Below are 71,161 nucleotides of genomic sequence, written 5' to 3'. Positions count from 1 at the left end.
GCTTGGTGGTGCCCTATAACCCTGTATTGTCAGGTACGTTCAATGCTCACATCATTGTCGAGTTTTGCAACTCTGTCAGGAGCATCAAATATATTTGTAAGTTCATCAACATGGGCAGTGATCAGGCTGCATTTGCAATAGAAAATGCTAGGCATGAGGTGAAATTATATGACAGTGGGAGGTATACATCAGTAGCTCTGAGGCTTTTTGGAGGATTTGGGGGTTCCCCATACATGGAAGGTATCCAACTGTCTTACATCTGGCTCTTCACCTTGAGAATGGACAGCGAGTGTACTTCACCGACAACAACCTTGCCGACAGAATCAGAAATCCTCCTCGGACAACACTTTTGGCATTCTTCGGCCTGTGCAAAATTGACGCTTTTTCAAAAACACTCCTATACTCAGAGGTTGGTTCTTACTCTGTCTACAAAAGCAACAAGTTCTCAAGAAGGAAGCGAGGGAAGAATGTCGTCGGCTGGCCAGGAGTGAGGAAGGATCGCGCACTGGGAAGGGTGTACACTGTCCACCCGAACAACACCGAATGCTATCACCTCCGACTACTACTACATGAAGTGCGTGGCCCGATGTCTTTCTCTGACCTCAAGGCCGTGAACAGTATCATCCATTACACATTCCAAAGTGCAAGTAACGCACTTGGCTTATTGAATGATGGAAAACACTGGGACACTACCTTTTAGGAAGCTGCCTTGTGTCAGTCTCCCTTAAAACTGCGGGAACTCTTTACTATGATGTTGGTGTTCTGTCAACTCCCCGATTCTCAAAGTCTTTGGAACAAGTTCAACAAAGATTATCTCTCAGAAGATATTATTCGGCAAGTGGAGAGGAATTTGCTAAGCAACGCGCAGCACGTAATGGGCGAAGTATACAACCGATGCTTGGTGCAGATTGAAGACCCAGTATTGGCTTTGGGAGGAAAAGATTTAGCACAGTATGGCTTGACTCGACCAACATGATCTCCAGAAGCCTTTGGGAACAGGGATTATCTGAGGGAGACGAGCTATGACGTTAAAGCTTTGGAACAAGAAGTGCTGAAGAATGAGCCTTTATTGCCCCATGAGCAACGGGCTCTGTATTCGAAAATAATAGCGAGCGTTGAGACAGGCGATGGGCAGGTTTTTTCCTCGATGCTCCTAGTGGTACCGGTAAGACATTAGTCATTACCTTGCTCTTAGCTAAGATTCGAAGTGGTTGTGGCATTGCTTTGGCTGTCGCTTCCTCTGGCATCGCTGCTACGCTTTTAGAAGGAGGTAAGACGGCTCACGCTGCATTTAAGCTGCCACTCAATCACATTTATGCTGAAACTCCCATGTGTAATATCACAAAGCAAAGCACCACCGCCCAAGTATTGCGAGACTGCAAGCTCATAGTATGGGACGAAAGTACTATGGCGCACAAAGGAGTTTTGAGGCTCTTAGCAGAACTCTCAAAGACATCAGGGCCAACGACGGTTTGATGGGAGGTGTCACTGTGTTGTTGGCGGGAGACTTTCGCCAAACTCTGCCGGTATTGCCAAGAGGAACTCTAGCTGACGAGGTTAAGGCGTGCCTCAAAGCGTCGTATCTTTGGCCTCTGATTTGTAAAGTGTCTCTCAGGAAGAATTTTGAGGGTCCATTTGAGGGGTGATTCCTCTGCTGGGCTATTCTCTGAACTTTTACTCGAAATAGGAGACGGAAACTATCCCGAGTCCAAAGGGAAGATGACAATACCTACAAGCCTGGGATCAGTAGTGAAAACCCTCACAGACCTCACTGCGAAAATTTATTCTGACATAACTAATATCCATAAGAAGTCCATGGAATGGCTGTGTGAGCGTGCCATATTGACGCCCAAAAATTACAATGCTGCCACCATTAACGACGTCTTACTTAAGTCTTTCGAAGGAACAGAAATAGAGTAGACGTCTATTGACTCGGTATTGCGAACAGATGATGCCGTCCATTATGCAGTGTAGTTTCTGAACAAACTGAACCCTCCTGGCCTCCCTTCCCACAAGCTTGTTTTAGTAGGCGCTGCAGTGATGTTGTTGCGGAATCTTAACCCACCAAAACTTTGCAATGGCCCAAGGCTGCAAGTGAAAGTTTGTAAAAGGTAGTGGATTTAGGTCCGACCGTTTTCGAAGCTTTGTCACAAAAATTGTCGTAATAAAAAACGTTTTTATTTGGAAATATTTGTATTGAAATTCCGCAATATTAAAATACTATTAACTACAGATTTGATAGTGTATATGTAATTGGATTAACATGTGCAAAGTCGCTGGCTAAAGCTTTTTGTTACAAAATCACATTAAATTAAAAAAAAAACCTTACCCGTGCAACGCCGTGCACTTAGCTATTTTCTCATAAGAGAGAAGGGGAAATAAATAATAGAGTAGTATCAGTTAGGGGGGCGGAATTTTATTGTCTGCTTATGGATAAAAAACGTTCTACCTTTACTCGGGGACTTGCAACTAGGAAAATGTGTTGTCTTTGTAATGTTTAGTTGATTGGAAAGAAGGGCCGCCATATTAGTTAGTCATTGACCAACAACATGGAAACGTCAGATTATTTTAATAGTTTAGAGGCACATGTTAAAAGTAGATACAAAGAAAAAATTGCGTACATCAAAAATGTAGACCAATATTTTTTGAAAAAACAAAGATTTTAAGGTAGTCAAGCCTGATCAACATGAAACGTTTCAATACCTGCCACCGGTTACATTTTCTGATATTTATTGCTATTTTATCGAAGCTATATTGCGCTATAGTAAGGAGCAATTGAAAAATTACAGGAGTTTAACGGGTTATAACCAATTTGTTAGCGGGTTTGTAAGAGAGGTAATGGTGAAGCCGTTCGATGCTCACATACTTATCAAAGGCATTGTAAGTAAGTTGCTTTTTTCTTAAAGTGAACTGTTATTCACCGTATTTATTCTCAATAGGTTATGCACTCTCAAGATTATATGAGCCACCGCTTAAACCGTGGGTAATTCTCAATGCCAATAACTTGTCCATAACCAGTGGACATCGCAATTGTATAGCTGGGTTGGACGAAAGTTGCTCCCACGTTGAAGCCTTACTAATTTACGTAGAATATGCAGTTAGATTTCGGGAAAAAACGTTACTGGGGTTAAAGCATATTGGTCAGTCCCCTTCATGAGGGATGTTCTGTACGTGCCAATTTTCGAACTGGATGTTTGCTCTGCCACAGCAAGAAGAAAACATTTGGACTCAGATGTTGGCCTTAAAGATACCGTGGAAGGTCTGCACTGTTTTTAAGTGATAACTCATCCAAACCAAAATTTTGTGAATTATATCAAAACTCAGTACCACTGGTGACTAACGCTGAACATGAAAGACTTGTCGACAGATTATTTCGTAATGGTATGAAGGCGTCGTATTTCAGTACTAATCGCAATATATTCCCTATACTTTTAACTGAGCTCTTTGATGAAAAAACAAAGTGACTATCTTTGCACGATCTCGTAAAACATTGTGAAAGTATAAACATTGACTTTACCTCAGAACAAGCCCAGAAGGTTCAGGATAATAGTAAACTGCAAGGCAAAAGCAAAATACGGAATCATTTTCGGGAAGGTAGGATTAAGGCTTATAATTTTTATAGAGCCTGTCCGGAAAACCATCTGCATCACTAATATCAATCATTTGCTACCAAAATGCCCACAAGTTCGAGAGTAATGCTACTAAGTGGGGTATCGCTAATAAGGAATTTATGAGAAAGGAATATGTAAAAGAAATGCAAGTAAAGCACATAAACTTTAAATTAGAAATTGCCAGCCTTTTTCAAAATCCAAAATTCCCTTTCCTCGGGGTGTCTCCTGATGGTTTAGTTTCTGGCGATTGTTGTGGCAAGGGAATACTCAAAGAGAAATGTCCCTATTCTTTAAAGGACGAACCCTACAAGGAAGGGTTTTGTAGACCAAAATTCTGCCTAACTGAGCACTCAAAAATTAACAGAAACCACGAACATTACTCTCAAGTACAGGCCCAAATGTTTGTAAGTGAAAGCCTCTATGTAGACTTTTGCGTATGGACAAATGTGGATTTCTGCATCGACAGAGTATTCCCCGATGAGGTCTTTTGGGAATCTGAACGGTCAAAGGCAGAAAACTTGTTTACAAAAGCTATTTTACCCCAATTAGTCGGTAAATATTTTACTGATGATCCTTTTCATAAACCAAACGATCCGAAGAGGAAGAGAGGGAAAAAAGAGAAGAAAACCAAGATGTCCAAAAGCAAAAGAAAAAAACGGGAGATTCGACCTCTTCTAGCAATAGAACGTTCACCAACGCCATACCTGTTAGCTCTGCTATTTTATCTCCGAGCAAAAGATTTTCACTAAATCAGTATCACACTATTTTGGATGAGAACGTTGTAAAGAAATCGACGATGAATAATAACCCAAACAAGAAATATAGAAAAGAAGATGAAGGAGAAAGTCTAGGCAAGATGGATAAAAGCAAAGAAAATAAGGGTGGAAAAACAAATATAGTTGGATGTCGGAACGAAAAAGATGAAGTAAAAAGTAGTGACGATGAAAATGAGACATGGTGCTACTGTAAAGAGCCTGAATCAGGGTCAATGATTTGCTGTGAATCTCAAATATTTTCCGTTAAATGGTTTCATGTTCATTGTTTGAAATTAAAGAGAATTCCAAATGGAAATGGTTTGTAAACAATGCTCAAAAGAGGGTAAAAAAACCAATGAAAATGTTAACAATACTTTCTAATTAATTTGATAGATTTGTGATTAAAAAGGACCACTGAAAATGCAAACTAGTTCCTAATTAATGTGATAAATTTTTGAAATAAAAATAACCACTTTAAATGAAACAAGTTCCTATAGTAAATGTAATCAACATGTGATTAGTTTCAATTACGTAACAACTATCTCAATATGTGATTATTTATTGACCTCTGATTACAAATTGTGATAAACGTTTTATAGAATTGTTTTGAAAAAAATGTGAAAAATGTTTTAATTTTAATGTTCCCTCATTTAATCGAAACAACTGACGGTGTCAAATTAGTTAATGCGCAACAAACTACTGTTATTTTGTCTATCGTGGCTATCAATTCTTCGGGAAGCCTTCACATTAGCAGTTCCCTTATGAGCGGATTTCATAATAGCGGTCCTCATAACAACAGTTCTCTAAATAGAGGTTGGCTGTTTATCCATTACAGCAATTACCGATACAGCGGTTCTCGTAAACGCGGCGTACCGTTACAGCAGTTCTCTAAAGAGCGGAAAAACAGATATGCGAAAAACCATAGTTGTTTATTATGGTGTAAGCTTGCCCAGCTGGGTTATAAGAACTCAAAAAGAACTAGGTCGGATACGGATCATTTGGTTAGGTTAAAGTTGATTATTTCAACTAAATAGTATTAGGTCAGGTTAGGTTAGGTTTTTTTTGGTTTGGTTAGACTTGGTTAGTAATATTTTGGAAATGGTGTAACAATAGAGAGTTTAAGCATCCCCTATGCGCGTACGTGTAGCCACCTTTGACAATGCATTGGTCTAATGCACTGTGGAAGGTAGCTACACGTACGCGTTTAGGGGATGCTTAAACTCTCTAATGTTACGCCTTTTCAAAAAAATAATGTTTACAATTATCTACTTCCGAAATAAAATAACCTTTCTCGAATTATAAAATGCCTTTTCCAAATTATTGTAAACTGGTACAGCCTGAAGAATAGTACAACATTTAAATGTACATACTTTTAAAAAAATCATAAACACGATCCGTTAGTAGGTCACATTACTGATAAAATGATCACAGAATAAGGTAATTTTTGAAACCAACGAATACAACTGTGTTGTTAAAAAATGCGCAAAACTCAACACAAAAACTGCTATTCCCCAAAATAACAACCGCTATTTCTGAAACAGCAGCTTTGAAAAACAACGCTGTTTTTTGGAATCGCGGTTGCTATTTCGAGAACTGCTCATACGAGGTACACCCATTTTTACACATGCGGGGGAGAATCCCCCCCTCGCACGAGTATTCTCCCCCGCATGAGTATTGGTCCCACTTTTCAAGGTCTCTCTAGCATAGATTTGGCAACGTATGGCGACAGTAATACCGTGTGTTCGGGGCTTTTCATCCCCATAATTTTGATTTCGAATTTTTAAAGTAAACACTTATCTCGTGACTCCACCAGAACGAACACTAGTTGAAGCCACAAAAAAGGATAAATAGACTCCGCCTCCTCCGAAGCACGCAATGGTGCCTTGGTTTAGCGTTGGTGCCAGGGTGAGAAATAAGTCGGTGGCACTGGGCAAATGACCAGTTTAAAAATTGCCTTGACCAGTTTATTTATTAAATGCCTGGGGTTCTAGTGGTCACCGTGACCACCTTTTAAATGCCCCTTATTTAGTAATAAAATAAATTCCCAGAGCACTGTACACAGGCGGTACGCGACAATTTGGTCTCGCCGTTATGGTCTCGTCGATTTGGTCTCGCCGTTTTGGTCTCGCCGATTTGGTCTCGGGACAAATGGGTCTCGGGACAAATGGGTCTCGGCACAAATGGGTCTCGGGACAAATGGGTCTCGGCACAAATGGGTCTTGGGACAAATGGGTCTCGGCACAAATGGGTCTCGGCACAAATGGGTCTCGGCACAAATGGGTCTCGGGACAAATGGGTCTCGGGACAAATGGCCCTCGGGACAAATGGCCCTCGGGACGATTGGGTCTCGGGACGATTGGGTCTCGGGACGATTGGGTCTCGGGACAATTGGGTCTCGGGACGATTGGATCTCGGGACAATTGGGTCTCGGGACAATTGGATCTCGGGACAAATGGGTCTCGGGACAATTGGGTCTCGGGACAAATGTGTCTCTGGACCTAACCCAACCCAACGTTGTTTGGAGGTAAGAAGATTATTTAAAGCCCACCTCTTACCACGAACAACTTATTAGCAATAATAGAAATATTTTGGAAAATATGTCAGATATTTAATGGGAGAATATTTTGGAAAAGGTGGCAGCTAATTAATTGGAGAATATTTGGAAAAGGTGGCAGCTAATTAGTAGGAGAATGTTTTGAAAAAGGTGGTAGCTAATTAGTATAAGAATGTTTTGGAAAAGGTGCAGCTAATTAGTAGGAGAATGTTCTGGAAAAGGTGACAGCTAATTAATAGGAGAATGTTTTGGAAAAGGTGGCAGCTAATTAATAGGAGAATGTTTTGGAAAAGGTGGCAGCTAATTAATTGGAGAATATTTTGGAAAAGGTGGCAACTAATTAATAGGAGAATATTTAGGAAAAGGTGGCAACTAATTAATAGGAGAATATTTTGGAAAAGGTGACAACGAATTATTGGGACGATGGCTTTGGAAAAGGTGGCAACTAATTAATTGGAGAATATTTTGGAAAAGTCGGCAGCTAATTAGTAGGAGAGTGTTTTGGAAAAGGTAGCAGCTAATTAGTAGGAGAATGTTTTGGAAAAGGTGGCAGCTAATTAGTTGGAGAATGTTTTGGAAAAAGTGGCAGCTAGTAATTAATAGCAGAATATTTTGGAAAGGTGGCAGCTAATTAATAGGAGAATATTTAGGAAAAGGTGGCAACGAATTATTGGGACGATTGCTTTGGAAAAGGTGGCAGCTAATAAGTAGGAGAATGTTTTGGAAAAGGTGGCACCTAATTAGTAGGAGAATGTTTTGGAAAAGGTGGCAGCTAATTAGTATAAGAATGTTTTGGAAAAGGTGGCAGCTAATTAGTAGGAGAATGTTTTGGAAAAGGTGGCAGCTAATTAGTAGGAGAATGTTTTGGAAAAGGTGGAAGCTAATTAAATTAATAGGAGAATATTTAGGAAAAGGTGGCAATTAATTAATAGGAGAATATTTTGGAAAGGTGGCAGCTAATTAAATTAATAGGAGAATATTTAGGAAAAGGTGGCAATTAATTAATAGGAGAATATTTTGGAAAAGGTGGCAACGAATTATTGGGACAATTGCTTTGGAAAAGGAGGCAACTAATTAGGTAACCAAACCGTCCCGAGACCAAATAATCACGAGACCAAACCGTCCCGAGACCAAATAATCACGATACCAAATAGTCCCGAGACCAAATAATCACGATACCAAATAGTCCCGAGACCAAATAATCACGATACCAAATAGTCCCGAGACCAAATAATCACGATACCAAATAGTCCCGAGACCAAATAATCACGATACCAAATAGTCCCGAGACCAAATAATCACGATACCAAATAGTCCCGAGACCAAATAATCACGATACCAAATAGTCCCGAGACCAAATAATCACGATACCAAATAGTCCCGAGACCAAAAAGTCACGATACCAAATAGTCCCGAGACCAAAAAGTCACGAGACCAAATAGTACCGAGACCAAATCGGTGAGACCAATTAGTCTCGAGACCAAATCGGCGAGACCAAAATGGCGTGACCAATTCGGCGAGACCAAATTTTCCTGTTCCGGTACACAGGAGTAGTTTTGATGTATATATAATAAAATTTTCTCTGGAGAAGAGTAACAAAACAATTAGTCTCCTGGGCACTACTCCATGGTGAAGTATTGCTTGTAAGCAGTGATCCAATGAAGAATGGAAGGGAAAAGCTTGGGGAAAGTGACTGAACGCCGTTATCCGGACTGGGCCGGTTAGCAAGCCTAGTTGGCTTGCTGCGATATGTGTTGTACTTAGGCATCGTTAGACTTTCATTGTAAGAGACTTTTGTGTGTGAAATACAACAAAGAATTCTCTCAGAGCAAATTTAAGCACTTCATTTCTGGAAAATTCTATTCGTACTAAAATGGAACATGTTTCCATAAAAGATTTGACTATCAGCCTGCTCTAAATTTATAACTAAATTCTGTCAATTGCCGATACAAAAAAAGAAAACCTAAAGCAGCTACAATGAAAACAAAATAAGCATTGTTATTATCAGATGATGACAACGATTTTTCTGACATTATATGTCATACAATCTTAATAATAATAATGTTAAGTGCAAGGATCTCTAGTCAGAAGTGCAATTATTTTTATTCTGAAATATGAAAATTAAATTTGTTCCAATTTTAATTTTTTTAACAAATATAAACTAACGTTTTTGTGGGATATAAAAATTAATACATATAAAACAAATAAACAGTATATAAAACCTAGAACAGTTTCCTTGTAGCTCAGACAGTATGTAGAAATATTAAGTGATCATTGACCAGTTTTTTAATTAAAACCCTTGGGCTTTACTGATTAAATGACCACTTTAAAAATTTTACTTTTTTCTCACCCTGCTTAAGTCTTTAGAAGGAAAGTTGTCTGTTGCGAGTTATACTGTTAATATTTATTAGTCTCGCTCAAAGAACTTGGAACATATAAGCCCCCTAGAATTACACATAAATTCTCCGCTTTGCGCGCCCGGTTTTTTCAACAAGTACACTTTATAATTAGACAGTAGCGCCATCTATGTTTGTGATGCATATCTAGAATTTTCATATATTTTTTGTTGAGAAAAACACTTTCTTGTGCTAATTTTAAAGTGTGCAAGTATAAAATGGGCAAAAAATGTTCAATTGAGGAATGTAAAAATACGCGGAAAAATAAAAATGTTTCTTTTTGTTTGCTTCATTCAATTGACGAGCATGGTGTCCATGTGGGATGGACAAAAAACCAGATGATGGTGGTATTTAGAAGCTAACAGACTGATGTCCGTGTGGGATGGACAAATGACCAGATGATGGTGGTATTTAGAAGCTATTAAATACAGACTTGTGTCCGTGTGGGATGGACGAATGACCAGAGGATGGTGGTGATAGACAGACATTGGAGCAATAGCCGTTGTAAGTGGAATACAATTTTCCAAATTTCCGGGAACTGTAAATGCGGTCCGGAAATTGAGAACACATTTGCTCCGATTTGCAAACTGCGGTCTCCTGGGTTGTAACAACAAACAGACACGTCGAAATAAGAACTTCTCCGTGACATACGTCACTCTGAGAGGTAAAACGTTTTTCTTATGGTACTGATAAGGATGTAAATAAATAATTTCGGGGTATTTTATTGACCACCTCTTCTTGAATATTTAAATTGATATGCTTAAAATAAACTATTTTGCCCAACAAATATATTAAATAAGATACCTTACACCGTTATAAATCAATACCGTTAAGATTTGAATCGCGCATTAATTAATATTAAGGTTTGAATCCGAGCGTACCCCGTCTTCCGCCATTACTGTAATGTTGTAGTATATAAAATTCTCAGTTATCAATGCATTATAGCAATATCACATATTCCTGAACTTTGAAAAGTGTATCAACGCATTCACATTGGGGAAAAACCATTCAAATGTGATCAGTTGGAATATCTATTTTAATATTTCCAGTATATCTCTTATAGTAAATATATTTTATTAATTCTACTTTTATACATTGCTTTAATTATTTTCTTTACACAGCTCCACTTCTTGTTTTCATTTAATAGTGCACCAACTTCTCAAGTATCCGACTATAAAAACATAGATAAGAGACCCATGTAATTATCCGTAGTTCATTTCTGCATATTAATTCTCTACTGGCGTTTTAAGTAGGCCACCACAAGAGGCCCGTGTAATCGTCCTTGGTTTCGTTTCGCATGTTGGGATATATGTACTGGCCTCACAATTAGTTAAAAGGCCAATGTATTACCCCATTTTGTTTCCTGTTTATTCACGAAAGGCCAAGTATGCGCCTCTTTTCACGGATAAAAGACAGTAAAAGAGCAATATTTTGGAAAAGGCGGTAATTTATGGTTAGTGGGCACAAAGTAGCAATTCATACTATTTTCTCCATAATAGGTTTTGCTTTTCCACATACTAACTACTATTTTTACTACTATCCTACTAAAAAAATTCCCCCTATAAAAAGGAATGAGTCTTAATATTATAGGCTTAGTTTTCACAATAAATATTGTTTAGAAACACGATATTTAAAAACAGTTTCATTACCGCGTCTATGCGCCCAAATTCATAAGCAAATGATATAAATTGAGCTTCAGCAAAGCAGACGACTGATAATTATTTCGTCTCAAGCTTTATGATAAAGTTACCGTTTAAAAAAAGTGGGCTTGGAAAGTGAAAAATTCGAGCGTGGCTGTGTAATTCTAGGGGACTTATATTTTCCAAGTTCTTTGGTCTCGCTCACAACTAGTCACTTTTGTGCTACTAGGGTATTGGAAAACTTAGGCCTGCGCGAGTACTCGATAGGACTCGAAAGCTCGATAAGCAACTTTTGAAAAGCTCGACAAGTTTTCGAGCCTCGGAAAAAGCTCGAGACCAAGGCTTAAGGTTATCGAGGTTCAGTCAGTGGTCTGTGAGATTCTAGATTAGGTTAAAGGTCAAGAATTACCATCTAACACAATCTACTGAATGTTGGGACGCTGCAGTGACGCGCCAAATACGAAATTTTTCTGGTTGATGGCTTTTTGTAAGCCCTCATTTGATTAAGAAAGTTTTACTTCCACTTTTGGGCAAAGAAAAAAATGAAAAATCATTTTTGAAGTTTTAGTTTTATGTATAGAAAAATACGCTTGGTTTGTATTATCAATGCGATTGTCAGTGTACGTAAGTAATTTCGATTTTTAATAATAGGATTCAAGTTTAATTATAGTCAAATAAAAGTTTATCTGTTATATTTGCGAAATAATAGGGTTTTTTCTTTACTAAGGCCAGTAATTGAAAGTGTAAAGGAATATCATTCCAAATTAAGAACTAAAATTGAAAGTCGTTTAGGCTCGCCATTGAAATTTTAGGCTCGATAGAAGCTCGAAAATAGATTTTGAACATGCAGCTTAAGGCTCGTAGCTCGATAACCGAAAAAAGCAAGGCTCGAGGTTCGGCTCGAACCCAAAAAGTCAGGGCTCGCACAGCCCTAACTCGAGGCTCGGCTCGAAGCTCGATAACCGAAAAAAGCAAGGCTCGAGGTTCGGCTCGAACCCAAAAAGTCAGGGCTCGCACAGCCCTTGCTCGAGGCTCGGCTCGAAGCTCGATAACCGAAAAAAGCAAGGCTCGAGGTTCGGCTCGAACCCAAAAAGTCAGGGCTCGCACAGCCCTAGCTCGAGGCTCGGCTCGAAGCTCGATAACCGAAAAAAGCAAGGCTCGAGGTTCGGCTCGAACCCAAAAAGTCAGGGCTCGCACAGCCCTAGCTCGAGGCTCGGCTCGAAGCTCGATAACCGAAAAAAGCAAGGCTCGAGGTTCGGCTCGAACCCAAAAAGTCAGGGCTCGCACAGCCCTAGCTCGAGCCTCGGCTCGAAGCTCGATAACCGAAAAAAACAAGGCTCGAGGTTCGGCTCGAACCCAAAAAGTCAGGGCTCGCACAGCCCTAAGAAAAAGTACTGTCGCCTAGGTGTGAGAGCTTGCAACTCAGTGTTTTCTTTAGTGGTTTTCAGTTCTCCCCTTCCTCCCATCCGTTTCCCACGGCTAGGCAAAAGAAGTCCCTTTTTTCGATTCTTTACTTACCCTCTTGCTAGTCAGTTTTTTAGGGGGATTCAAGGAGGGAAAATAATACTGTCTTACCCCTTCTACAGCAGCCTTTCTCTCTCTAGCCGAAACCCATGCTCTAGCAGATATTTTACGTGATGCGATATGCTATACGCTTACGAAAAAATAAATTGGTCACCAATCGATCATTAGCAGGGTTAGTACAAAATTTTAGAAATGAATTTCCCAGACTTTTCCAGGTTTTCCCTGACCATTTTTCATGAATTTCCCTGACCATTTATGAAAATTCACACAGATTAATTATATAGAGATATGACGAAAATATATTTAAAAATGACTATATTTTGGTTTACAAATGTAACAATTGAGTAATTTTGAACTTAACCGGCATTTGAGATCAAATTTATCACATTTTAAATTGATTATCACAAAGGTTTAGGAACTTTAGGACACACCACAACCATTTTTTTAATTTAATACTTCCATCTCTAGTTTTCTTATGCTCTTGTTAAGTTCCTCGTCTTCTAATGAACGAGTGAGTGCCATCTTTTGTTTTTCGCTTTTAATTCTTTTAGTTCGCTGAGTTTTCTTTTCTTCAGTTCTTTAACTTTTTTAATTTTTTCATCGTTTTCGACTTTTTCTTTAAGTGCACATTCATAATTGGTGCGAGCCCCTTTGACAAATCTGAGCATATTCTTATCTACGTCAACTTGGTTTAGACCACCAGAAGCGGAAGTACCATCACTAACGTGACGCAAGGCTTTCAGTGAATCTTCGTGTAAATTTTCCACCAACATTCCCTTATTGATGGAAAAGCCACTTTCTACACTGGCGTTGCCATGGGAAAATGTTAAAACTAGTTTACAAACGTTCCATTGATCTTTGTACTTAGATTCTGACATCGTGTCGGAGTAGAAGTTATCAAGTCTTTTTTCTTCACCTTGTTTTGGTTCTTTAAGAAATTTTTCAAATATGACTTTCAATTCACTTTTTGAATTTGATGCTTTGCAAAAAGTGGAAAATTGCTGCTGAGCTTTTTCTGCGACTTTCTTCAATCCAATTACTGCTAAACAATGCTTTCAAGCAAATTTTCAATCTTTCTTGCGCGATTTAGGCTTTTTCGATATTAGTTCTGGGTCTAAAGATGAGATCCCTTTAACAAGGCTATATTTCAATGGGGAACGTTCCAAAATTTTCTTGGCTGTAGCTGTTACAAAATCTCTGCATTGCATTTGAAATTCCCGTTTTTGTTTTTCGCTGATACCGTTGGCCTTAGCTAACTGTGCAGACGCTCCAAAACCGATGTCAACCTTAACTGGGGCTAACAAGTTTTCGTTGTTTGACAAGTCGATGTTGAGAAGTTTACCTATTGAATTTGCACTTCAATAACAGCTGGAGTAACGCATCTTCTCAACAAAACGTTAACCACCTCTAAAAGTGCAGGGTACAAATACGGTCCAAGCGGCAGATCAGATTGAAAGCGACGTAAAAAGGCTCCAAATCACTGGCAATGGTTTTGAAAAATGCCAATTTAGGAAGCATCAAAGGGTCACTCACTCCGTTCTTAACATTGGTAACAGATATATTTGATGGCCATTTAGCAGAAGAGACGTATTTCTTAATATCTTGATAGATTTGAATGGCCCTTTCTGCACACTTGGCATTTTCGACCCACCTTATGGCGCAAAACGTTTGTGGGAAGATTGTCGACCCCGTAACAGATGTATAATCAGCTCGTCTAGCTGGGGTGTCCTTCAGCAAATAATATATTCCTCTTAGGAAAGGGGTTACATCCCATTTAACAAACTTATGTCCAGTTTGCAACGCTCCATTTAAGACATGCAACCCGCAAGATCCCAAGTCTAAAATTTTCCGATCGCTGGGCTCTACCTCTTTTTCATCTCTTAATGAGGTCAAAAATGACCAGTTCACATTAGGGCCATCCATACTTATTTGTAGAATGTTCTCCGTTTTCAAGGGAGAAATACCATCTTTAAACTTGGCAAGAATATCTTTAGCTGTAGCGTGACCCATAAATACTGAATTAAAATATCTGGTTGAAACCTGGCCACGAACATTATCCCAAAATCTAATGTGGGTGTCCATTTGGCCTCTCTGAGATACCTTGTTTAATGCTTCGTCAAAGCATACTACAAAAGTTTCAACTTCTTCCAAATGTTTTTAAGTCGATCTTGAAAATACGGAGCTAAACCGTATGTTATGACGTACTTCGCTTTCTTCTCCTTCATAGCAAATTCTTCTGCAATCTTGCTATCTGGGAACATTCTTTCAAAAAGATCACCGTCTTCATTTAAAGAATGAAATGACTGCCTCTTTTGCACTAGTCGTAATGCCCACAGTATTTCAGCAGAGGTTACTTTTTCTTTGAGGAGATAGCCTGTTATTGATGACTGCCCTTGTGCAGACGACTCTGACTCAGTTTCAGTCACAGTTTGGTTCTGTACAGAAACTTCAGTTGATGTGCTAGGGGATTCTTCCTGGGTCATTGATTTAAACAAGGAAGAGATTCCCACTTGTCTCTGGGTAGCACTTTGTACATTTTTGATGTGCTAAGGACCGGCAGCGTGACTTTTTATAGCTTGTACTCCCATATTGCTCAGTGTAAATGTCTTGTTACAAATTTTGCAAGATGCTTTAATTGCATCAACTTTTACAGACTGAAGCCAAATTTGATATTCCGGGTGTAAATCGGGATTGAGCCAATCATTTTTAAAAATAGTTTTCTTTGATGACATGGTAGAAACCTTAATAAATAAAGCTTTATTAGGATATTCCTATAAGACCAAGGTCTGGTTTACATAGGAGTCCTTCGTAATTTAAGTCAAAAATTTTTTATATTTTTTTAAAATGTTAAAAGAGCTTTGATATAAAATTTAAGCCTTGGTTGAAACAACACTGGTTATATTTATACTCCTAATCATGATGAAAATTCTAGATTATACTTAAGAACATATACAGGTTTATTTTGCTTTAATATTTCAAATTTATTGTGTATGAAATTTGAGTAACAAATTGAACTTACAGTTAAACTTCGGTCATGACAACAATAAAACGGCGCGGCATGCCTGCGGCGTACGCGCACCCGCCAATTCGATACTCCATGAGACTCTCATTCCATGTTGCTGCCGCCGCCACCACCTTAGAGGGTCGCTACTAGTCACTAGAGTGTGTGCCTAGTCATAGCCCACTCGATCACGACGCAAGCTGCTCGCGCTATCATCTACTTATATTTTGCACACAAACTAAATTTTTCCTAACAGAACTTTAAGCAACAGAATTATTTCCAACTTTATGGGCAAATTTTCAATTTCCCTTACTTTTCCCTGACTTTTTGGCCCCAATCTCATTTTCCCTGACTTTTCCCTGACCTTTTGGTGCCATTTTCTATTTCCCTAACTTTTCCAGGTTTTCCATGTCGTGTACGAACCCTGATTAGGTGGAAACGTATTGGTCTATGAGAAAGGTATTATGTATCAATTGGTTAAAAGTTTCCATTATCGAACCGCCTGGGAACGTATTGTTGCAAATTGAATTCAAACTAATACCTATAAATTCCCTATTAATCTGGCTATGGGAGGTAGATTGGTGGCTAAGACCAATTAAAAGCCATTTAACACTATTAAAATTCCAATAAGAAGGTCAAATGGAATCGTGTTGGAGAATTCATGACCATAAATTCCCAATTGCGACAAATTTAACACTGTTTTAATCTTGGTGCTTTGAACCAATAAAAGGCCAATTAACACCGTTAAAATTCCAGTAGGAAGCTATAATGGAGTCGTCTGGGTGAGGGCTATATATTCCCAATTGCCACAAATATAATCCTTCTAAATCTCGCTATGGGAAGTAGATTGGTAGGCCTATCTTAGACAAATAAAGACCATTTTACACCATTACAGTTCCACTTGGTATGTTTTTTGCTACCAATTGATGAGATTGCAATTAATTTGGCTGTTAAGTATTTGGAGGTGCGTTTCTCCAATGAATTACCGTAACTGTTGTACAATCTGTAAATTTTAGGTCACCATGGTGATACTTATATGAACGAACAACATTATAGTGTTTTTCATTTTTATTAAAGGGATAGGTTCAATGTTTTCCGACTAGTACAAGATGAGGGCAGTTTTAGGTAAAAAAATGTGCCTAAAATTATGTGTGCCAAAAAAAATCGAATTAAAACGTTTAAAATTAAGAAAAGTACGTTAGATATTTTGAAATTCAAACTAGCCACGAAATACCGCCCAACTTGTTTTTCACACTATGACGTTGCAAATGTCTCTAGATTCATTGGTTGTTTGGAAATAGGAGAATGAAGGGAGCTCTAGACCACTGTATAGTAGCTTTTCACTTTCACTATCACTGGGGAAACGGCGCATATTTGAGAAGACCTTTGTAAACATAATTCTGATTTTTCATGTTTATTATCCTTTGTTCTCTTAACTCTCGGTTACGTTGTAGAGTAAGGATGATAGAGATTTGTCAAAACTGTTACAGGTAATGTCCAAAAAACCACATTTTTGCGCTATTTTGGCAAAGGCTTAGCTTCCATGTATAATAATGGTATCGCCATATTTTAGCCTAATGGCCCTAATCTAAGCTTTAACATATTTTTAATTTTAATTAAACATAGTAAAACTACTACTTTGAACACCAAAATTACAGTGAAACTATTTACCTTCCTTTATAACTTTCAAAGCAACCCCGTATCGAAATGAGTTATATTAATTTGGCGAAAATGCAGAATAGTATGAAAACTACTTTTAGGAGTAAATCTACTGTACCTCCGAGCGAGAGGAAAGTCGCGGGAGTAATTTAGTTTTTTCGCTCTGTTTTTGCAAACGCCTGTAGAGGGGGCAGTGATCGGAACGGCGCCGAAATCTAATACTTTTAAAAATTAGTTAAAAATAGTTAAGTTATTAAAACTATCAATATCTATATATTCTTGAAAACGTAATTTTAGGTTCTATCTGATTTAAAAAAAAGAAAGCTTTTCATTAGTAGTCAAAAGATTGATTCTATCCCTTTAACTTAGAGGACAAAAAATAGATTTTGATGCATTTTTACCGGTTTTCGCTATACTAGTCATGTTTAGTACGTGTTAAACTTAAACTCGATTGTCTGAAAAGCTAATCAACCGGCCTTAATAAACAAGTCTGGCATTTCAGTGGTGCACTATATCCATAAGGGTCAATATCATTGGTACAAAATACGGTCACCAGAACCATTAGATAACGCAGGTAAATTCCAAGTATTAATAGGACCTAACAAAAATGAAGATAGTCCTAGATCAGTTCACTTTTGTCTTGTGTGTCCTAAATCAGACGTTCATTACGATGGTTTATGGATATAATGTGTATTCACCCAACTATTTTTATTGTCCGCTTATACAAAAAGTAAGAGAAAAGCATGTTTGTTTAAATTTTGCTTTAATGTAAACTAGTGCATAAAACGTGCATTAACGTAGGTTAAGCTTTCGTGAGGAACGAGTAAATCGATCATTTTCAAACCGTAAGTTCCGATAGCAAACAGATAACAATAACGGCTGAAATCTGAAAGTAGCTTATCTTTGTGTACCGAATAATATTGGGAAAATTTAAGAAAAACAGTACAGTGAATTATATGTATGCTAGCTAGGAACGACCGTTAATCGTTGTTTCATAATTTAATGGTGGACACCAGTGTTTGCATTTGGTAATTTCCCCAATGTTCGCTACTTTAACGACCAGAATCATTATCGTGGTTATACTGTATGGATACTTTATGGTTGTTGTTGATGATAATAACCGGTCGTGTATTTCAAATGTTAAGTATCATCTCGAAGAGCAAGTTCGTAAAATTCTTGCCTCTCCTTTTTTAAAAAAACTAGATAATATGCATTGATTAGAATGTCTCTGCAATAAACTGGACAATAGGTATTGTATTGTATGCCCACAAAGGTATGACAGTGTTGCTTTTCTATATCAGAGAGAATGGAAGTTTCATTAATAATGCAATAATTGGTCTCCCTAAATAGTACTTGAGGGTGATAAATTGCTAGCAACCAATGGGAAACAGAATTAACCATTCGTTAAAAAACACTCGCAAATATCTTGTAAAACAAGAGAGAATTTTTCCCTCTTACATATTTACCAACTACTACTACACTGCTAATAAAAAGGAAGTTTGCTTGAATAGTGAATTGTGCGCTACAGCCACACTTTTAGTGGTGCACCCCACCAGGCGTGGATGTTCATAATTAGTTTATTCATTTAAGGAAACGTCGAATTCTTTATTCATCTGCTACATCCATACCACTAGTTCCTACAAATCCAAACTTTGTGAATATTATAAGCATGTACTGAGATACCTTTGCGCCGAGATTTATACAAATCTGTGGTGGGGGGTGAGGCTTTCAAGAGCTCCAATAAATCTCGGAATCGTCGCCATCTTTTAACATTGAATGCGCATCTTTCAAGGCGAATATTACCGAATACGCTGATGGCTTCGATTTTTAGAAAAGATTTGGATAAGATTAAGTTTTATTTTCTCACTAGTCTACCCAAAGTCCTATGGAACCCGTATCCCCATCTTTTACGTAGACGTGTGTTTGAAATAAACTTGGCTTTACTATCAATATATTTTTGCGTTATTTTCCAAAATTCGCGTGCTCACAAATCAATCTAAGGTTGAAAAATCATAAAGTATATTGCAGTAAATCTAAAACCATATTCTGAAACATTATCCCTTGCCTAAAAAGAAAGAGACGATCCTTCAAGGGGTTCCAGAAATGTATTCAGTGTTATTTTTGTGTTTTACAAAAAACTATGTTCCGTTTACACGAGAAAATTTTACATGATTTCATCTACTTTAGTGAGAAACGGAAACAATTTTCTACAGTTTGATGTTTTAACTAATTAAATTATTTGATTTTATTAAATCCGATAGTACAAAACGTTTTATAGATTAAACACTAAATAAGATGCAATTACGCACTTATCAAAAACTTTGCTTCAATTTGATGTTTTAAAATATTGCAGTTAGTCACCATAGTTTTAATTATTTAAATAAATTTTTAAAAAGAATTTTAAATTTAGTTCAATACTTTTGGTAATTTGCAAAATGTTGTCTTTCAGGTTATCAAGCCCTAAAACTTGTATTTAACAAATGGCCCAAAGGCAGTGCTCGTAATAGTAGCCACATTGTACTGTTTTGTACTTACCGAAAACTTAAGTGAATTGCCCATAGATGCGCTTTCCATAACCATTCCTAAAAATATTACCTGTACCTGTAATCCACATGTAAACCTTAACAGAACGAAATGAAAGTATGAGATAATAGCCCCTCGATGCGCTACGTTTCACAGTGATCAAATTGACTTTAAGTTTCAGACGTGGCTAACTGAACATCATATTAACTTGACAGTGGACGATTATTGAATTTCTCTCTTTTGCAAGATTTAACGCATCTTTTTTTAAAAACCACTCTGTGTATGTATCTGTAACTCAGTGGTAGCAAACAGGTTTTCTGATCGGTAGCGTTAGCGTTGGTATTATTATAATTATTATTATTGGGGGAGGGGGCTCACGCCCTAGCACCGATGCCAGAGGCATATTTTGCACCCTCATATTCAGGCCTTGAAGAGACCCGTGGCCGTGGCGTAACGTAGAATTCGTTCCGCCGTCATGGAAGAGACCCGCGAGGGCTCCACAGTATGTGAATCAAAGTGATCTAGTCTGAGTAAGGCGAAGTTTGACGCACCCTCCTACCACTGCCCCACAAAAAATCGTTAGACTGAGTTGAATTTTTGGCAACGCTAAATTGTTGGGTCGGACCGCGCATTTAGAAAAATCTTTTTCAGACCCTGCGCTACTGAAGATCTCAAAAAGGCCTACCCGGGCCCCGACCCTGCCCTATTGAAGATCACAAAAAAAGCATACCCGGGTCAAACCCTGCCCTATTGAAGATAATAAAAATGTTAACCCGGGTAGACGGTATGATAACCCTACCCGACCGGACCAGCAAAACATGTTAAGAAATTAAGACATTGAAATATTTAAGAATTTTTTGATAGATTCTAATCTATAAACTCTTAATGTGTCTATGCACAAATCCATACTCACCGACTTGGACGTATGTAAAATATAATTTGTTGAAACTTTCAATAAATATTACAAATATTTTTCAACTGTATTTTAGGCTCGAACAAATTGAAATAAGATTCGCTTTTGAAACTTCGCGAGACACGGGCGTTAGATAAAGAGAAAAAACCATACCGGTCTCCTGCCGCGCGATATTCAAAATATCGTATGACTCAATAAAATTTATAACCCCATTTGTCAGACCAATCATCATCTTGAAAAATTTCGACTTCATGCAAAAGTTGTTGAAATTTCTCGTTTAATGGACATCGTATACACGGCCGCTCATACTTCCCATATTGTTATATTAATAGCCTTTCATTGCTATCTTTTTGGATGTAAATTTGAATAAGGAAAAAACTCGAGAATAGAGAAGTTTTCATGAAACATTACCTATTGAAATACTAATTTCCCTTTAACAGAATAAACACTCACGAAAAAGGGCCGCAGTATTGTATACATTTTACCAGTAAAACCTATCTATATTCACACATCTGGTAGGCTTATTTCTGGTAATTTTAAAAACGTTTAACAGACTCATTGTGAAACTACAATCCTCTTTAAAATTACTCAACGAAACCACATTCCCATCACAGTTTGCTCTCCCTTTAAAAACTGAAATAACCAATACGCATACTAGTTAGACTTTAGGCGACGTGGAAAAAAGATAAGAACAACACTTATGTCAGATTGGTTTTAATTTTCAAAAATCATCCGTGTCTAAATAAATAATAATAATAATAATTCTTTAATGTACACAGCAACAATACAAAAGTACCTACAAGGTTGTGCACAGTGTAAAATTAAATTAAGTTAAAACCAGAAAAAAAACAAAACTTTCCAATATGGAATTCGTCCGTAGGGGATACAATAAATTATATATGTTAAAATTAAGTATACATTAAGATAACTCTAAATAACTAAAATTATCTTAAGATATTACGTTCTAGTACCATCGATTTTAGTTTTCTTTAAGTTGAGAACACCATTAAACAAGTCTAAAGAGTTACCAAAGTCGTTATAATTAGTCATCATCCTATTTATTGGGTTGACTTTCAAGTTCTTGTAAAATAGTAAACGACTTCTAGTGTTACAGTTCGATACATTAAAGCTTATCTGATCCAAAATATCCGTACAGGTAACTTTATGATTTATGATTTTAGACAAAAATATTATGTCAAATTTTAATAAAACCAACTGTAGTATTTCTAGTTGTAATGACAGTAGCACTTCGTCGTAATGGTAAGTTTTCAGATTCGTGAAATACGTCTTATAGTAAAAGATAAATTTTCCTTGTACCGATTCCAATTTTTCTAGATTAGTTTTACAAGTCTGGCTATAGCTTAAGGAACCGAATGTCAAAATAGGACGAACAATAGTTTTGAATAATAGTAAAAAACAGGAGTGTGAGCGGATCTGTCGTGATATGCTCAAGGCCCCTCCTAGCGTTCTGCGTGTCCACGTGATCCGTGAGAGAGGGTAAAGCCAGTTTGGAGTAATTCAAGATGGCGGCCACTCAAGGGGGAGGAGTCAGGTTTTTTCGATCTCCTCTTTTTACCTGTCAGTATTTGATTGATTGTATAGGCTTATAATAAAAGATGGTTTTGTAGGAATAAAGACCATAATATAAAGTGAAAATTATTATTGACAAATTTATTCTAATCGTAATAAAACTAATCGCAATTAACATACACAAAAAATGTCTGCAGACAAAACCCCAATTAATTAAAAATACAAAAATTATATAAACAAATTAATTTTACAAATTTACTTAAGATAAGGGGTCGTGGTGTAGTCGGGAAAAACTCTTACTTTATCGACGACGGCTTGATATGTTTTAGTTTGATCAATGGTAATTAAAGTGTGAAAGCCCGTTAGAGGTTGATCACAATGCTATTGAAGCATTGAAATATTATAAATTTCCCTTCCTTTTTACTCCAATAATCATCTTTAAATGGTAATACCGAGCTTGCCAGGACTCGAACCTGGAATTTTCTGCTCCGTAGGCAGACGCGTTATCCATTGCGCCACAAGCCCGTTATAGGTTGATCAAAATGCTATTGAAGCATTGAAATATTATAAATTTCCCTTCCTTTTTACTCCAATAATCATCTTTAAATGGTAATACCGAGCTTGCCAGGACTCGAACCTGGAATCTTCTGCTCCGTAGGCAGACGCGTTATCCATTGCGCCACAAGCCCATTAGAGGTTGATCAAACTGAAATTGAAGCATTGAAATATTATAAATTTCCCTTCCTTTTTACTCCAATAATCATCTTTAAATGGTAATACCGAGCTTGCCAGGACTCGAACCTGGAATTTTCTGCTCAGTAGGCAGACGCGTTATCCATTGCGCCAAAAGCCCGTTAGAGGTTGATCAAAATGATATTGAAGCATTGAAATATTATAAATTTCCCTTCCGTTATACTCTAAAAATCATCTTTATATATTAATACCGAGCTTTCCAGGACTCGAACCTGGAATCATCTGCTCCGTAGGCAGACGCGTTATCCATTGCGCCACAAGCCCGTTAGAGGCTGTTCAAAATGCTATTGAAGCATTGCAATATTATAAATTTCCCTTCCGTTATACTCTAATAATCATCTTTAAATGTTAATACCGAGCTTGCCAGGACTCGAACCTGGAATCTTTTGCTCCGTAGGCAGACGCGTTATCCTTTGCGCCACAAGCCCGTTAGAGGTTGACAAAAATGATATTGAAGCATTAATTTTTATAAATTTCCCTTCCGTTATACCAGAAGTGGTATGAGACTAGAAGTGAAGGGCTCTAGCATTGATAGTAGATCCTGGCACTAGTGAACAAATTTGAGGATTTTATTCCGCTTCCCACGCGCTAAAACTAGAAAGAGAAAAATTGGTCGAGTTCCAAAAACATTTCCTATCCCCTTCCCCTCAACCTAAAGCGGCCAAACACGGACCCGGCTCCTTGAATCTAGTTCGGCCGTCTACCACCGCGAGCGTCTCACCGTTTTGGAGGGAAAATTCAGAAACCGCTACTAGAGGGCCAACCGTTCTTGTGTTATCAAGTCTTTTCACTAATGCCGAGTGAAGAATTTGGTTAGCTCAGTACTTCTAGTCTCATACCACTTCTGGTTATACTCTAATAATCATCTTTAAATGGTAATACCGAGCTTGCCAGGACTCGAACCTTTAATCTTCTGCTTCGAAGGCAGACGCGTTATCCATTAAGCCACAAGCCCTTGCTTCGTATGATAAATAAAATTTCCAAACATTGTATTTATGCATTCTTTATGACGCATAAAATATCTTTTACGAAAATAAACAAAGAGCTTGCCAGGACTCGAACCTGCAATCTTCTGCTCCGTAGGCAGACGCGTTATCCGTTGCGCCACAAGCCCGTTAGAGGTTGATCAAAAATGATATTGAAGCATTGAAATATTATAAATTTCCCTTCCGTTATACTCTAATGATCATCTTTAAATGGTAATACCGAGCTTGCCAGGACTCGAACCTGGAATTTTCTGCTTCGAAGGCAGACGCGTTATCCATTGCGCCACAAGCCCGTTATAGGTTGATCAAAATGCTATTGAAGCATTGAAATATTATAAATTTCCCTTCCTTTTTACTCCAATAATCATCTTTAAATGGTAATACCGAGCTTGCCAGGACTCGAACCTGGAATTTTCTGCTTCGTAGGCAGACGCGTTATCCATTGCGCCACAAGCCCGTTATAGGTTGATCAAAATGCTATTGAAGCATTGAAATATTATAAATTTCCCTTCCTTTTTACTCCAATAATCATCTTTAAATGGTAATACCGAGCTTGCCAGGACTCGAACCTGGAATCTTCTGCTCCGTAAGCAGACGCGTTATCCATTGCGCCACAAGCCCGTTAGAGGTTGATCAAACTGAAATTGAAGCATTGAAATATTATAAATTTCCCTTCCGTTATACTCTAATAATCATCTTTAAATGTTAATACCGAGCTTGCCAGGACTCGAACCTGGAATCTTCTGCTTCGAAGGCAGACGCGTTATCCATTACGCCACAGGCCCTTGCTTCGTATTACAAATAAAATTTCCATACATTGTATTTATGCATTCTTTATGACGCATAAAAGATCTTTAACGAAAATAAACAACGTGCTTGCCAGGACTCGAACCTGGAATCTTCTGCTCCGTAGGCAGACGCGTTATCCATTGCGCCACAAGCCCGTTATAGGTTGATCAAAATGCTATTGAAGCATTGAAATATTATAAATTTCCCTTCCTTTTTACTCCAATAATCATCTTTAAATGGTAATACCGAGCTTGCCAGGACTCGAACCTGGAATTTTCTGCTCAGTAGGCAGACGCGTTATCCATTGCGCCAAAAGCCCGTTAGAGGTTGATCAAAATGATATTGAAGCATTGAAATATTATAAATTTCCCTTCCGTTATACTCTAAAAATCATCTTTATATGTTAATACCGAGCTTTCCAGGACTCGAACCTGGAATCATCTGCTCCGTAGGCAGACGCGTTATCCATTGCGCCACAAGCCCGTTAGAGGCTGTTCAAAATGCTATTGAAGCATTGCAATATTATAAATTTCCCTTCCGTTATACTCTAATAATCATCTTTAAATGTTAATACCGAGCTTGCCAGGACTCGAACCTGGAATCTTATGCTCCGTAGGCAGACGCGTTATCCTTTGCGCCACAAGCCCGTTAGAGGTTGACAAAAATGATATTGAAGCATTAATTTTTATAAATTTCCCTTCCGTTATACTCTAATAATCATCTTTAAATGGTAATACCGAGCTTGCCAGGACTCGAACCTGGAATTTTCTGCTTCGAAGGCAGACGCGTTATCCATTACGCCACAAGCCCGTGCTTCGCATTTTAAATAAAATTACAAACTTATTTACCTAGATATGGAATTATTTCTCTTTTTTGAAGTAAAATTTATGAAATATTGAAGCAGTATTCCAAGCATAGCGAATATACAGTAAAGCAGACGACATTTTACATCCAATAAGAATAAATCTCGGACACATGGAAATCAGTCAATAGGGAAAAGATCAGGAAATGAAGTCTACGCTTCAGCTGTTTACCGTTTATTCTGATAGCTACATTCACAACTGGTTTGCAGTGTAAACACTATCGTCTCGTCTCACCTCAACAATATTCTTAGTTTGCCAACATGAATGTTAAAGTTAAATAACACCAAAGCTTAATTGTAGCTAGACGCACAAATAGTCAATGCGCACCATAAAGAGAATAAAAAGTCTGTTGCTACTACCCGTTTACCATTAGCCCTTTTACTATTCTAATTGCCACCATGATCTTTTCTTCTAATATAAAATCTTAACCTGATTATTTAAGAGTGTTTTATCTTTCGGCTCACTCTGAACCGTTGATGTCTCTTCATTTCAGACACGAAAATGAAAGCCCAAAGTTTGCTTCACCTCAGGCCTCAATTATTTACTCTTTGTTTCACTAAGCCTATTGCGGATAATACTTGATATACCCGCTGGAGTCTAGGTCTTAGTTTTCTTCATGAAATCACTAAATCAAGGATTATTCTATATACAGATGTAGTAAAGCTTACGTAATATATAAACAGCCATTTCAAATAACAATATTAAAAAAAATCTTTGGAATATCAAAATGAAACAGAGCTTTAAAGCTACAAAAGTACTAAACGCATCATAATTACGAAAAATACTTCCACATATTCACTTTATATTATGGAAAAAGGGACTATTAAGGTTCTGTATGATTTCTTAACACATCAACACAAGGCTAACTGCTAACGCGACGCACTAGTGTAACAATGGACGGACACACACAGACAAATACATAGACTTCTACTTTACTCTTTCCGTATTAATTCTGTGTTGAGAAACAGGATTATCTCGAATACTAAGACAAGGAAGGATTATAAAATATGAAACATGGAGTGGAAGCTGTATCCTTATTACTCAGTTTTTTATTAACTAACGTTATCATTACTTGTCCGATATTAGCTTTGCAAAAGAGTTTCCGTGGTTTGTAATACAATGGAGTAACGTCTTTTTTACTCTCTCTATATTGACTATGAAATGTGTATAGTGTTTCGACTTCGTACGCAATCTTCATTACTCGTCCTATATAAAATTTGACTAGAAATTTTTGATTGATAGAGGTTTTTCTTAAACAATTTCTTAAATTTATTTGATATTAATTATTATCTTCGTCAGATATTTGCTTTAGTTATACTTACATCGTTTTAAGAAACTTTATTCGTAATATCGTTTGAACTTAAACTATTATTTTGGTTTCCCCGCTAGCGTACTGCCTTTGCCAAAGTTTTGGAAATCTAGGGTATATATAGCAATCGTCTCCCAGTAAATAATAAGAAAATGCGCATTTGCGAAAACCTTTGGTGGTGATCCCACCTTAGGGAGGCTAGACGTTTCTCGTAACCCTAGCTGATCGCCGCGTAAATCTTAACCATAACAGCGATGATAGAGTAACAGCCAGTGTTGCAGATTGGTGTCTATGTGGTATAGATGAAAGACCAGTTGATGGTGAATTTAGAAGCCAATGTTGCAGATTGGTGTCTATGTGGTATAGACGGAAGACTAGTGCATGGTGGTGTTAGAGGCCATCAAGTAGCGACAGTTTTCCGAATTTCTGTGAACTGCGAACGCAGTCCGGAAACTAACAATACGTTTGCTCCGATTTCCCAACTGCGAACGCGGTGACAGACACACACACACACAGACACACACACACGTCCAGTGTAATACCTCTCCGTGACATACGTCACTCGGAGAGGTAAAAAATTCCTTAAAGGGCGAGTCTCATTTCAAAATACATTATTTAGATCCAATTAAATGAGGTTTTCTCTATATAATGTGATAAATTTCGTTAAATAATAAGGTAATAGAGATATCTCAGTTGTGACGTCAGTGGGCGGCCATGTTTGGTTCCGCTTTGGTCACACTAAGGTATAGAATTTTACGATTGGAATAAGACTCACTCTTTAATGAAGAACAAGCGACCCACCGTTATTTTTGTTCTTCATGGTAGACTCGCGTGTTTTAGTGTTTTGGTTATAACAATTTTAAAAAGATAAACATTTTCCCTTTCGCGTCTGACATTTTTAATCATGGTTTATTTGTTTTTATTTCAAAATATTTAGTTTTATTTTATTTACCCGATTGCCCACAAAAGCAATCATGAAATTCCAATCACTCAATAAAAGCTACAAGAGTTCTCGCAAGTTTTTCCCCATTTCGATTTGAACCCTCGCAACCGTTCAGTGAGAGAGAGTAAACGCATGATTTTCCTCATTTAAACTCATGTACAGGTTGACCAAACCAGTTCGGCTCGAGTTTCCGGAGAAGCGACATTTTTAAAATCACCTATTAAGTATTGATCATACTCTTTTAGTTTAATACATCCTACGTGGTCTAATCTAGTTAGCAGGTTAATTAAAAGCCTTAACTTAAACGTCACCAAACCCCAATGATACAAACAATCAAGTTGTAAACAGGCTCTTTTTCATGTTAATTTTTATTAATGTTCTTTAGATTTATTACATAAACATAGGAAATGATATTCATGGAACTCGGCGGTGTCATTGGAGAGGGGCATTGTGATTCCGGAATCTAGACATGACTCATTTCCCACTTTGAATATTTTGTTACATTTTGGTTCAATTTTTATCGCTTACTAATTTGGGAGACTTCGAAGCGCGGGGCTTATTATTCTCACGTTGACTTTATGCGTCAATTCAGCTACTTTCCAGCATTATTCGCTGGCAATTAAAAGACCATTTCCGATTTCGATATTAATGAGAGGGAAAGGCACGGGGTTAAAACTCAGCCCTGGTCGCTGGTATTAGTACTAGTACAGTCGTATACCGTATACACGAACCACACTAGGCATCGCGTCTGCGCGGTGACGCTGGTTGACTCTTATCGTGCATGACTCGCGAACAAAGAGAAAAAACGCCCATGTCTTGGGTTATCCACTCCTAAGTTCTAATCCTTCAATTTGTAAACGATAGGATTTACGTGGGTCAACAATCAATAAAAAATGGCGCTGAACGTAACTGAGTTTCTTGGAAATGACGGATATTTCAAATACAGGTGGCCGATTTGCATTTTCCAATTGTAATTTAGTTAATGTCTATTCTACAATTACTATCTATTATTGCAGTTACGCCAATGGAACTCCCGTAAACATCATGACAATAGAGGTGAGTTTATCAACAGCCGGTGGCGTTAATAAATAGCTTCTCTCGTTGACAGTTACATTTCTTGACAGGAACATTGGCATGAAAAAACCAATAGAGACTTGTATATGTTCATGGCGGAATATTTACAGCGATTCTTCAACATGAAGTAAATGTCATTATTCAAACTAATAATTGGGAATATAAAATATAGGAATAAAAAAGAATAAATTTTAATCAAAAAGAAATTAATAATTAGTTACCTCATTTTAATCATACGAATATTTCTGTATCGTTCTCTTTGACTCGATTAATTGTTTACGGAGATTAGTAATCGAATTTTTCTTTCAATGGTATTAGAACCAGAGTCAAAAAACAATTACTTTTCGCACACACACCACACTAAATATTGATTTATTTTCGAAGATTTCAAAAAACGAATATCAACCCTCTTAAGGAGTATAAATTCTCATTTAACACAATTACTTTTCACTATGACTTTCAGGGTGAATTTCCAAGAGCGTGTAGTTAAGTACCGTGACTTTATAAATAACTTCTTCGATAAACCTTCTTTCTTTCACGTAAGTGATTTTAAAATTTAATCAAGTTCCGAAGTACAAATTATTATCATTTAACGCTTACAATGTATTTAGAAAGCGCACATTATCATGTATGACCTGGTAGGCTCAGTTTTCGATCAAGTTCGACTGGACCGTTTCACCCCGTCTCCGCCCTGTGGCATTCTCAAAACAATTGTCGTTTCCCAACCCCAAGTGACAGTCACGTCCACTTCCTGGTCCTTCTTAAATATGGACACCGATGTAAACGACGCTTATTGAGAAGTTAAGCTCGAGTCATTGAACTATATTCTGCGTTCAATTATGTGGAGATTTTAACGGTGTCAACCTTGGTCCTTCTGTCGCTATTGCTCGTCGTTCACTCCATCGTAACCAACAAGTACAAACTGTTGCCCACCATGAAGACAGTCAAAAAACTGGCTCTTGAATCCCTTCAAAATGTTTGGGACAACGCGTCGCTATTGTGCGCCGAAGGTAAGAGATTAAGTGAAAAGAATTCACTCTTCCGAGAGCCAGTTTCGTACTTGGATTGTAGTCCTCTTCATTACGAAAGATGGCCGGCTCTTTAATCGGGCATTCGAGCTAACGTCGTAATTTCCTTCCGTAGCGATTCCCTTCGTTTTGCCCCAAATTACTTGTCGTCTGCTGGCCGCGTCGTGGATGATCTGCGCCACTTTCATTCTCTTTTTCTTAGGTTGTTTCATGCGGACGGAATTCACGACTGAAAGCTACAATCCCGTTGATTCTCTCTCGGACTTGATCAAATCGAGAATTCCACCTGTGATGATAAGATATGCCACTGCTGTGTATCTGGAAAATTGGTACATATCTAGCCTTCTTGGAGACAAGTTCTCTATTCTTCTGACGTCACTGTCTTGTATCTATAGTCAAAACACGACCCAGTTGTTAAGGAATGGTTCGACGCACTCAATCCAAAGGAAATGTTTTACGACTCGCCACCGGATTTAAATTCAATTCATGCCTTAGTTCCCGTTATTTCTGGAAAGAAAGCCATGATCGTGCAGGACACTCAGCTGCCCGGTATGATCAGCTCTTCGAAATCGAACGAATTCTTGCTGGACAATGGAGGACTTCATTTTTCGCGAGACGGTATTTCTCTCAACTACTTATACCTCGTTTTCAACACCTCTTGGATGAGAGAAAGTCCGCAAATCGAAAAAAACGTCCAACTGAGGTCAGTCTAAATTTTATCAAAGCAATGGTTAACAGTCTTGACAATTGAATGTCGTATCGCAGCGTGGCACCTATTTTCGAAATGCAAATTTTCAAATATCACGACTTACAATTGCATTATAAAATTGAACGGATTACATGGAAGAGACCGTTGAAAGACGCGGTTGCCTTGGATTTGAGTAGCGTCAGTGTTCCTTTCTACTTTCTTCTCACGCTGTTGTCAGCGACAGTAGCCGTCCTCATAACCGAAATAATCTTCAACTTATTCGATTAAACGACGAAAATTAGATACTTCGCTACACAAAATTGGAATTTCTCTAAAATACAAAATACTTCGAAATCACTCCATTTTATCTCGCACTTAAATTGTACTCTTTAACTTATATAGAGCCTATTACGCACTTAAGATCATATCAATTAAAACTGGCAAATGAGGTGTCGAGTCAGGCGAGGTTTACTCGTAACACTTTGACGTCATATTTATGACAATTCCGACTCGTTTACACTGAAAAAGTGAAGTTGTAACTTCAAAAAAAGCACAAACAAAATTAAAATCTCTAACAAATTATACGTAGAAACAAATAAAACTTTGCTATTCAAAGCCAGAATGTAACTTATAATCGATATTAAGACGACTGAATGAAGGGAGCCAAGTAAGTTATGGGTATTCAATTTGCTCTCATACGTAGAAAAACTATAAACAAATTCGTATATCACAAACAGAGAAACCTTGACACGGGGCGAGGCCTCCATTGGGGTATCCCGTCTCCCTCTCGCCAAGAAGCAACGCCAGACTGCCGGAGTTCACCCGAGTTCACTACACGCGGAGGGAGGCTAACCAACTCGCACTACCAACTCTGGAGGATAAATACCCCTATAGTTTCCTCGCCCCTGTGTTTTAGTTTCTCTGTTTGTAATAAACGAATATGTCTATTAGCAATAAATAAACGCGGCCCGTGATAATTTTCAATTAACTCCATTACGAGGAAACAACGCAACTAATTTTATATGAAAAGTCGACCTAAGGTTTAATAGTTTGTAACACAACATTATTTATTGACTGTTTACCGGGTATTTAAAAGCTAAACTATGTTTTTTTTTTCATTATTCATGATTAAGTTCAGAGAGTCTGAGTGCTTACGTCAGAGTTTTGTTCTTGTTTAAAAGCAAGCGCGATTAATTAACTAGTTTTGCTGTAATTATTACTCGAGAACAATGGAAAATCTCTCACCACCCACCTCTGTAGAGAGTTTGAAGCCATCAGTAGTAGCCCTCTAGTGACAAGAATTAGTATTACTATACAGGGTGTTTCTGAAAAGTCCATCACAAATTAAGGGGCGTGTTTATGGGACCAAACTGAGCGGAAAGTACCAAAGAACATGGGGTGTACAACATTTTGTTACGGAGATATGGCCTTCCAAACATTCGCCCCTAAAACAAGGAAATATCCAAAAATGAGGAGTAACACTTAAGACCGACTAACCAGCTTGTTTAAAATTACTAGACAATTTCAATAGCCTTTAATCGAACAATTGATTTCTACCTTTACTAATCAGAAGCGTATAAATGAGTAGAAGTATGCCTACGGTGGTAATGTAAAATTAATCCCAAGTGACATGATGTTTCAAGATCTTCCCAGCACCAAGTAAAATGGTTCTGATTGAAGGGACTTTTATTAGCACAGCGTAAACAACGTTATTTTCAGGAATTAGTCCAAATGTCCACGGGCGGCATTACAAAAACGAGGCAGTCTTTCGAATGATACTTGGACATGTTGTAAGATCCCTGGCTTGTTCCTGTTATCTCAAACCGTAAAAAGCTACGCAAATCTTCATCATCACGGACAACACTCTTGTACGTTAGGTATGACCTTGAGAAAACCTAAAAGGACATCTCGAATGTATTTGAAAAACCCATCTCCAATTAAGGGGCGTGTTGTTTGTTTCCAACAGAGTAAACTCGCCCAGAGAACAATTACAATGCAGAGCCACGTTTCGGCGTTAATGGCCCACAAAGGTGGTCCCAAACAAAAGAACAAACTTTAATTTGTTTCGTTCAGTAAGTATTTCATGTGTCATAGATAAAACGCCATGATTAATGCACAAAGAAAATGTTATTGACAAGTTTTCGGACCGCGATGCTGAAATGTGGTGGTGCACCATCGTGCATGAACCACATTCTGTTTATTAAACCTAAGGGTACGTCTTCGAGTAGTTCTGGTAAATCGTCCCGTAAGAACTACAAGTAAGCCACACCGTTTAACCTGGGCTCTAGGAAATATGGCCCAATTAAATTGTCACCCACAATACTACACCACACGTTTAAGCTGAATTGTACTTTGTGAATTCTAACACAAGTTGCGTGTGGTTTTTTCTTAATCAGCAAACCAATTGGCGGCTGCTTGTTTTTGGATCGTCCTCGAAAATAGTGAGAACTTCGCCTATTCTTAAAAAACAGAGCACTAAAACAGAGCACTATGTTTTTTAAGAAAGGAATAAAAGAGGTTTCACGTACATGTGTTTGTTTTATTAAACTCATAATTCAACGAAGTCTGTTACAATGCCTTTCTTCACAAATGCCGAATATGCGGATATGCACCTAATGTATGGACTAGCCGAGGGGAATGCCGCTGCAGCTGTACGCTTGTATCAGGAAAGATTTCCGCAGAGGCGACTACCAAATCGACTGACGTTCGAGGCTGTGGACAGACGTTTGAGGCAAGATGGACGAATCCAACCGGCTGGACCTCAACCTAGAGCGAGAGCCATCCCAGAGGCCGTAGAAGACGAAGTTCTCACCATTTTCGAGGACGAGCCTGAATCAAGTACCCGCCAAGTTGGTCGCCGATTAGGCGTAAACCACACGCTCGTGTGGAAAATCCTCAGAAGCCACCGGTTTCATCCTTTCCATGTTCAAAAAGTTCAAGGTTTGAATCCAGCGGACTACCCACGACGCACGGCGTTTTGTCAGTGGTTTCTGGCTAAAGTAAACGATATCGATTTCCCACGGGATTTGTTGGTTACTGACGAAGCTAACTTTTCACGGGATGGTATTATTAACTTACATAATAAACATCAATGGTCCCAGCTAAACCCCCACGCAACTTGCGTTAGAAGTCACCAAGTACAATTCAGTTTAAACGTGTGGTGTGGTATTGTGGGTGACAATTTAATTGGGCCATATTTCCTAGAGCCCAGGTTAAACGGTGTGGCTTACTTGCAGTTCTTACGGGACGATTTACCGGAACTACTCGAAGACGTACCCTTAGGTTTGGTAAACAGAATGTGGTGCACCACCACATTTCAGCATCGCGGTCCGAAATTATCTTAACGCGACCTTCCCTTTGCGGTGGTTAGGTCGAGGTGGACCTGTGGAGTGGCCTGCTCGATCACCCGATCTGAACCCTTGTGATTTCTTTCTTTGGGGCCACCTGAAAGACTTAGTTTATCAGACTGAAGTGCCCGATGTTGAAGAGCTACGTCGACGAATAATTCACGGCTGTCAAACAATTCGCGAAACTCCAGGCATTTTTCAACGTGTAAGGGAATCATTTGTAAGACGTGCTAATGTGTGCCTTAACGCGGGTGGTGAACACTTTGAACAATTTTTGTAACTAGTTGCAATTAAATGTTAAAACTTGTCAATAAATTCATTTTCTTCGTGCATTAATCATGGCGTTTTATCTATGACACATGAAACACTTACTGAACGAAACAAATTAAAGTTTGTTCTTTTGTTTGGGACCACCTTTGTGGGCCATTAACGCCGAAACGTGGCTCTGCATTGTAATTGTTTTCTGGGCGAGTTTACTCTGTTGGAAACAAACAACACGCCCCTTAATTGGAGATGGGTTTTTCAAATACATTCGAGATGTCCTTTTAGGTTTTCTCAAGGTCATACCTAACGTACAAGAGTGTTGTCCGTGATGATGAAGATTTGCGTAGCTTTTTACGGTTTGAGATAACAGGAACAAGCCAGGGATCTTCCAACATGTCCAAGTATCATTCGAAAGACTGCCTCGTTTTTGTAATGCCGCCCGTGGACATTTGGACTAATTCCTGAAAATAACGTTGTTTACGCTGTGCTAATAAAAGTCCCTTCAATCAGAACCATTTTACTTGGTGCTGGGAAGATCTTGAAACATCATGTCACTTGGGATTAATTTTACATTACCACCGTAGGCATACTTCTACTCATTTATACGCTTCTGATTAGTAAAGGTAGAAATCAAAGGCTATTGAAATTGTCTAGTAATTTTAAACAAGCTGGTTAGTCGGTCTTAAGTGTTACTCCTCATTTTTGGATATTTCCTTGTTTTAGGGGCGAATGTTTGGAAGGCCATATCTCCGTAACAAAATGTTGTACACCCCATGTTCTTTGGTACTTTCCGCTCAGTTTGGTCCCATAAACACGCCCCTTAATTTGTGATGGACTTTTCAGAAACACCCTGTATACATTATAAGATGACCACAAGTAATTTAGAATTTCGGGTTTTTTTTTCATTGTTTATAAAATAGCATTCCTATTATGAATAAAAGCAATCTAGTAATAAACTACAGTAACTTACTCATTAGGTTCATTTTAAAGTTAACCTACAGAACTTTTTCTTAATTAAATTACAGAATAATATTTATTAAACTAGTGTTGGTACTGGTAAATGTGAACGATTCCATTTTTCTTTAAAATTTTGTAGCTAATTTTTGGGCGGCTTAAATTTCTTTTAAAAGGGCTCAATTTGTAGATTGAATATCGAGAATTACGATAGAAATGGTATGAACATTGTAGAAATACGTGAATGAAAGATACGAACCTATATACACACCAACTCGGACTAATCAACTTAAGTTGATGCCAATATTAGGTGTTGCTTAATACAATACCATCGGGGAATAAGCTTTAGCAAGAGTTACAATAATCCCACGATAACAAACTTTTAACCATTAGATAGGTCACGTTTTTTGCTATAAAATTGATATTAATATCTGTGGTTTCGATTCGGAATTCGATTCAAAAATAGAGCTGGAAAAAACCAAGTAAAAATTGCAAACGTTTCAAGGTTAATTAGAATACTTTTTAAGCTATTTTACTAAAAAATAAAAAGTAAAAGTGGTGTAAGGAATCTACGTTCAGATAATATTAACTTTAAAATACATCATTGACCCAAAAAAGAATCAAATTTCGCGCCATTAGTAAATTTATCAATTTAGCGGTAAGAGGGCGGTAGCTACCACTACTTATTGGGCGGGAAAGCGAGAAAACGAGACAGCTGTTATGCGAGGTATCGAAATAAATAGGACTTCTCAACAAATTATTGAACATTTTGACTCGAGTATTGTTTTAACTATATTATCCTATTATCACTTATCACATCTGCGTAAACTTTAATCTAGGTGCATGAATTTAGGCCCTACCATGAATTTATTTATTAACATGAATATATATGTGTATCATTAGCCTTTCTTTCATGTTATTCAGGGATGGGAGGGACCTTTCAATTACATACGCGTTTAACGTCATCGCGGTAGCCAATCAAAATCGAGGCATCTGGAAGTTCAAACAGCAGACGACCAGCTTAACAAAATTGTATGAGGGATAAAATTTTCGGTTAGGTTTACCAAAATGCGTCAACTGAATATTAAAAATGATCGCCGATACGTGAATAAATATCTCAACACGATGTCCGAAAGTGATTTTGATCTTTGAAAGGAAATTATATAAAGTGCGAACAATGTTTTCCCTAATCTAAAACTGAAAACTGTTGGTAAAGTGCTAAGCCTTGGCCATAAAAAATGAAACGGTTGACAATTAACTAGCAACATCTGAAATGGTGAGAATTGATCATGCTGTTTTTTTCCAACTGTTGAAGGTAAAATTAATGCGGTAGTTGATCAATTGACAAGCATAATTAGCCTTTCGCATGACAAGAGCTTTAGCTTTAAAAACAAACCGCCGGAAATTTTCTGACGTCACGCAAACTAAGCCCCTCCCATCCCTGAATATGTAGTTTAACTAGTCAATGCAGATATATATTCATGTTAATAAATAAATTCATGGCCCTACGTAATGGTAGCTCCTTCAGGGTTGCCACGGAATTTTCAGAACCAAATTCCCTGACTTTTCCAGGTTTTCCCTGACCTTTTTCTCAGATTTTCCCTGACCTTTTAGGCCGAAAGTGTGAATGTTTACAGCACGTTTTAAGTGCTTATAATTAAATAAACTCTCTACATTAAGTTTTCCCATATATTTGTTGCACAAAACAAAAAAGAAACATTTTAACTATAAATAACAGTCTAAGAGAGCATTTACTTTACAAAAACAATTCTAGACATTTTTAAGGATTAATCTAGAGTTTTCTGTGTTGAGAGAGCATGAGGAGAAACTTTCATTACTCTTTCAATAAAGACTTATTCCCAGAAGTTTTACCCACTAAAATCAAATTCGCTGACTTTTCCCTGACTTTGCTGAAATTTTTAAAATGCCCTGACTTTTCCCTGACCTTTTCGGCCCATTTTTAAATTCCCAGACTGTTCCCTGACCTTTTCGGCCCATTTTTAAATTCCCAGACTTTTCCAGATTTTCCAGGTACTGTGGCAACCCTGTCGTTTCCCAGGGCCTTTTTTATTCCTCCCATTTGATTATCATTGTTGTTCACATTTGGGTCCAGTGTTCAGTCACTACCTCCTTTAGTATTTAGGGTCAGGGTGTTCACATTTGGGGTCCTCTAAGGGTATTGGGAAATAGGATATTGATATTGTGCAAAATTTAAGAGAGTTAAAAAGCTGAAAACAGCGAATTGTGTCTAAAGAATCATATTTCATATCCTGAAAGTTTCTGGTGTCTAACGTTAGCTCCACGGAAGTTATTCAAAGATTTGCAAAAAGTGTTCACAATTACCAGTACCAACCCTATAGTAACTTCCTCAATCGGTTAGTTTTAAACTTAACTAAACTACATAATTATTTGTAAAGTTATCATAAACAATAGTATCATGATAATATTAATTAAATTTAAGTACATTATTAATTAAATTAAAGTATATTATTAATTAAATTAAAGTATATTATTAATTAAATTAAAGTATATTATTAATTAAATTAAAGTATATTATTAATTAAATTAAAGTATAATATTAATTAAATTAAAGTATAATATTAATTAAATTAAAGTATAATATTAATTAATCTAAAGTAAATTCCTCAATTAACTTACATGAAACATCATTATTTATAATTATCATCAATCTCACTCGTGAATATATATTTATTTTAATCTTAATTAAAATACAGAATAATATATATTGAACTATTGTAACTTCTTCAATCGGTTAATTTTAAACTTAATTAAACTACATCATTATTTATAAAGTTATCATTAATCTCACTTGTAAACGTGGACTGCTCACTTAACTAAGCAGAGTAGCAGACGAGTTTTCAAGAGACGAGTCGATATCATTGGTTAACTCATGGTGAACTTTGCCTGCTAATTCGTTTCTCTCTACATTCAAGACTGATAAGGTTTTAGGAAAAGAACTGTAAGCTTCAGACGTGACTTTGAGGCCGACTTAACGTCATATTAACGTGGTAGTGGGCGATTATTTAATTTTTCTCTCTTAGCGCGAAACGCCGCAAACGCGCCTAGACTCGAGATGGATTTGTCTATCCCAGCATTTATGTTATGAAAGCAATGCGCTCTGTAAGAATTCGGTGGCGCAGCCCTAGCGTGCCGGGTTTCCGAACCGTAGCGTTAACGTTGGTACGTTCGAGTCCACTTAAGTTTTTCGGAAAAATTACTTACGATTAATACTGCATCACTCTACCTTTTTCCAACACAAATCCAGACGAAATACTTTAATATAATCTTCGTTTAACTAATTTTGATATGTTAATATGTATTAACCAGAGCAATCAGCTGGGCCAGTGGGTTCACAAGCGGGTATTGAATATTCGTCATGCTCAATATCCCCAATTTGAGGGAGAATTTCCTGAATAATACTTCCATCCCTTTTATTCTTTTCTACAACTGAGAATATGAAATGAATACAAACCGTCACACAGCATCTAGAAATATTATAGAAAATATTAAGTATAAACATGGAAATCAGCATGGTTCATGATTATGCTGTTTGGCTTCATTTTCAATATCCCTAATTTGAGGAAGAATATCCTCACAGAAACGATAACTTAGCGATTAGAGGGGTAGTGTCAATCCCGCGCGTTCTATGAGAGCATGAGACCTAAATACCCAATTAGTCTTGGTGTCATTGTACCTTTAACTAAAGCTTTGGATTTCTCATGATTCCGTTCGTGCATATAAAACAAATTCAAATTTGACAGTCTTTAGTTAGAGGGAAAACTTAACAACCAGCCTTTTGTTAAGCTATCATGCTCGTGAATAAAAAATTATTAAATTAAATAAACACTAATTTATTTAATGTTTGTTGGTCGGTATTTTTATCTTGCGAGACTGAAACGATACTTTATCACTTACGATAACTGCTTAAAATGTTTGAGAACTGGCCCCATGTAAACTGTTTCCTCAATCAGACCAGAAACCGGAATTTTTTTATTACCGTAGCCAATAATACTCTGCTCATTTTTCAAGAATTGGGATATTTCTTTAACTATAAAAACCCTATTATTATTATAGCCTGTAAATGGGAAGGAAAATTTGCATTACCTTCGGTTCAGGCCATGAATTCTTCTTCGCTTTCACATAAAATCTGGGGAAGCGTTTCTGGAATAGCGAAGTTATTTCTAAAAGCCGATAGTAAATAAATGCTTATAATCATAATACTACCTTTTTCACAATAGCAATTGGTGCAAAACCTTTTTGTACGTCCAACAGATGATCAGCAAAATAAAAATAAATTTTTGGATGGAAATCCGCGGGGCAATGTGTCTAAGGGTCCGAAGGAGCCCTTTAAGTTAGGTTAGGTTCAAATTTCCCACTTGCCTTTTTTTATTAACCATTCATTTGCGCCAAAAATTTCAACGCCATAATTTTTGTGCATAACAAAGCATGGTATTCCCGTTAGACCTTTTGATATGGAAGGAAGAGGAAGAATGAAAAGAGGCTACGCAATATTTGAAAGACAAAACAGGCAAGAGAAAACATTGCAAGGTAGAATATTGGTACTGTAATAGATCAGGGCAGTATCAATCTAATTCAAATGGCCAACGTCTAGCAAAATCAATGGGAAGCTCTAAAATAAACGGTAACTGTACAGCGATACTCGAAGTCTCAGTATCTACTTGCAATAGTACAGTTTCACTTGTTGGATGTAAGTCACATTATGGTCACGAAAATGACCTATGCCATTTAAGAATTTCGAAAAATGAAAAGCAAATAATCGCTGCTAAGTTTGGAGGAGTGTCTAAGAAAAAGGTCCTAGATGATATTCGTAACAGTAATATGGATGTCACTAAACGAAAACATATTGCACAAAAAAAGGATTTGAATAATATATGCAAATCTTATGGAATTAATACGTTCGAAAAACATCGAGAAGACCATATCAGTGTAGATGCTTACGTCCAGGAAGAGCTTCAAAAAGTGGCATTATACTTCTTTACAAAAAACAACACGGAAACCGAAATAATATTCCCGAATATGAAGTATTTGGTTTGGCGAAATCGGACTTTGTTTTAGCCATTATGACCAAATTTCAGAAGAAAATGTTTAGAGAATTTGGAGAAAATATTGTATGCTTGGATGCCAAACATGGGACAAATGGATATCATTTTAAACTGATAACAGTACTAGTAATTGACGAATTTAAAGAAGGCGTACCTGTCGCATTTCTAATTTCCAACAGAGAAGATGGCGAAATATTGAAGATTTTTTTTTTCGAAAATCAAGAAACACACTACTTCAATCATTCCAAAATACATCATGACGGATAAAGCCCCTCAATACAATAACAGTTGGATGAATGTATTTGGTGGTAATACTAAAAAACCTCTATGCAAATGGCACGTCTATCACGACATCAGGAAAAAATTATCACTAATTCCGTACAAAGAATTAGCCTCTCATTTGTTCAAAGGATTACCGCTACTTATAGACGAGTTAAGGTCCGTCCACACTATGGCTTTTTTCGCGTCGCAAGCTACGTAACGCTCGCGCGCGCGGTACGTCGCTTCGCTCGGATCGTTTACACTACAGAAATTCGCGCCAAAGCCCAGCTCGCAAGGCCTTGCAAACCTCGCGAAAATCTTTGGCGTGTCAAAGATTTTCGCAAGGATTGCAGCCTCGCAGCCAATCAAGAGGTCTCCTGGTTGGCGCAGACGCAGTGTATTCGAGATATTTTCACGAAAACAAATATGTCTCCGGTTAAAAGGCCTAATGTTTCTCGTAAACGAGTGGAAATCAACAACTATTTTTGTATTTATATTACTTAATCACCGGAAAAGAAAATGCACGAGAAGAAGAATATGGGTTCGCGAAGTTTTTGCAGAGAAAAAGAGTTGGTAATTAACATAATTTAATTCCAAAACTTCACTTATATAAAGACTAACCCCCTTCTCAGTTTTATTATTTATTAATGTCTGAAGTTAACCCGGATATAACATTCAGCCATTGAAGCTCTCGGATATGTTGCGAAGTTTGTCAAAACGAGGGCGTATACCTTAGCGAACTTCTATAGTGTAAACGATCCGAGCGAAGCGACGTACCGCGCGCGCGAGCGTTACGTAGCTTGCGACGCGAAAAAAAGCCATAGTGTGGACGGACCTTTAGATCAATCAAAATTTGAGAAGATACTTGCTACGAGCTTAAGAGAAATGGAAGAAAACGATAAAACCGAAACATTTGGGAACTATTTTGAAAAAGAATGGGTTTCTTGCAAGGAAGAATGGGCTTCGTGTTATCGAATTGGTTCCGAAATAAATACAAATATGTATTTAGAAGCGTTCCACAAGGTATTTAAATACAAGTTCCTTGATGGAAAGCAAAACAAGAGACTAGACCGATGTCTCGCAAACTTATTGGATTACGACCGAAGCCAAGCTCATCAAAGGTTCATCAAACTGACGAAAGGAAAGATTACAAAGAAATCGACGGAAGGTTTTAAGAGACACAATCACGCTATGAACCTACCAAAGACTCTGGTCAAAGAAACTGGAAGATCAATTTGGGAAGTGACGAGTGAAGAAAGCTTGAAAGATACGGAAAGCGACGCTTTTGATAATCTGAAGTACACGGTGACAAAAGATGACATCATCTGCAAATGCTTTTCTACTTGCAGCGTTTGCAAAATATGCGTGCACACTTTCTCTTGCACTTGCCCGGACGGTCAAATTAACACAAACATATGTAAACACATCCACCTTGTTAACATCATGCTGTCTGAAGTAGCCCCAATTTCAGAAAGTGAAGGAAGTTCCAGTGGAATCGTAGAGCCTACGTCAAGTGCAATAACAGGCGAACTACTTAGTGATACGTTGGTAGACGCAACCCGAAATGAAAGACAACAACCCACTGACAAGAATTTTCTAGTGAATCTTTTAGCCGAATCGAATAAAAAAGAGACTCTCGAAAAGGAAAAGGAAGATCTGATTGCAGATATAATGTCTCTATGTGGGGCTGTAAGAAATTGCCAGAACGATGATATCATAGAAACCGTGAGAAAACAGATAAAATCTACGAAGGCTCTCCTGGTAATAAATTTTTCAAGGTCTAAGGAAGCTTTGCGTTTTTCTGCAGTTTCAGAACTGCCTGGATCTACATCTTCATGCGAGAACACTGTCACGTCAAATAAACGTACACCACATAACAAGAATATTGAGAAACAAAATAGGTTCTTTTCCACTGTCAAGACGAGAAATAATGCCAATGTCAGATACTGTAGAGAAAGCATCTTTAATCAGTCATTTAACCCAAGATGGTCGAATTAAAGATGTGCATGATAAAAATGATCACTCTTATACCGCTTCTCCAATTTCTCGTGAAATTTTAGTTGAAAACCCAACGGAAAAACGAAAGAAAATGACCAAACTAGCAAGTAATTTTAGCATACAAAAGAAAAAAATATTGAAAGATTTCTGTCGTATTTCGTCGATAAAGACAAAGTTACGCAAGCAATTTCTGGGTCAGGAAAGATCCAAGAGGAAGAGATTGAAGCTGATCCTGAAAAAGTTTCGGACGATGTAATTAACGAAACTGAAGAAATTGTACAGTTCTCAAAATCTTATCTTACAAGCGACTCCGTAGTTGCGGTTGATCAAATCATTCAAATGAAACGTGAAAACTGGAAATGTGGATTGTGTCCCAAAATAAACTCTAATGTGAATATGGTTGAATGCGAATCCTGCAAAGTCTGGTACCATTGGGCGTGCGCTCTCTTTAAGGAAGCAGACATTGATAAAGCTTTTTTTTGTAAAAAATGCACCGGCAACTAAATAATTGTTTTTCAGTAAAAATTTAGTTTTCCAAGTCTTTGAAACTTTCGTAATGTTGTATGTTAAAATTGGGACCGTCCATATACTACGTGACGCGAAAAAAAGCATTTTCTGACCCCCCGTCCCCCTAGATCACGCTTCGTCACGCCTTTCTCAGACCCCTCCCCTAAAAACCACGTCACATTTCTTTAACCCCCCCCCTCCGCACTATGATTTGTCTTAATTTACAAATTTAATTTCATTAATTTCTTGAGTGATATGCCGCCCTCTCAGAAATATTTTGCTCGGCTGAAAATTCAAGTTCTCTTCCGTTTTAAGCTTTTTCCCTCTGATTGACCTTTAGAATTTTAATGTCTGGATGAGCTTTTTATAAGCTTCAAAAAAGTTCCATAAAGCTTAGTTAAAGGGGCACACTTTTTAGGTTTCGACACTGTCACCGAAAACAGACTTATCAAGCTTGAGATTTAGAAAATTTGCCAAAGAAACGAAACCATTTCAATCGGCAGGGGATTTGATTCATCCTCACAAATAATAGGGGCGAATAATCAGAGACATAAGAGTGTTTACGCTGTCTATTTTAAATGCGCTAATTAAATTGACTATAAAAAGGTGTAAATAGTAGATAATTGCTTAAATTTTCTACTATTTAAGCGATGATGGAATAACAATTTTGGTAAATTATTGTAACGGTGGACTATGGAATGTTGTCTTTCTTCTTCTATAACATAAGAGAGCCAATCGCCCTCTTACTGACTTCGTAACAAAATCAATGCTAAATGTGACGTCTCGCATCGAAGAACCCCTCCCTCCCCTTTGTCACGGACCGTCAAAAATTTAGAAACCTCCTCCCCCCATAAGAGTGTGACGTAGTTTATGGACGGTCCCCGAACACATAGTTGTTATGAGCCTACAGCATAGAAACGAAGAGCAATTAAAATCTAAAATAAGCCAACAGCATAGAAACGACGAGCAATTAAAATCCAAAATAAAACTATTATATTAAGTCTATTTTTTGAAATTTAGAAACTGAAAATGCAAACCTTGCAATCAACATCCAAATTCGACCTTCTTTGCCTAGATAAAGGCCCCAAAATTCCCTGCACAACTTCAACACTATATGTTTCTCAAGCCTGTATTAACGCCTAAAGTATATACCCGAGAGTTCAAAGGCGTTGGAGCGATCCCTAGTGACCCTCTACCTTCTTAAATCTCTTCTTCTATCAATATCGAACGTGAGATAAATTAACTCAATCCGTGCAAAATTGATCGCAGCCGTTTCTGCTACAATAAACAGACCTAAGTTGAAATGTTCTCTCTTGAAACGTCGTCTGCTCAAATGAGGCGGCTACCGAGTGCTGTGAATGGTCAAAATAGATAACGAAAGCCAATTCACCGGAGACTACCCTGTCGAATTTGATTTCCATATCTAAATCAGATTTCAATTGCGAATCAAACAAATTTGGTCGAAAAAAAGTTACAGAATTCGACTTTGGTATTTTTCGATCATTCATATCGAAATCAAACACGAGCAAAATCAAGGCTAGCACAGCCCTACCTTTTCCCGCAATGTCTCTTGTACAAAAGGTACCTAAGGCAATTGGTTTTTAGGCTTAACGTTTAAATGATGTTACGTCTTATTAATAATAAGTAGTAGTATTCAACAAGAAATATTTCTCTTCAATTTCTTAGCCTCGTGTGATATAACTTCAGTCATGGCATCTACACAAAAAGTTTGAAAGGGGAAAATTGATCGAAGAAGAAAAACCCAAAATCCACATCAAGAAATTCAGTGTTCGGTGAATGAAAGAGGATACTTTTAAAGGCTGGTTTAAAACTGTTGTTGGTAATCCATTGAAATGTTTTTATTGTTTGTAAAGTTATGCTTGGTTTTTAGAAAAGCGATCTTTTTCAACATGCTTTGGGTTATGAACACAAGTGCTGAATCAAAGACATGGAAAGTTATTTATGAAATATTTTCTCAAAGCAAGGTGAGAAGAACCAGTTGAATGAAAACATTAAACAAAATGAGAAAAAAGTTTCTTTGCTGACCATTATGTACCGTTGTTAACGACTAACCACTTAACACCGCTTTCAAAAGGAACTATTTTGATTCAACCAAATGCACTTGAAAAACTAAAAATGTCGTAGCCAAAATGAAACTGAAGAAACTATAAACTATCTTCATGAAGTGCCATACTCGATATTGGTGGTTGCGAGCACAGACATTTCATCATCAAAATTTATTTGTTTACTAGTCCATTACGCTTCACCGTCAACAGGAGAATGTGAACTGAATTACTTGAATTAATTCTCTTGTATGCCACGGAGTGCTCAGTCGAGAAGATTTATGTGCTTTTATATCAAAGTTTAACATCCCCATAGAAATTTTCTAAAGGCTGATTTACATGGTTTCTAAATTTCTGCTTGTGCGTGAACTTTTTGCTAGTGACAGAGCTCGAGATATTTTTATTTACGTTTTTACAAGCTCAAGCGCAAGCTTCAAGCATTTTGATTTACATGCTTTCAAAAATATATTTTAAGATATAACTTGAAATTGCTCAGATTTTCGTTAAGCCAGGAGTTCATAATAACCCACCTTCGGGGGGAGGAGTACGAAACTGGCCATAGAGATAATGCTAAAAATCGCGAAGAACAAGATTTTGTCGTTGCGGATTGAAAGGACTAGCCTGCTGAGGGACATACAACTTCACAGTAGATTGTAATGGTATCTATGCTCCTTGGTTTTGGTTCCAAAACTTCCGTTGGCTGGGATCTCCGTCGTTAAGAAAAATGGCGACTATGGTGGACGTAGAAACACGATGGAATTCTTATATTAAAGATACTGGGAATAAATTTGTCCAAACCTTTCTAATTTAACGCCGGAATTGTCACTCACACATATCACAAAACATTAATGACGATGGTTTCAATGTTTTGTAGAAAACTAGAAACCATCGAAAAACTTCTTAGCCAAGGCTTAATTTCCACCGCGGCGACAGACACCGACGCGAGCCATTATAGCTCCCAAAATCACAAGATAAAAAAAGTGCTAAAACGGAAGTGTGAAAGTTAAGGCACGTGGACGCTAAAAGTTGGGGTAACTATTTCTTTGGGAGTTAAGCGGTGTATGAATCCGCTGAGCTTTACGGCGAAACTTTGTTGGTACGGGCTTTTTAAACAGTTTCGTACTTCCCCCCCGAAGGGGAGTTATTATGAACTCCTGGTTAAGCCTAATGTTTCAAACTTTTCTTAAGACTAATTTTACAAATATGCGTTTGATATTCATAACGTCAATTTGGTACATTTGCCATTTCAAGGAGGCCAGGTATGTAACAAATATCCTGTTAAAATTTTGTCAAAATTATTGATGGATAGCGTTTTTGGTGCTTGCTAGAAAAAAACCAAACTCGTTTTGGTTTCAGGCTGAGCTTGTTTAAAACCAAACCAAGGAACAAGCGAAGCTACAAGTAGTCATGTAAATGGCCGCGCTTGAGCTTGTGCAGAAAATATTTAAAATAGTTCAAGCAAAATCCGGTTTTTACAAGATACAATCGTGCATGTAAATGAGCCTTAAGGGGTGGCACCAGATGGTGCCAATGTGATAGTTGGTGAACGCAACAAATTTTTTTCGCGTAATAAACAGAACGTTCCTAATGCAACTCTGTTAAAGTGCGTTTATCACTCATCAGCTCTGGTTGCTTCTAAAGCTTGTGAACAGTTACCACGTTCACTAGAATACCTTCTTAGAACCATTGCCACATATGTTTGTGGCTCGGCAAACCGATGTGTGCAATTAAGTGAAATGCAAGAGTTTTTTAAATGTTGAAAAGAAAAATATTAAAACCAGCAGCTACACGTTGACTAGCACTACATCAATGTGTCTGCCGAATATTGGAAAACTGGACTGTTCTAGAAAGTAAATAGCAGTGTTTGCAGACAAGTTGAAAACGGCTGAAAATTTACTTTCAGAACTGAGAAATGAGTTTAAGAAGTGCTATCTGCTATTTATTAAATGCGTTTTAAACATTTTCAATTCCTTCAACGCACTTTTTCAATCCAAAAAATTTTATTCATAAGTTGGTCAATATCTCAACAAAATTGTATACAGAACAGAGTCATTGAAATGCTAGAAGTTAACATTCAGCAACCTTTCAACTATTTCAGTGAAATCTACCCACAAAAAAGTTTCATTAAAATCCGCCACTAGTGAGCAGCGACATTTGTCGAAAATGGAAATAATGACCCACAAACTAACTGGGTATTAGCCCATTTCTCCGTTGGTTAATACATTACCACACAGAGTAAAAACTAGCATGTTACCCAGGTTCTGTCTTGGTTGTGCCGATATCTTTGGTCCATTGTTGCAGACTAACTTTAGCTTTATTTTAAATGAGAAGACTTGATGGTAGATCAAAAATTTATTGAATTTTTATATTTAAGGAGATATGTATTATTGTATATGTATATTGAGTTGTGTATTATTTACTCTAGATGTTTCTGGCAAAAATAAGCTATACTACTTTGTACGTACCACCTGATTGGCTATTAAAATTTGACCGGCATTTTTTATTTATTCAACAACCGTCTGCTACTGAAAGTTGGCGGGAAATTGTATCACTGAGCACTGACAGTGCTTGTTTTCAATGCTATTTTTTAGCCACTAGTTACTTTTTAGAAAATTAACATGTAAATCTGTTTTTCTTCCGTTTGATTTAAAATTTCGAAGATTATTGAAAACTAATTTCAGCTTGCTAATTATATATCTTTTAAGAATGGCAAAGGCGATTTGTGAGGATAAGCCAAGTATGCTAGAACCTGTATCGGAGGTCCCATGTGAAGAAGATGAAGAGTAAGCAAATATTTGTAAATTTGGTGTGAAATCCAACTAAGTAGTTTTATCCCATTATAAGACGTCAAAAAGGAGATGACCCCCTAAATTTCACTAATAAATTCACTGAAGAAGACGAAACCCAAAATGTAATGATATTCACATATGCCAGATAGTTTGTATATTTGGTCTTTTAAGTGATGAAGAAAATGATGAGTCTTTCGATGATTTAATCATAGATGAAAATGTAAAAAGGTTTTATGTAATTTGATTTCATTTCAATTAATAAATCAGCTTTGACATTCTAAAAGAACCAGCTGACGTAAGGAACACAGACTCATTCGCAGAAGAAATCCTGAATTCAAACCTGGTGATCGTTAATTTAAAAGGCTTGAGTGCCCTTGTAGAAAAGGCTTATGGCAAAAAATGCCAAAATTTTAACTGCAGAGAGCCTTTAATTGATAAGATAAAAGAGTTAGGAAACGCTATTATGTATAGTTGGTGTTTCTCTAGAAATGACGGCCCTCGTCACACCAAGGTAAATTGTCCAATAATAGATTGATGTTAATGTTATTAATTTGAATCGAATTGAAGAAATGATAATGTCTAAGTAACAATAAACAATACTTTATTTGAGTAATGAATGAAACATATTAACCCTAACACGTACAAACTACAAGTGACTAGTCCGTGGTCTTTTGTTTACTCCTAACCCCCTGGGTCAAAAGTCCAAACAGCCAACGTTCCTAATATCAGTTAAGTTCAAATCAATTAAAGCCTAATCTTATAAGCTATTTTTTTCACACTCTCTCTATTTGAACTTGACACAAATGTAACATTTTAACACCGTTTTGAAAGGTATTTTAGTGCAACAATTCTGTAAAAATATCAGCCCGGTTAAACTTCGATGGAACATAACGCAAATAAAATATTCTGTCTTCTACGTTTTCTACTATGAAATGATACTTGATGTCGATGTGTTTGGTTCTTTGATTTTCCACGTTTTTCGCGAAACGTAGATTGCTGATTGATTATGACAAACAAGTGTTGGTTGCTTAACTGATATGTTAAAGGATTTCAGTTCTGTCAACATTGGTAGAATCCAAAGAATTTCTTTCGGTGCCTCTGATACTGAGACATATTCGACGGCCATATTCAATAGGGATACTGATTTTTGTTTTACTGACCTCCATGAGATAGCGGACGATCCAATGAATACTACATATCCACTTTGAGATACCCTTGTATCGATATCAAATCCCCAATGGCTATCACTGTATACTGTCAGATTTGTTTCCAAATCATTCTTGTATCTTAATCCAATATTCGCTCTTGTGAGTAGATATCTAGTTAGTTGCCGAAGTCTCATCCAATGAGAGTAACCCGGACTGCTACTATATTGCGACAAAGCTGTTACAGCAAATAATGTTTTTGGTTTCGTCCTCTGAGCAATAAATAGCAAACATCCATTTAGAGATTCATATGGTATATCAACCATTTTCTCCTTTTCTTCCGTAATCACCGGAATCTTCTTTCTTGTTAATGTTATGGATGGAGGGATTGGTAAACTAACCGGTTCTTCTGCTGTGACACCGAATTTCCGGCAGACTTCGTGAATGTAGTTCGAGAGGCGAAGTTTCATTGATACATATTTTTCCACTTCGAATTCAACTCCTAATAGTCTTTGAATTGGTCCAAGTTGTTTTATATAATATCTTGTTGACAAGATTTGACACACCTCTCCCAGAATGGAACTTCGATTTCACCTTCTGTAGCTCTATCACTTTAGCATCAAGGGTATAAAATGGTCCTTGGATAATGGTGCTTCAAATGCGAAAATATCCTGTATAATTCTCAGGTTTTTGTATACCCGTGTAGCCTAATTGATCAAATTTCTTCCTATGCCTGACGTATAAAGTACATTCCGTAAATGAAATATGTTATTTCCTTAAATATTCATTTGTATCCAAATGTCGCCACGACCTTCTATAATACATGTTCCTTCGCCAACCATTGCTTATGCCTTGCATGGAGTAAAGGTGTCAAACCAATCTCTCTGGTAGCAAAAATGTTTTGTAGCAGCTGAATCCATAGTCCAGTCTTTTGTTAAACTGGTTGTACTAAATGCAGAAGTTGTCATGCCTTCCATCTCAGGTTTCTTGCTTCTCCCAAGGCTTTCTTTTCTCTTGGTTTACGACAATCCACTGACTTGTGACCGACCTTTCCACAATTATTACATTTTCCGAGAAATGAGTTTACAGTAGTCATAATCTTGGCTACTTTTGGTCGCGTTATTAAAGCCTCAACATTCTTTTCACGTTTTTTTCTTGTTCCTTCAGTGTTTGTCTGCCATACTCTGCTAGTAACATCTTCTTAATGGTTTCAGGTTAAAACCTTTTGGCGATATCACAGATAAGCGATGGTGCCGTACAGCTGTAGAGCAATAATAGGTCAACTAATGTTTTATTATAGTTTTTACTAATGTATACTAAAGATATATACACTGTAAAAAATTACTGTTGAAATTACTGAAATTTTACTGGCAGAAAATTACCAGGAAAGTTACCGTTAAATTACAGATTTTTTTACCGTTAACATCAACATTAATTTTATCGTGAAACTTGCAATTAAAAACCTGATATATGTACAATTATAGTTTAGTTAGTTTAACAGAAACGTTACTGTGGTGTCAACAGTAAATTGTACCGGATTTCTACATTTATTTTAAAATAAAATGACCACAACGTTATTTTTCACGGAAATCTTGCAATTAAGAACTTGCTCCATGCACAAGTGAAGTAAGGTTAGTTTTACTGGAACGTTACTGGTGTGCCAACGTGAAATTCTGCCTTCCTTCCTACTATTTTTTAACAGGAAATAAAAATCACAAATCTGGCAAGATCTTGCCTTCAGTTCATTTGTAAAGGTTAGAGTGTCTAATCCTTTACTATATATCCTCATTATTTCCATTAAAGGCCTAAAATATATAATTTAAATGAGTATTTAACTTTCGGCTCACTCTGAACCGTAAAGACCTCCTCAAGGAGAAGATGAATCAAGGCTAATTTTGCTTTAGCCCAAGGAATTCTTTATTCATGGATCCGCTTCGAACAACAGTTACTAAAATAATAAGCGTTAACATCCATTGAAACTATCAAAGTTAAATTTTACGTTTATCCTATATATAAATGCATTAACGCTGAATTAAAAAGTAAACACAAAATTTGAAATATTAATATCAAGAGATGTTCTTCGAATATTGAAATGAAACAGAGCTTTATAGCTACACAACTACTAAAAGAATCTAAATGTCGAAACATATTTAATAGATTTTCATTTAATATTCTGCAAAAAAAATGTTTATGGTTTTGTAAGAGATCTTTTCATCCTACTCGCTTTATATTAACTTTGATACGCGTATAGTGTTTCGATTCAGATGCAATCTTCATTACTCGTGCTATATAAACTCTCACTTGTGTCATTCCAAAGAAAGGGGTTTTCTTAAATAATTAAATAAATGTAACTGATATTATATTTTAATCGTCATTATTTTACGTTAATTATAGTGAAGTCGGTTTAAGAAACTTAATTCCTAAAATAATTCTAAACATAGCTATTGTTAACGTTTGACTTCCTGCGAACACCTTTTTCATTATTTTCGTGAATTTAGGGTATATAAGGTGATCGATTCACAGTGAGGTATAAGCAAATGAGCATATGCGTGAGACTATGGTGGAAGCCCTGCCATTGGGAGGCTAAACATTTCTCGTAACCCTAGCCGCTCGCCGCGTACATCTTAAACCTAACGACGTAGATGCAGTAGAAGCTAATGTTGCAGATTGGTGTCTATTTGGTATAGACGAAAGACTAGAGCATGGTGTTGTTGTTAGAATCCAATAAATATTTATTGGTATTGGGCGAAGGAGTTCGCCAGCAGTTGAAGTTATAACGGCTAGTTAACGATTGACGTTAAGTAAGATAAATATAGCGATGAAGTAAAGTTTTTCGAATTTCTGTGTACTGCGAATGCGGTCCGGAAACTGCGAACACGTTTGCTCCGATTTGCTAACGCGGTGGCAGACTGACGGACGCAGAGACACGTCCAGTATAATACCTCTCCGTGACGTCATCGTCACTCGGAGATGTAAAAATAAATTTCTAGATAAAAAGTTTTAGGAAAATGAAATTCTTGTTGAAAAATCTGAGATAAGTAATTTTTTATTTCAATGATTTTATAGGAAATAAATCCAATACAAGTAAAATAAACTTCCCTAGATATGGGAAATTTCCCTCAATCTGGCATCACTGAATTACGCGGAAGAATGCTGGTTAATCCGATTTGTTACGCTTAGTTGTTGTCCAATGTCGTCAATTGTAATAATAAATAAATAATAGTAAATAATATCCTAACAGAGAAAAAAGGTGAACTTATTTGAATTTATTTCATTTGGGGTAGTACAAAACCCAATGCAAAGAATACCAATGTTGATATATTATTCCTAACCTAACAGCATCCTCACAGTTGATCACTGATAATTTATTGTTGATGTTACGATATTTCTAAACGACAATGTTTCCACTATTACTTAGTGTTGATTTTACAGTATTTTTAATCGACAGTATTTTTACTATTACTTTATTGTTGATGGAACGGTATATTAAGATAACAGAAACTTTCTTGTTATTTATTGAATATTTACTGCTAAATGTATAGTTAATAAAATTATTACATTTTTACTGTTGCTTATAGTAAATATCCTGTTAATCCAACGGTAATATCTGGTATTGGATGTTAATTCAACAGGAAGAAACGGTTATTTTTAACAGTGTACTCTCTCATGAGACCTCTACGACTTTTGAAACTCCTTGTGCCGAGTCCTGTCTCCCTCAAGCTACCCTTAAAACGATTGTGGTTGACGATACCTTGAAAGTAATTGATGTACCGAATGTAGACGCCGATTTCACTGATGTTCTCAACTCGTCAGTCGGCGAGTCTTCTGCCTTGACCTCCCTCTGCTGCGTTTGTCACGATATTGTTTCTGCTAGTCAACCTTCTTTCTCTTGTGGACTTTGCGAAAGCTTCACCCACACCATTTGCGTGAACCTACCTGATTCGTTGTCTTTGGCACTGAGACATCTGGACGTATCTCAAGCTAAACATTTCAATTTCATGTGTCCTACATGCTTGACAATAGCACCCAATCTTCGAGTTTTATTCACCCGGAATTCAGAGGAAATTATGCGTATTGATGCACTTCTCTCATCAGTCGTCCCACCATCACAAGACGAACTTTCATCGAAGTCTAATTTTCAAGATCTGCGACAGACACTGGACTCATTTCAGTCTGATTCCTTTGAGCGTCTGCAAGAAATCTCTTCTGACGTTCACTCTCTCAAGAAAGACTTCTCTGTACTGAGAAGTCAATGTAACTCCAACACTCGCTTTGTAGAAGAGCATACCCATTGTGACCGAAACATCGCCACCACTACTACGGTATCCGAGTTTCGCTCACTCGTTGTTTCCCTCAAGCACGAACTCCATTCGATCGGATCGAAATGCGAGTCCAACTCCAATGCCAGCCGTGAACTTTTAACAGACCAAGAGAAGATGACTAAGTTAATGAACCATGACTCCCACCTACAAGCTGATGTCACGTCTTCCAAGTCAGGTTCTGGGCAGCACGCTTTCGATGTTCGTGGGAATTCTGGTCACTCGAGTTCTTCCTCCGATGTACGCACAAACCCTGAAACAAGCCGTGTCTCTGCTTTACGAAGCCCTAAGCGTAGGACTCCCAAGCACGATGGTCGGTTATTTTCCTCATTGTCTCAAGACCGCCCGGGCCCAATGATTCCCGCAAACCGGATGAAATTTTGTACAGGAAGAAAAACGCCCTAATATTTAATATACCGGATTCGTCTGATGTCAATCTAGGTAGTTTCTGTAGAGGGCTCTTGCATGACTTAGGATTCTCCTTACGTGAAATAAGTTTGATTGAATTTCGGCGCCTCGGTCGTTTTGACCCATTAGTTAAGAAACCACGTCCGCTCCTCTTTCGCTTCAACACCGTTAGGGATCGTCAATACTTCTGTAGTGGAGTCGCTGAAATGCGTATTAAAGCACAAACTGACTTCGTCGCAATCCCTGATCGGACAGAGGCTCAGCACCAACGTAATAGAGACCTGGTTTCTGAACTTCGTCGACGCAGAAGCCAGGGAGAGACCAATATTGGTATACGGAAAGGCCAAATTGTTCAGGTTCCGCCATCAGCTCCACGCCGTACCGGCCTTGTTCCTGACTCTAGTCATCCTTCGTCGTATGACATAAATTCACCTACCATAACACCTGTTCAGCCAATGCGATCTTCTCAATGCGTTGCTCATCAAGCTTGCTCTTTACCAACTAGTATCCCGGCGCCGCTCTACGTTCCATCGCAAGTTCATCCAATCCGTTCGTTTCTTACTCCGTTCGGCCACGTACCACATTTTCAACAAAAAAACTAGACGCTCTTGAAACTCCAATACCTGTTCCTTTACAGTCAACTGAGTTTTCTAGGCCAGTCACTTCTACATCTATCAAGCACTCTCAAGCCTTGCTTCCGATAAAAATTAACTCTACGAATACCACAAACAGTCTCCGGGCATCTTCTGTCATACTATATACGAATATACGAAGTCTACGCGGTCAATATGCGTTCGCTGAATTATCCTATCTGATTTGCTTACACGACGCGAAAATAGTAGCTAAAACTGAAAAGGGGATGAAGCCGGACATTTTGGATAGTGAGAGATCTATTCCCAAATTTCACTTGTTTCGACGGGATCGTGTTGCCGCAGCTAATGGTGGCGGTGTAGCTCTTTTTATACACAAAGACTATCTTACCGAAGCCATTTCTATTATTCCATCGAATCAGGATAATTTATGGTCTTCAACACTTGGTCTTGACTTTTTAACAGTGCTTTGCACTAATGACAAGGACAGTCTCTTGCAAGTCCGCCTTGTCCTTACCATTGCCAACGACTACAGTTTGATGAAGAAATGCAAACTTTTGATTTTGGGCGATTTTAATTATCCAAAAATTGAGTGGTCGAACTTTACTTCGCTCTGTTGAGAAACTTTGGCAACGAAAGCGTTTTTAGAACGGGTTCAGGATCTAAATCTTCATCAACTAGTCGTTGAACCCACCCGCGCGGGAACAACCAGTACCACACCCAGCATCTTGGATCTCTTACTAGTGTCGGATCACTTGCTTGTTTACAATCTATCTCACCAGTCGCCCATCGCGTCCAGCGATCATGATGTTTTGACATTTAATTGCGCATTTCCGGTGTTTTCGTCCAGTCCCATCACTAGACTCACACGTGACTATTTCAAGGGCGACTATGACAGTTTTCGCGTTTATTTATCAAATCAAGACTGGTTAGATGTTTCCAAAAATCAAACTCTTGATGCATGCTGGTCGAAGTTTTGTTCAACTCTAAGTCGAGGAATCTCGCATTATATTCCATACCGCAAAATATCATCGGCTCGTCCACCTTTTTTAACGTAAGTTCGACAAAATCATATGACTATAAGAAACAAACTTGGGCACGCTATTCAAGACTAAAAAAGCGGAATGCTGCCAATACTCTCGTTGAACAAGCGTATGACTGTTACAAAAAGGCCCGAAATGGTTACACAAATGCCGCCAGGAAGGCCCAGCGAAGAAAGGATGCGAGGTTAACTTCCATGATAAAAACCAACCCTAAAGCTTTCTACAGTTACATTAAAAATAAACGTTCGTGCAAATTCTCCATCTCGCAATTACGGTGTTCTGATGGCTCATTGACATCCAACCCGGAATTGTTAAACGCTTATTTCGCGGGGGTCTCATCTAAAGTCGTGGATGTTTCTGCTGTGCCCTCTTTACGAGGAGAGCCACTTGATTGCTGTACTTTGAACTCTTTCGTCTGTACTGTCCAGGATGTGTTCCATCACTTTTCTTCTATCGATGCCTCGAAATCTCCCGGCGCCGATGAATTACACCCGTATCTTTTAAGATCTACGGCTGCTCTCCTTTGCGGTCCATTAGCCATGGTGTTCAATCGTTCTTTCTCTACGGGTACTGTTCCGGTGAACTGGAAAACCGCGGATGTCACTCCAATCCATAAGAAAGGGAGCCGTCTTGAGAAGGAGAACTTTCGCCCAATCAGCTTAACAAGTCAAGTTAATAAGTCTTAACACGTAAAATTAAGTGCCTTAAAATTCACCAAAGAGTGCCAACTGCCAAGTTGTCAAAAGCTACCTCGGGTGTTGTAGCCAAAGACTGAAGTTGTTACTTAACAGTTGTTAGGGGGTTGTTTTTTTCTTAAATACTGACAATTTGTTTGTGTTAATGTACAAATTTTAATAAAGCCTAAAAGTTCCATGAAATTTTGGATTTATATATTAAAAGTTAGGCCTAATATCCGCGGCGTTTAATGACAAAGGCTTAGCGAATATCATGTTGTAATATAGTTTACATTCATTACAGAATAGCCTTATAGAAATCTATTATTTGGTCCTTTTACAGCTGTAATTAGTGTTCAACTCGATTTTAATTATTTTTTAATTTGTAGCCAATTATGAAATTCAGAGCAAAATCTATTATGGGTATTTATTTAATGTAATCTGCATTACAGAATAGGCTTAACAATATCATTTTGTTATGCTACAGCTGAGACTAATTGTCTTTTACTCTAATTAGTTTCTACTTTGTAGCCAATATCCGCGCGGAATTATGAAAGACAGAGCAAAATCTTAATGAATATTGCAATTGTTTTAGTTATTTTTATCCATTTAATCCTTAATCAATATTAAATTCAATCAACTGATTTTACTGTTAATCGATCCATTCCCTCTAAATTAATTGAAAAATTACATATCTACGCTTTTTCAAGAACAATTACATTTTCCGAAAACATTTTATCATGAAATTAATTATTTTGGAGGGAGTACGTGTTGAGGTGTAAATGTTGAATATTTGAAATATTCTACTGACTTTCTAAAAAGAGCAGGTGAACTCTGACATAATTGGAAAGGAAAATCCTATGAAAAACATTAACATGTACAAAAATGGGCCAAGCCACGCCTCGTGCCCTCTCCGCCGTAAAACGTTCTGAGATCCCATGTAGAGCCAAGTCTGTAATTTTCTTCTTATTCAATCGCCAATTGAACAATTATGTTATAAATTAAGTCCTTTTCCTAATTAATAACCAATATTCTTTGACTATCATAATTATGCATCTTTGTTCGTATCAAAAATATCGTGACTTGGCAATCGCAGGTAAGTAATATTAAAAGGAAGTCGAGGGGATATTCACTAAATCGTTGCTGATTTTAAAACAATTGAAGGGATATTCACTAAATAGTTTATGGTCGAGGGGATATGCACAAGTTTATAAGAAGAGTCATGCATAACCCTATGTACAAACAAGTTTATATGGTGAGTTATGCATAACCCTATTTACAAGTTTATAAGGCGAGTTATGCATAAACCTATGCACACGTTTATAAGGTAATAGCCCCTTCCAAAAATTTTGACTGCCTTGTGCATCTTGTTATTTAAGTTCTTCGCGCACGCGCACTTGGGGCTAAAAAACGTCATATCTAGTTTGTGAACTAGGCTATGCGGGGAAACTACTTCCTGTTTGTAGGGGCCGTTAGAAGTTAGAGAGCTAGGCAAGCCTAGGCTTAATTTGAAAGTGTTAAGATGGACGGATTGGACCAAGTTTCTAAATCACCCAAGTAAGTTAATCCCAAATAATTTTATACCAATTTTATATTTAGATCGGAGAATTGATAATCTTATTTTTAATTAGGTTGAGTAAGAGTTTAAAGAAAAAATCTACGAACAAGAAATTGCCTTTGCCAATAGGAAATTGGACAAAACTTTTGAAAGTTTTACCATGTCGCTTTGACGAGACTTCAATTTTGAAGCTTCATAGTAATTTAAAAGCTAAGAAACACCTTCCACAAGGATATCGAATGTTCAAAGCCAGCAAAGTAGCTGAAGTTTTCTTAAGCGCTGGGGCTACGAAAAAAGCTTTCAAAGAATCTTCTTCATCTTGTTATGTCAAGAGCAAAGTAGAAGCGAGTTTCACTTTACATATGCATTATGATGTGGCTATACAATTAAATATGGCCTCAGGTTTAGTGGATTGTTCTTGGTGTGGGTGCAAAGCTGGCGAAGGAGGTGCCTGCAAACATGTAGGAGCCTGTTTATGGTATTTGCCAGATTGTAAGCGAGACGGCCGAGTCTTTATTCCTGATAGCCTCGCTTGCACAGCAAAAGCCCGAGCATGGGGAGTTCCAAATACTCAAAAGAACCTTTCAACTATCAAATTTTCTGAGCTACACTTCCTTAAGCACACGCCCGGAAACTGCAGTGAAAAACTGAAGGAAAGACAAGTAAAACAACAAAGTTTTTCATCTTTAAGTAACTTTGGAACTCTTGAAGATTGTGATAGCATGCAAAAACGCATGGAAAAGGTCTGTGATAGATTTAAACGTGGAAACAGAAGGGTTTTCCTATGTGATATACAAAGTGAAAATAATTTCATTCCTAATGTAAGTGTACCAGTCGTAGTAGAAAATCCAAATGTTATTTTGGAAAGTTTTGCCCCCCAGATATCATTGCCTGTAAGTTTGATAACGTTAGATGATAGTTTAAATGAACTAGTTACACGCACCCTTGCTGTAACCTCAAGCGACTTAAAAATTACACTAGTCACTGCCATTAGATTAGAATGTGATACAAGAGAACAGTCAAACTGTTCCCTATGGAACAGCGAACGAACTAATAGACTTACAGCCTCCCAGTTTGGTCCCATCTGTAAACGCCGAAAAGAAATTAATGAATCTTTCCTAAAAAGTATATTCAAAGGCACCAATTTATCAAACAATAGGTATGTCCAGGAAGGGTTGCGTAATGAAAAATTTGCCACAGAAAAATATAAATCTATTCGCCCAAATACGCAAACTTATTCGACTGGGCTCTGCATTAATCCAACCCTCCCCATGTTAGGTGCTTCCCCAGATAGATTAGTTTACGAAAAAGATGTTGGTTACGGCCTACTAGAAATTAAAACCTTGGCCAAGTGTAAAGAAAAGGGAATTAGTATAGTCGAAGCTATTGATTCAAAAGAACCAACAAGTAAATTTCTGAAGAAGGATGAAAATGGAATCATAGATTTGGACCACACCCATAACCATTACTACCAAATTCAAGGGCAATTAGGATTAACAGGCTTAAAATGGTGTGATTTAATAGTAGATTGCGGTGATAGTAAGCCATTTTGTGATCGCATCAAATTTGATAGCAATTTTTTCCAAAAAAAGATTCTTCCTAGCTTGCTAAAATTTTACGCTGAACATGGTATAAAATATCTTGAAAAACTAGAAAAATCAAAACAATGATCTCAAAAAAAAAACATAAGCAATGTTATCAGTACCTGACTATTTTAGTATAAAGTTATGTAGTCATTTTTACATGTTTTTAGTTTTTAAGCTTTCATTATTCAATCATAAGAAATTTTAAAAGTACCTGAAATGTTATTAACTTGTGATTTAATATTTTTATTAAACAGCACAGGAGAGTACAATTTAAAAGATTTACAAATGTTCCATTGTCTCATTAATTATTTGTGACTTTCTGTCTAGTAGCGGCTCATTACAAAAATTTAACAAATACACACAGATTTTCCAAACTTTGTTTAGTTGATTATGCATGGAATTAGGAAAAATAGAGCTTAAAATGTGGTAGTCTTTAATACCACTTATAACCCGTTCTACGTGTATGCGTACACTAGCAATAGCTCTTGTATATATTTCTTCCTTCTCGTTAAGTTGAGGTTTTCCATGCAAAAAGGGTGGAATATTGAGTGTAACACCCTTTTCGGCAAGCATTTCTTTAATTAAAAATCCTCGGTCAGCCATAACCGAATCCCCAGCCTCCAAAAGTTTTAGTATCCCACTATCTTGGGTTAACTCAACATCGGAAATTCGTCCTGGGGCCAAATCTGACACAAAACTTACAAATCCATTGGGTGTAATTCCGATAAGGGCTTTGGCAGTGTTGTGTGTCTTGTATGAGGACCACGTGTCACTCTGGGATTTATAATCACTTGGTTTCTCAATGTATAACTCTGTCGCATCAATTATTACTCTAGTATTGGGAAATTTATCTTTAAACTCTTCTGGCATATATTTGTCTATTAGTGCTCGAGAAGGCCATATTTTATAGTTAGTCAAGCGCTTTTCTAGTAAGTCAAACCAAGTCAAACAAATATGCGAAACAGTTGAAACGGAAACTTTAAATCGGTAAGCTAGGTCCTGTTCTAGTAACCCGGCTCTCAAGCGACAAAGTACTAAAAATAACTGATTTTGAAAAGATAATGCCATTGGCCTTCCACGCATTTTGTGGCACTCTCTTTTATTCTTGCGTTTCTGTCCAGAACCATACAATGAAATCTCGTTTAAATCGGGCTCTATTATGCTAAATATATCTTCGAATACTTCAAAGCTATTACAGCCAGTGTAAAAGTTTAACATATCTGGTGAATGTGATACACTCTTCAAAGAAAATCGCTTTGTTTCCTTGTTTTTCGAAATTAGTTATTCTATTTTTTAGCTCCACGTTTTCTTTAGTGGCAGAGGAAAACTTTTCTTGCAAAGACAATATTTCTTCTTTCAAGCCAGTTTTAAGTTTTTCGAACTCAGTCATATTGCTTTTTAAAACATATTCGTTGAGTTTAGAATTTTCGATCTTCAATGCTGCGAGTGACGACGTTACTTCAAATAGTGTTTGAGCCTGCTCATCCACTTTGCATTGGAGTTTAAAGTTTTCACCCTGAAGTTTTTTAATCATTTCAGCAAGAGAGGAGCTGTCATCCACGAGAAAGTAGTCATGTTGTACTATGAGAGTAAACCAAATTGCACTGACAGAAATACTTAAGTTTAAAATATTTTACCATTTGCACGAGATTCAACAGGAAAATTTGCATTAAATTCAGTTTGGTTGTTCAAATTAATTTGTGGCAAGGACTTGGCTCCAGTTTGATTAGATATTTCAATCTCATGGTATGCGATTGGTGTTATTGTGTCAAAAAGAACATCAAAATACTTCGGTATCTTATTATGATAACCTTTTCTCCCAGACTTGTCAAAATGATACCCGCAAAGTACTTGATGCTTCAGACCAAAAACCCTTCTCGTAGGAATACTCCAAGGACATTTCTCTGACAAATTTAAACTATCTGAGACATTTCTTTCAATCACCTGAATCCACTCTTTACGTAGGGTCAAGTCTCTCGGAAAAGGGCTAAAGGTTACGGTTCTATTCTTAAGTGATGCAGATTTGCATAGTGGTATGCAACAGTATCTACCAACCATGGTTAAAGATGGTTTAGAATGAAAGCCAAGGCTTAATTGATAATTGTTTAAATGCACATTAGATTCGGTATAATTAATCGTAAATTTTAACCAAATAATATTTTAAAATATAGTATACCTAAAGATATATTCAATGGATATAATTCTTTCGTGGACGAGCTTAACTAGCGCAAATGTTCTTCCTAAAATCAGCTACAGCCTACACTCGTATTTGAGCTATGAAGAAGACGCCATATTTTTTGGTGTTAAAAGCTTCCGGCAAAACTTTGGTTTTTAAATGTTTTTAGCGAACCCTAAAGAGAAAGAACTGAACTGACTCAGACTGAGAACTTTTTTTAAAAACTTTTTGGAAGGGGCTATTACAAGCGATTGCCAAGTCACGATATTTTTGATACGAACAGAGATGTATAATAATGATAGTCAAAGAATATTGGTTATTAATTAGGAAAAGGACTTAATTTATAACATAATTCTTCAATTGGCGATTGAATAAGAAGAAAATGACAGACTTGGCTCTACATGGGGTCTCAGAACGTTTTACGGCGGAGAGGGCACGAGGCGAGGCTTGGCCCATTTTTGTACATGTTAATGTTTTTCATAGGATCTCACTTCTTTTTGTAGACCCTCTACTTCGGCAGTTAAATTAAAACAAGACCCTCTCGTTATACTTCGTTTGCTAATGTTTGTCAATATTTACGCTGAATTACCCATTTCGACCCCCAGCCAAAAAGATTGTACGCTATATCCTAATAAAGGAACGTAGCATCAGTTACGACACATTTCTTTTAAACTACTACTGTTATTAGCTTTAATATGTATTTAACTTTCGGTTAACTTTAGACCGTTACGTCCTTTCATCAACAACCCACATTATTTCTGTTGAAAAGACGACAGCGCCATCTAGTTTTAATAACAAGAACTAAAGAGCAACTTTATAAAAATTTCGGGATGTTTTAATTTTTCTGTGCTTTATCAAATAAATGAAAACTAAATCATGAGTTTTAAGTTTCTATCTCCTCTAGAAGTACCTTAGAATTTTGATGATCGGTGAGTGAGTGAGTGAGTGAGTGACAAAATAAGGTAAATTTCACCTGCGATATTTCGAAAAGTATATAGGGTAGGAACTTGAAATTTGGAAACTATAGCTAGGATTGACAGTCCTCGCGGCAAGCAAAATTTCAGACTTTTACCAAAAACGGATTTATGTGAGAAGAACGTTGAAGGTAGCAAATTCACTACCCATCCTCGCATACTTTATTGAGAAACGTCGTCTGCTTATATTTTGACTCCACCCACAAATTCTGTATATCTCTATTTTCGTGGTTAAATATATAAAGAAAGAAAAACTAGATGCTTAAAAAAGAAACATCAATTATTTATATTCTTAACTTTAAAACTTAATTCCACTAAATCGGGAGTTGTTTTCCCATTGTTGTCCACTTTGCTTTTTTGCCACTGGCGCAATTTCGGAAAAAATATTTAACCACAAAAATAGTCGCTATATACAGAATTTGTGGGTGGAGTCAAAATATAAGCAGACGAAGTTTCTCAATAAAGTATGCGAGGATGGTACCAGAGGCTAAAGCTATGATCCCACGTTCTTAGTGCATAAATCCGTTTTTGCTTTTACCTATATCCATCACGAAGTTACAGTGGACTTAAAAGTGCCGCGAGTTGCTTCGAGAAAAGGATGTCAGTGCTCGACTTGGCTGGGAGCACTGCCGTGCTCCCAGATGTAAATATTTAATAGTGGATGCCAAACAAGGGTGTTGCACGAATTAATACATTTAATTTCTTTAATCGAAATGCTAGTGCTACATTTCTATTGTCGCCTCTATGAAGAAAAGATTGCGCTGCAATTTCCCTCTCAGTGCTTTAGAATTTCTTGGTCATAATTCAGTCTTCATTCGAAACGTCACCACCCCTTTCTACATTGTTGGCGCTACTTGTACACCGGTTACCTATTGCGCGTAATCATTTTAGTACGCATAAAGACCATTTCGGAAAACCCACAGGGGCGAGGCCACCATTGGGGTATTCTCCCTCACACCAAGGGTCACCGCCAGACTGTGCCAAAGTTCACTACAGGCAAGAGGCTAGTCAACTCTCACTGCCTATAGCGGTGCTTCTAGGCAAGAGAGAGAGAGAGAGAGAGAGGACCTCATTGGTGGCATCACCATTGTGTTTTAATTATCTGTATGTAATTTCCAAAATGGTCCACTCACTTACAAATGTACACCGATTACACTGAGTGATCGGTCCTTCAGGCGCTAGCGAGTGTCAAGCCACAACCGTAATCATTCATGTACACGAATGTTTTATAGTGTTAGGTTATTAAGGTTGGCGGGCAAGTCCGGAGAGTCATGTACCGTTCACTCATGTGAAAAGGTTTCGAACTATATGATAATATTGGCTGAGTGTGTTGCGACGGCTCAGATGACACATACACTGGAACCACTGGTGACTGAAAAATTGTATATATTGAGAATATGGAGGAAGGGGGGGGGGTCGGAGTTAAGCGTGACCTTCTTCGCATAACCTGTAATGAATGATGTGTATACGCATATTATTTCCGCAGGAAATGAATATAACAAGTCATTGGTACTGAGAAGTATTTGTTTTTAAGTAATCATTACCCTTACCCTTGGTTATATCAGAAGTAAGATAAGGGACTAGAAGTATCGAGGTAACAGTAGATAGGAAGTGTCACCTTTGAGCCACTGGCGTCAGACAGTGCCAGATGGCACCAGTAAATATGGCGTCAATGGGACAGTGGCGTCAGTGTGCCAGATCTGGCACATGATCTGGCACCAGTAAATATGGCGTCAATGAATCAAACATGGCGCCCACAGCATTTTTCTTCTTATGGCGCCAGTGAATCAAACATTTTTCCCACAATCCTGCTATGACGTCAATGTCGTGTCGTCCTATGGCGTCAGCGAATCAGGCGCCCCCTCTTAATGGGAACATCTTAAACTGAAATGATTAATACAACAATTGAATTGACTTAATGTGTTTCTAATTTTTTGATTGGCTATCTTTAATCTTATAACACCCATAAAACATTAATTTTATTAATTTTTAATATTAAAAACATAAAATTTCTCTTATCTTAATATATTATTATTTGAACTGATAAGGGAAATAAACTCTTTCTCTTATCTTAATATATTATTATTTGAACTGATAAGGGAAATAAACTCTATTTCCAAAACTCTGTCTCACATTGCCAACAGTAAAGTGAACTTTCGATCTGATAAGAGAACCAATAATGATTTTGAAATGATAAAAGCATATCCCTCGATTTATCCATTCTTTCACATACATGTCGAGGAAATGAACAAATATTTGATCTTCCTAAAAGTATGGATTAAAAACAAATAGAAAAGATGGCAATTGTATCACCTAAACACAAACAAAGTCAAATTCAAACCATACTAAACAATGATAAAAGGGTAAAACTCATTTCCAAATCATCGGTAAATTTCCTCCGAGCGCGAGCGAGCAAAGGTTAAATTAATAAGTGCAGAAGTGAACTAATTTCATCTTTCTGTTCTATGTTTCACTCTTTCTGTTCTAGGTTTCACTCTTTCTGTTCTAGGTTTCACTCTTTCTGTTCTAGGTTTCACTCTTTCTGTTCTAGGTTTCACTCTTTCTGTTCTAGGTTTCACTCTTTCTGTTCTAGGTTTCACTCTTTCTGTTCTAGGTTTCACTCTTTCTATTCTAGGTTTCACTCTTTCTGTTCTAGGTTTCACTATTTCTGTTCTAGGTTTCACTCTTTCTGTTCTAGGTTTCACTCTTTCTGTCCTATGTTTCACTCTTTCTGTTCTATGTTTCACTCTTTCTGTTCTAGGTTTCACTCTTTCTGTCCTATGTTTCACTCTTTCTGTTCTATGTTTCACTCTTTCTGTTCTAGGTTTCACTCTTTCTGTCCTATGTTTCACTCTTTCTGTTCTAGGTTTCACTCTTTCTGTTCTATGTTTCACTCTTTCTGTTCTAGGTTTCACTCTTTCTGTCCTATGTTTCACTCTTTCTGTTCTATGTTTCACTCTTTCTGTTCTATGTTTCACCCTTTCTGTTCTATGTTTCACTCTTTCTGTCTTATGTTTCACTCTTTCTGCCTTATGTTTCACTCTTTCTGTTCTATGTTTCACTCTTTCTGTTCTATGTTTCACTATTTCTGTTCTATGTTTCACTATTTCTGTTCTATGTTTCACTCTTTCTGTTCTATGTTTCACTCTTTCTGTTCTATGTTTCACTCTTTCTGTTCTATGTTTCACTCTTTCTGTCTTATGTTTCACTCTTTCTGTCTTATGTTTCACTCTTTCTGTTCTAGGTTTCACTCTTTCTGTTCTATGTTTCACTCTTTCTGTTCTAGGTTTCACTCTTTCTGTTCTATGTTTCACTCTTTCTGTTCTAGGTTTCACTATTTCCGTTCTATGTTTCACTCTTTCCGTTCTATGTTTCACTCTTTCCGTTCTATGTTTCACTCTTTCCGTTCTATGTTTCACTCTTTCTGTTCTAGGTTTCACTCTTTCTGTCTTATGTTTCACTCTTTCTGTCTTATGTTTCACTCTTTCTGTCTTATGTTTCACTCTTTCTGTTCAATGTTTCACTCTTTCTGTTCAATGTTTCACTCTTTCTGTTCTAGGTTTCACTCTTTCTGTTCTAGGTTTCACTCTTTCTGTTCTATGTTTCACTCTTTCTGTTCTATTATTTATGTTTAAAGTTTCACTATTTATGTTCAATTTTTCCCTGTTTCTGTTTAGACATTTCTTATTTCTGCTGAAACGTTTTTTTCTTACTGTTCAAACTTTTCTTATTTGCGCTGATACGTTTTTTATTACTTTTCAAACTTTTGTTTTTCCTGATGAAACGTTTCAAACTTCTTATTTTGTTGCAAGTTTATTTATCCTTTTTCCTCAAGCTTTTCATGTTTCTGTTCTAATTTTTATTATTTCGGCGATTTAATTCCTTTTTCCGAAATTCTACATCGCTTTACTAATTTCTATGGTTTTGAAATCGAATTTCAATGTTCCATAACCAAAATTCCCATGTGATATAAATGTGATGAATACCTTATTACCTAATAATGTGTGAATTCCTAGAATATAAACGTCTTACTCTTAATCGGAATACATTAATTTATGATTTTAAATTACTTTAGTATAGTGAGATTTAGAACTCGAGATAAATTCCTTATCCAACTGCAAAAGTTTATATGGAAAACGAATTTTCAAGGTGAAAGATACGTTGTGTAAAACGGATGATTTCAAAGTTCAGACTAAATAACAGAAAATCAATGAAACACCATCTCCTCATTAACATTAATTTATGTTTTGATATTATTGCAGTTTGGTTTCTAATATGTTTATAGGTATTAACGTTACAGAAAACGTTTTCAAATGACAGAATTCCGATTAAGTTTTCTTCACAAGGAACTAAAAAAGTGGTTGAAAGTGACATGAAGTGTCTATAATTCATTTTATAGTATCGGCAAAACACTAAAAATTGGTTAAAGTTTCGATAAATGTTTAGTAAACGTTTCGTTATTCGACTTAAATATATCCGATATTGTTAATATATGACTATTATAAAACAGATAATGAAGTTGAATGACGAAAAAGAGGTCGAAAGTGTTGTTAATCTACTAAAATTCAGATGAAACTGATGTGAAATGAAAGCATTCGATTGAAAGCGAACTAATACGACTAAGAAAGTGGATCAAAGTTTTGTTAAACTACTAAAATGTGGTTCAAATCACATTCAAAGGAACTAAAAAGCAGTTGAACGTTCATGAAATGACAAATGTACAATTGTAAGTAATGTGTTTACTATTTTTATAAATTTTACAAGGGTATAAATACTTCTCGCAGATCTCAACAGTGTGTGAAATTTGATCACACGCATGTTACCAGTAATTGGTCCATTAACGTAACAAATGTGGATGATTACCAAGGAATAAACCCATTTGATTTCAATCGTGATTTGATACTATCATAACCAAAACTTCGGTATATCACGACGTTTCGAGGATACCTTTAGACACTTAATACTAGTCAAAACCTATTGGTGAGAAATTAACAATTGCTAAACTTGTTTGCAATATAAACCAAGGTTTTGAACGCAGAATTTATCCCAGTCTGTTTATTTTAGCAGTAAAGATCTTCTCAAGACACACTTTCTTATCAGTTTGATATTTTTAAATTTCAACGTAACATCGAAAAGACGATGATACCGATAAAAGAGATGCGGATTTACTAGACGTTGCACTTTATAATTTATCACCGGTGAAATTTCCATTTATCAAACTGATAAGAATGTGTGTCTTGAGAAGATCTTTACTGCTAAAATAAACAGACTGGGATAAATTCTGCGTTCAAAACCTTGGTTTATATTGCAAACAAGTTTAGCAATTGTTAATTTCTCACCAATAGGTTTTGACTAGTATTAAGTGTCTAAAGGTCTCCTCGAAACGTCGTGATAAACCGAAGTTTTGGTTATGATAGTATCAAATCACGATTGAAATCAAATGGGTTTATTTCTTGGTAATCATCCACATTTGTTACGTTAATGGACCAATTACTGGTAACATGCGTGTGATCAAATTTCACACACTGTTGAGATCTGCGAGAAGTATTTATACCCTTGTAAAATTTGTAGAAATATTAAACACATTACTTACAATTGTACTTTTGTCATTTCATGAACGTTCAACTGCTTTTTAGTTCCTTTGAATGTGATTTGAACCACATTTTAGTAGTTTAACAAAACTTTGATCCACTTTCTTAGTCGTATTAGTTCGCTTTCAATCGAATGCTTTCATTTCACATCAGTTTCATCTGAATTTCAGTAGATTAACAACACTTTCGACCTCTTTTTCGTCATTCAACTTCATTATCTGTTTTATAATAGTCATATATTAACAATATCGGATATATTTAAGTCGAATAACGAAACGTTTACTAAACATTTATCGAAACTTTAACCAATTTTTAGTGTTTTGCCGATACTATAAAATGAATTATAGACACTTCATGTCACTTTCAACCACTTTTTTAGTTCCTTGTGAAGAAAACTTAATCGGAATTCTGTCATTTGAAAGCGTTTTCTGTAACGTTAATACCTATAAACATATTAGAAACCAAACTGCAATAATATCAAAACATAAATTAATGTTAATGAGGAGATGGTGTTTCATTGATTTTCTGTTATTTAGTCTGAACTTTGAAATCATCCGTTTTACACTACGTATCTTTCACCTTGAAAATTCGTTTTCCATATAAACTTTTGCAGTTGGATTAGGAATTTATCTAAATCATAAATTAATGTATTCCGATTAAGAGTAAGACGTTTATATTCTAGGAATTCATACATTATTAGGTAATAAGGTGTTCATCACATTTATATCACATCGGAATTTTGGTTATGGAACATTGAAATTCGATTTCAAAACCATAGAAATTAGTAAAGCGATGTAGAATTTCGGAAAAAGGAATTAAATCGCCGAAATAATAAAAATTAGAACAGAAACATGAAAAGCTTGAGGAAAAAGGATAGATAAACTTGCAACAAAATAAGAAGTTTGAAACGTTTCAGCAGGAACAACAAAAGTTTGAAAAGTAATAAAAAACGTATCAGCACAAATAGGAAAAGTTTGAACAGTAATAAAAAAACGTTTCAGCAGAAATAAGAAATGTCTAAACAGAAACAGGGAAAAATTGAACATAAATAGTGAAACTTTGAACATAAATGGTGAAGATTTGAACAGAAAGAGTGCAACATTGAACATAAAGAGTGAAACTTTGAACATAAAGAGTGAAACTTTGAACAGAAAGAGTGAAACTTTGAACAGAAAGAGTGAAACTTTGAACATAAAGAGTGAAACTTTGAACATAAAGAGTGAAAATTTTAACATAAATAGCGAAACTTTGAACAGAAATAGTGAAACATAGAACAGGAAGAGTGAAACTTTGAACAAGAAGAGTGAAACTTTGAACAGAAAGAGTGAAAAATAGAACAGAAAGAGTGAAAAATAGAACAGAACGAGTGAAACATAGAACAGAAAGAGTGAAACAGAACAGAAAGAGTGAAACATAGGACAGAAAGAGTGAAACCTAGAACAGAAAGAGTGAAACCTAGAACAGAAAGAGTGAAACATAGAACAGAAAGAATGAAACCTAGAACAGAAAGAGTGAAACCTAGAACAGATAGAGTGAAACCTAGAACAGAAAGAGTAAAACATAGAACAGAAAGAGTGAAACATAGAACAGATAGAGTGAAACATAGAACAGAAAGAGTGAAACATAGAACAGAAAGAGTGAAACATAGAACAGAAAGAGTGAAACATAAAACAGAAAGAGTGAAACATAGAACAGAAAGAGTGAAACATAGGACAGAAAGAGAGAAACCTAGAACAGAAAGAGTGAAACCGAGAACAGAAAGAGTGAAACATAGAACAGAAAGAGTGAAACATAGAACAGAAAGAGTGAAACATAGAACAGAAAGAGTGAAACATAGAACAGAAAGAGTGAAACCTAGAACAGAAAGAGTGAAACCTAGAACAGAAAGAGTGAAACCTAGAACAGAAAGAGTGAAACATAGAACAGAATGAGTGAAACATAGAACAGAAAGAGTGAAACATAGAACAGAAAGAGTGAAACTTTGAACAGAAAGAGTGAAACTTTGAACAGAAAGAGTGAAACATAGAACAGGAAGAGTGAAAATTTGAACAGGAAGAGTGAAACTTTGAACAGAAAGAGTGAAAAATAGAACAGAAATAGTGAAACATAGAACAGAACGAGTGAAACATAGAACAGAAAGAGTGAAACATAGAACAGAACGAGTGAAACATAGAACAGAAAGAGTGAAACATAGAACAGAAAGAGTGAAACCTAGGACAGAAAGAGTGAAACCTAGAACAGAAAGAGTGAAACCTAGAACAGAAAGAGTGAAACATAAGGAGTGAAACTTTGAACATAAATAGTGGAACTTTAAACATAAATATTGAAACTTAAAACATAAATGGTGAAACTTTAAACATAAATGGTGAACTTAAAACATAAATAGTGAAACATTGAACAGAAATAGTGAAAATATGAACAGAAATAGTGAAAATTTGAACATAAAGACTGAAACTTTAAACAGAAAGAGTGAAACTTTGAACATAAAAAGTGAAACTTTAAACAATAGGGAAACTTTGAACAGAAAGAGTGAAACTTTGAACATAATGAGTAAAAACTTTGAACAGAAATAGTGAAACTCTGAACAGAAATAGTGAAACACCGAACAGAAATAGTGAAACACTGAACAGAAATAGTGAAACGCCGAACAGAAATAGTGAAACACCGAACAGAAATAGTGAAACACTGAACAGAAATAGTGAAACGCCGAACAGAAATAGTGAAACGCCGAACAGAAATAGTGAAACACTGAACAGAAATAGTGAAACACTGAACAGAAATAGTGAAACTCCGAACAGAAATAGTGAAACTCTGAACAGAAATAGTGAAACACCGAACAGAAATAGTGAAACACTGAACAGAAATAGTGAAACGTCGAACAGAAATAGTGAAACACCGAACAGAAATAGTGAAACCCTGAACAGAAATAGTGAAACGCCGAACAGAAATAGTGAAACACCGAACAGAAATAGTGAAACACCGAACAGAAATAGTGAAACACCGAACAGAAATAGTGAAACACCGAACAGAAATAGTGAAACACTGAACAGAAATAGTGAAACGCCGAACAGAAATAGTGAAACACCGAACAGAAGTAGTGATACACCGAACAGAAATAGTGAAACACCGAACAGAAATAGTGAAACACCGAACAGAAATAGTGAAACACCGAACAGAAATAGTGAAAAACCGAACAGAAATAGTGAAACACCGAACAGAAATAGTGAAACTCTGAACAGAAATAGTGTAGCTTTCAGTATTATTCTCGTCATCTTTTCTATCATTCTCCAT

General features: G+C 36.8%; 3 protein-coding genes, 1 long non-coding RNA gene, 11 other non-coding genes and 1 pseudogene across 16 annotated transcripts; 2 read left to right on the top strand and 14 right to left on the bottom strand.

Moving 5' to 3' along the window:
• Positions 1–12,980: 12,980 nt before the first annotated feature.
• Positions 12,981–14,403, bottom strand: LOC149696404 (uncharacterized). Its single transcript, XM_089867342.1, has 3 exons — positions 13,911–14,403; positions 13,562–13,822; positions 12,981–13,519 (listed from the first exon to the last, which is right to left on the bottom strand). Exons 1-3 carry the CDS (start codon positions 14,401–14,403, stop codon positions 12,981–12,983), a joined length of 1,293 nt encoding a protein of 430 aa, XP_089723468.1.
• An 8,155-nt stretch (positions 14,404–22,558) lies between these two features.
• TRNAR-ACG (transfer RNA arginine (anticodon ACG)) lies at positions 22,559–22,631 on the bottom strand. The gene has a single exon. It is a non-coding gene; the product is annotated as a tRNA-Arg (tRNA).
• Positions 22,632–22,722: 91 nt separating this feature from the next.
• TRNAR-ACG (transfer RNA arginine (anticodon ACG)) lies at positions 22,723–22,795 on the bottom strand. The gene has a single exon. It is a non-coding gene; the product is annotated as a tRNA-Arg (tRNA).
• Positions 22,796–23,050: 255 nt separating this feature from the next.
• On the bottom strand, positions 23,051–23,123 carry TRNAR-ACG (transfer RNA arginine (anticodon ACG)). Its single transcript has one exon. It is a non-coding gene; the product is annotated as a tRNA-Arg (tRNA).
• Positions 23,124–24,065: 942 nt separating this feature from the next.
• Positions 24,066–24,138, bottom strand: TRNAR-UCG (transfer RNA arginine (anticodon UCG)). The gene has a single exon. It is a non-coding gene; the product is annotated as a tRNA-Arg (tRNA).
• Positions 24,139–24,229: 91 nt separating this feature from the next.
• TRNAR-ACG (transfer RNA arginine (anticodon ACG)) lies at positions 24,230–24,302 on the bottom strand. Its single transcript has one exon. It is a non-coding gene; the product is annotated as a tRNA-Arg (tRNA).
• A 91-nt stretch (positions 24,303–24,393) lies between these two features.
• On the bottom strand, positions 24,394–24,466 carry TRNAR-ACG (transfer RNA arginine (anticodon ACG)). The gene has a single exon. It is a non-coding gene; the product is annotated as a tRNA-Arg (tRNA).
• A 91-nt stretch (positions 24,467–24,557) lies between these two features.
• Positions 24,558–24,630, bottom strand: TRNAR-UCG (transfer RNA arginine (anticodon UCG)). The gene has a single exon. It is a non-coding gene; the product is annotated as a tRNA-Arg (tRNA).
• Positions 24,631–24,716: 86 nt separating this feature from the next.
• TRNAR-ACG (transfer RNA arginine (anticodon ACG)) lies at positions 24,717–24,789 on the bottom strand. Its single transcript has one exon. It is a non-coding gene; the product is annotated as a tRNA-Arg (tRNA).
• Positions 24,790–25,044: 255 nt separating this feature from the next.
• Positions 25,045–25,117, bottom strand: TRNAR-ACG (transfer RNA arginine (anticodon ACG)). Its single transcript has one exon. It is a non-coding gene; the product is annotated as a tRNA-Arg (tRNA).
• Positions 25,118–25,208: 91 nt separating this feature from the next.
• On the bottom strand, positions 25,209–25,281 carry TRNAR-ACG (transfer RNA arginine (anticodon ACG)). Its single transcript has one exon. It is a non-coding gene; the product is annotated as a tRNA-Arg (tRNA).
• A 90-nt stretch (positions 25,282–25,371) lies between these two features.
• On the bottom strand, positions 25,372–25,444 carry TRNAR-UCG (transfer RNA arginine (anticodon UCG)). The gene has a single exon. It is a non-coding gene; the product is annotated as a tRNA-Arg (tRNA).
• A 6,403-nt stretch (positions 25,445–31,847) lies between these two features.
• LOC149696392 (uncharacterized) lies at positions 31,848–34,222 on the top strand. Its single transcript, XR_016382410.1, has 2 exons — positions 31,848–32,611; positions 33,910–34,222. It is a non-coding gene; the product is annotated as an uncharacterized LOC149696392 (long non-coding RNA).
• Positions 34,223–48,731: 14,509 nt separating this feature from the next.
• LOC149696391 (uncharacterized) lies at positions 48,732–49,421 on the bottom strand (annotated as a pseudogene).
• Positions 49,422–57,331: 7,910 nt separating this feature from the next.
• Positions 57,332–59,338, top strand: LOC149696390 (uncharacterized). 2 transcript variants are annotated; one of them, XM_089867361.1, is made up of 3 exons: positions 57,332–57,542; positions 57,617–58,702; positions 58,822–58,976. In XM_089867361.1, exons 1-3 carry the CDS (start codon positions 57,508–57,510, stop codon positions 58,835–58,837), a joined length of 1,137 nt encoding a protein of 378 aa, XP_089723487.1. In that variant the 5' UTR covers positions 57,332–57,507; the 3' UTR covers positions 58,838–58,976. The 2 variants fall into 2 exon arrangements, with proteins under 2 accessions (XP_089723487.1, XP_089723486.1); XM_089867360.1 differs by having other exon boundaries at positions 57,617–59,338.
• A 1,032-nt stretch (positions 59,339–60,370) lies between these two features.
• On the bottom strand, positions 60,371–61,492 carry LOC149696389 (uncharacterized). The gene is made up of 4 exons (XM_089867341.1): positions 61,306–61,492; positions 60,767–61,218; positions 60,428–60,710; positions 60,371–60,383 (listed from the first exon to the last, which is right to left on the bottom strand). The coding sequence occupies exons 2-4, from the start codon at positions 61,185–61,187 to the stop codon at positions 60,371–60,373; spliced, it is 717 nt and encodes a 238-aa protein (XP_089723467.1). The 5' UTR covers positions 61,188–61,218; positions 61,306–61,492.
• Positions 61,493–71,161: the final 9,669 nt, after the last annotated feature.

The sequence above is a fragment of the Phalangium opilio genome, unplaced genomic scaffold (genome assembly GCF_054372755.1).
Source record: "Phalangium opilio isolate 3A_F unplaced genomic scaffold, DU_Popi_V2 ptg000021l_1, whole genome shotgun sequence".
Lineage (NCBI taxonomy): Eukaryota > Metazoa > Arthropoda > Arachnida > Opiliones > Phalangiidae > Phalangium > Phalangium opilio.
Note: the sequence above shows the minus strand (reverse complement) of the source record. Positions and strands in the feature narration are given on the sequence as shown.

Bases quoted from the DNA above. Each gene is read 5' to 3' on its own strand.
- LOC149696404 (XM_089867342.1), bottom strand. From the start codon at position 14,403: ATGGATGGCCCTAATGTGAACTGGTCATTTTTGACCTCATTAAGAGAT. The intron at 13,823-13,910 runs GTATTTGTACCC...CAAATTCAATAG, and splicing joins TCTGATCTGCCGCTTGGACC to GTAAACTTCTCAACATCGAC. The intron at 13,520-13,561 runs GCAAGAAAGATT...ATTGTTTAGCAG, and splicing joins ATCGAAAAAGCCTAAATCGC to TAATTGGATTGAAGAAAGTC.
- LOC149696389 (XM_089867341.1), bottom strand. From the start codon at position 61,187: ATGGTTGGTAGATACTGTTGCATACCACTATGCAAATCTGCATCACTT. The intron at 60,711-60,766 runs GTAAAATATTTT...TTACTCTCATAG, and splicing joins TGTTGAATCTCGTGCAAATG to TACAACATGACTACTTTCTC.
- LOC149696390 (XM_089867360.1), top strand. From the start codon at position 57,508: ATGGACGGATTGGACCAAGTTTCTAAATCACCCAA. The intron at 57,543-57,616 runs GTAAGTTAATCC...ATTTTTAATTAG, and splicing joins CAAGTTTCTAAATCACCCAA to GTTGAGTAAGAGTTTAAAGA.